This window comes from Herpailurus yagouaroundi, unplaced genomic scaffold (assembly GCF_014898765.1).
Source record: "Herpailurus yagouaroundi ecotype Mexico unplaced genomic scaffold, PumYag 202, whole genome shotgun sequence".
Classification (NCBI taxonomy): domain Eukaryota; kingdom Metazoa; phylum Chordata; class Mammalia; order Carnivora; family Felidae; genus Herpailurus; species Herpailurus yagouaroundi.
Window position 1 is genome coordinate 14557668 of NW_024412433.1, and position 70939 is coordinate 14628606.

Genomic DNA, 70939 nt, shown 5'->3' on the forward strand with positions numbered 1-70939 from the left:
GAAAAAAAATGCATCAAAATGGAACAATGGAATTATGTCTTTTCCCCCTTATCTTCTCTTTGGCAGTATTATTATATTGCTTTCCTACCAAACGGTTAATATTAATGTTAACCTAATATTAATTCACAAAGGAAGACTTTTCTGAATTTCCAAGTTTGAGTTGCCTGCTGAACATCTAGATCCCCAAAGGGCAGGCACCTCTTTCTGTGGTCTCTCTATTTGTTAATGGCATCAGTGTCTCCCTCCCTTGCCTGCGCCCCCCCCCCCCCCCCAGTAACCCAGATTGGGCTCCGATGTTTTCAGTTATTTCTATTTCCACGAACACCCTCTTTTGTCCAGGAGCCAAGTCCTTTTTCAATTTATTTCCACAGCAGCTACCTGATGGCTATCCTTACCTCCTTGCCAGGCCTTGCACCTTCCTTTCTTCACCTTCATTCATCTCCCTGAAACACAGACCCAGGCATGCCACTACTTAACTCAAGAATCTCTAATATTAGGCTGTGATAAGGATTCTCCCCTTGACCAAACTATAGTCAGGATCCCCTAAGCCCTCTTCTCAACTAGGCTTCAACTTGGGCTTCATTGTCTTTGTTAGGCCTGCATAGCCCACTTTCAGCAAGAATCCTGAGTCAGTTCAGGAAGAATTCCACACCTTCAATATCTTGATCACCCATGATAGCTAATCAAATTCATCACCTGCCACTATCCCCACGTTATACCTGATCACCCTGGCCTGCCTTCAGAAGAATCCTGTCAAGAATCCTCGCCACCCCCGCCCCAGCCCTGCCTTTACCCTTGATGTTTCCACTTAGTTTAATGTTCACGGACACTTCCTAGCCCCCTTGGGTATAAATTCCCACTGGTCCATGCTGTATTTGGAATTGAGCTGAATTCTACATACAAGTCTCTTTTCCATTATTGCAATAGTTCCCGAGTAAAATCTGTCTTTAACTATTGTCTAGCTCTTGTTTTTCTTTGGCAGATCATACAACTCAATTTGGGGTCTCTTAACCTTTCAAGAGGGAAAGTCTGAATGGTTCATCATAGCCTATAAAAGCGTTCTCTTTGGGGAGGGAGAGAGGAAATGGAGGTTGGCACGTATCATAAAACAAGCTGATGGATTTTTGGGTGAAGCAAATTCAGAAGGGATGAGAGAAAATCATGATTGGTCTTTGTGTTTCAATAATTTACACTGCATGTGAACAAAATTCACTGAACATTAGTCAAATACATGGGTTAGAAGAAAGCACGGGAACTATTATTTCTGTAACAGTCCATTTACTGGGAGAAATAATCTAGTAATCTAGTTGGAGCAAATAATGTTATGTTAATAGGACGGGTCTTTGAGAGTTTCTCAGTAAATACAACAATGAGAACGTAATATACAAAGCAAAAATGTAGGGTCTCAAGAAGCTTTTCCCACTAACTCACGGAGTTGAGGTATTAAGCAGTTTTTAAAATTCATTCATGAATTTGTTTATTCAATAAACATATGCTAATGGGACTACTTGGTTCTAGGACCCAGGCTCAGAAAACAGACCCCACCCAGGGCTGCCTGATGCACTTCATTTATGTCCCTTCAAATCCCAAAGTTATGTGTTCAGTCCAGACTTCTCTGCTACCCAGTTGTGTATATACAAAACTCCGGCACATAATCGTCTCCTAACAACTCCAAATGGACATGTCAAGCTTCATACATCCAAAACTGAACTCCCCATCTTCTTGCCCAAGCATCTTCCCCAGATCGGTAAAAGGCAACTCAATTTCTTCAGTTTGTCATCCCACACACTGTCATTCCTGATTCCTCTTTCTTTCATACCCCATATCCAACAAAGTTCAATGGTTCCACCTTCCAGAAATGTCTAGACTCTATTGTCTTCTCACCGCCTGCACTCTGTTCTAAGCCATCACTGTCTCTCGACTGCCTTATTTGATTAGCTTCCCGACTCACACCCTTGCCTTTTAAGACTGAAGGCAGATCAAGGTAGTTTTCTGCACTCAAAATCCTCCACTGGCGTCCCATCTCACTTACAGTAAAAGCCAAACTCCTGACCATGGCCTCCAGGGGTGACGTTATCTGTCCGGTGGCCCTTCTTCCTCATCTCTCTGTACCCCTCACTCACTCTGCTCCAGCCACACTGGCTGCCTTGCCGGCCCTAGAAATTCCCAGGCATGCTCTCACCTCAGGGCCTTAGCACTTGCTGTGCCCTTTTGCAGGAGAGGACTTCTTCCATACTTCTGCCTGTTTTACTCCCTGTTCTCCTTCTCGGCTCAAACATCACCCTCTCCGTGAGGACTTCCCTTGGGTTGCATTCTCTGGAAGCAGACACTGAGACAGAGATTGGTGTGCGGGATATTTATTAGGAATCCACATCTGTGAAGAGAGGCGGATGTAACAGGATTAGGTAGAAGTCGGCTGCAATACAGGCCTGACAAATTCTCATCCAACCCATGAGAGAGCTCTGGAGCAAGTTCTGCCTATCAGTGTGTCCCACACTGGACTGAAATAGCCAGCCCTCTATACTCCTCTCTCATTTAGTTACAGAATTCGGGCTGCCCCGTGAAGGGCATGGTCAAGCCTTGGTGGCTCTCTGCAGCTGAGGCAAACCCTGAAGGAGCTGAAAGCTAGAGAGCATCTGCAGCCTGCCTTCCTTCTATGAAGGTGGATCTGTGCAACATATCTTGGAACGTTCCACGCCATCTTGTTTAAAATTGCCATACCCTCTATCACCCCTATCACTGATCAGTTTTAGTTTTTTCACAGCCCTTAACATCTTCTGGTATACTATGTCATCTAGTTATTTCTGTTGTTTATCATCCGGTTCTTTCATTGGAATCTAAGTCCTAATGGTAGAGCAACCTTTGTGTCTTTGGAGCACAGCTACATTTAGAATGGTGTCTGGGTCATAGCACGCACTCAATAAACGTTTGTTGTTTGAAAAGTTGTTCAGTCTAGTCATCACACTGTAAAAGCCTTGCAAGAACCATGTCTTATTCATCTTGTCAGAATATGGTGCTTAGTAGGTATACAATGCATGTTTGTTGAATAAATAAATCCATGAATGTTATTAACTTCATGTAAGAAAGTACTCGTATAGCACAGTCCAATAGAAATACCAGGTGAAGCACATACGTGATTTAAAATCTATTAGCTGTATTAAATATAGTGACAATAACTTTTTAAATATCTAATTCAATGTATCTAAATTTTATCATTTCGACATGTAATCAACATAAAATTTATTAATGAAATCCCTTATTTTCTTTGTGTTGTTTTGTACTAAGTCTTTAAAATTCGGTGTGTATTTTGAACTCATACCATAACTCAGTTTGGACTAGTCACATTGGAAGTGCTGGATAGCCATGGGTATGGTACATCTCTGGTGCAAGTCTGCAGTTCATGGGTCAGAATAATATGGGGGGGAGTGTGGGTTGGAGAGGGGAGGTCTCGGGAGTCAATGATTTTCTGGGTCCCCATCATGACTGTAACTTAGCAGCTCTTGATGTGCTCTAGCCAAAAGCCACCAGGAACGCACCTGTACTTGATCACGTTGGGTTGGTTGCTAACTGGCAGGAGAAGGCATATCGTGGGAATTATGCGGCCTTAGTGATAGAACTTACTGTAGGATTTAGGTTTGTGTTCGGTGATTTTAGGGAGGATATAAGCAAGAAGGGCTATCCTCTGGACTGGACTGGATTTTGTCAGGAAATGGGGGTCATTCTATGATTGGAGCTTTTACTAAATCTTGTCTAGAGGAAGGAAGACTAGGCAGAGGCTAAAGCTGGAACTAACTGGTAAAGAAACAGGAGTCACTCTTGTTAGCCAGCATAGAGGGATGTTTTTTCATTTGTGTGGTTTGGACAATTTCATGTTTTGGCTGTGTTTATATATGATTATGGAGTGGCATTGTTTGGTGTTTATGTTCCGCAGGAAGCAGCTGTCAGCGCTGGGCCAGCTCCCGGCAGCACTGACATCTGGATCACAGGACCACGCCATCTCCTGGCGTTTTCTCTTTCTAATAGCCGTGCGCCCTAAAGCAAGTGATTTAACTTCTTCGTGGTCCAGTTTTCTCACGGCTACAAAGAGAATACAAGAGCTCCATCTCTTAAAGTTGTTATCAGCACTAAATAAGATAATCCGTGTCAGGAAATGGGGATAGTGCCTGGTATAGAGTCACCACTCAATGAGTGTCACCGACTGTCTTTCGAGGATTCTAAAAATGGCACTGTATTTTTTCACGCTTGCCACATCTTCGAAATCTTCCAAACAATGGCTTCTAAGAAGAAGCACGACGTAGTATCATTATTTCCAGAAGGCTCTGGTTTGGCGGACAGTTCCTCGTCCCCTCCAACGGCCCAATCCACTCCTGGGTGAATGCCTTTACCTTTCAACCTTTGTCACTTTCCCACTTGTTGGGAGGCGGCCTCCGGGGCTCTCTCCCGGCTTCGGAGTTTTCGGCTGCGCGGCTTCCCCAGGCAATACGGGCGCGGGCGGCAGCACTCGGGAGCTTACGGCGGCGCGGCGCCCACGCGGCCCCGGGAGCCCAAGCGGAACCGGCGCGTCCCCGCCCGCCCGGCCGTCAGCTGATGGGCTTCCCGCCCGGGAGGCCGCTGCCGCCGCCGCCGTCGTGCGAACATGGCGGCCGAGATCCACTCCAGGCCGCAGAGCAGCCGCCCGGTGCTGCTGAGCAAGATCGAGGGGCACCAGGACGCCGTCACGGCCGCGCTTCTCATCCCCAAGGAGGACGGCGTCATCACGGCCAGCGAGGACAGGTAGGGCCGGCGGGTCGTGCGCCCGCGGAGGCGCGACGGGGGCGGCCCGTACTCCCGCCGGCGGCAGGGTGTGGGGATCGTGGGGTCGGCGGCCTAGTCCCTCTCCGGGAGGGGGCGTCCTCGGCCCCCGGGACCTCGACGCGCCCCTCCGGTCTGGGACCTTCACTGCACCCCTCTGGCTCGGGACCACGGTCTCACCGCCCCCTCCAGCGGGGGACCTCCTCTCGCGGTCCCATAGCGCTCTTCCAACCGAGGACCCCTGTCCCAATGCGCCCCTTCAGTCAGTGACCCCCACCGCGCCATTCTAGCCCAGGATCCACGCCCCTTCCAGCTCGGGACCCCGGACCCTCCGTGCCCATTCCAGCCGGCGACTCCCTCCCGCCGCGTCCCTCCATAGGGGTACCCCCTTCCCGTCGCGCCTCTCCCGTCGGTGACCCCCACCGCGCCTGTCTAGCCCGGGACCCCCGTCCCTGCCTCTCCTTTGTGGGGTTTTGCTTGCCCCTCGAAAGCGTCGCGACCTCTGGGGGATTTCTTGGCCTTCCGCAGTCAGTTTCAAACCTCTGAGCCAGGAGTATTGGAGGCAGGTGACCGCGGGTCCTGCTGCGAAGGATTCCCTTCTCTCAGCAAACCTCCAGGAGCATTCACTGTCTCCCTTCTGCTTCACAGCTGCTGGGACCCGCTGAACTCTATTTACTACATAGTTTTGTTTTGTTTTTCTTTCCTAAAAGAGACTTATTTTTTAAAAGGTTGGGTGCTTTTATTTTAAAGAAAAATGTGTTTTCCGCTATTAACAGAAACCCAGTATCACCTGCCATAAAGAATTAAACTAATGACTAGAGTATGTTATCCTGTGTGCACCTGAAGTCATCTCATTCTTGTACTAAGACAACTGGCATTGAAGAATGCCCTTCACACATTTGGGAAACACTGATCTGGTGCGATTTTGTCATTTTACCCAAGAGGAAGTTGAGGCCCCAGGAAAGCCCCAGAGATACTGCTGAAGCCAGAAATGCAACCCAGGACTCTTACCTTTTTGGTCTGCCCAGGGCTGTGCGATTGGATTGGAGAGATATGGTTTGTTTTAAAACTTTTGCTTTTAAAACGCTGAAAGTTTAGGTTTGTGGCTTTACAATAGGAATTTGGAAGAAATGACGGATGTTTGCTGAGTGAAATTGTGTTTCCTTGCTACAATGAGTGCTCTTAAATGGTGATATTCCAGAAGCCAAAAGGCTTTCTGGAAATGGAAGGTACTGTTCTTTGCTTAGAGCTGACAGCTTTTTGTAGTCCTATCTTTTGAAGTAAGCAACATCTGAGGGCCTGTTCTGGGCACAGAAAACTTGAAGCCTCCTGGGTTGCCTAGTTGACCTTTGTATTTTCGAGTCTGGTTATTATGAGCAGGCAATAGCCTCTCCTGGCTTGTATAATGTAGCCAACCTCAGAGGAGGTGGGGAGTGATTGCAAAAGACCTGGGTGTTGGTGTGCAGAGGCAGGCAGGGAATGGGAGAGGGGGATATGAGCCACAGGGAGACGAAGGGAATGTGAAAAAAAGGCAAAGGGCACAAGAATGATATTTGCGTGATAATCAACTTAGATGCAGACAACATTTCATAAAACTTAGCTATCTTATTCAGTAAAATATCTTATCCATGACTCATGCATGTTGGGTAAATTGCTGAATATTTGAGATCACTGGCCAGGAGCAGTGCTGATAAATGTTTTATGGAAAGTGATTACTTAGCTGCTCTGGGACTGAAATGTTCTGGGGGGAGCCTTAGATCAGCTCTTTTTTTTTTTTTTTTTTTTTAACTCGGACACAGCAAGGCCTTTGCTGATGACTGGACCAGGTGAAGGTTGTTAGAGCCTTGTGTTTCTAATTTGTGTTTCAGGCCATGGAGCTTTCTTGAAGGTAGGACGTTTCTTAGCAGGTGCCTTTATGAGATTTATGAAAGCACGTGGCTATGGGTTGTTGTTGGATGTGGGGGTCTGTCTTTACATTGTCATAAATAGGTGTCTTACTGTTCAATCATTTATTCATTCATGCATTCGTATATTTAGAAATACTGTACCTATTGAGTGCCAGGCTTTGGGGAATACAACAGGGATCAAAAGCCACAGCACTTGCCCTCCTAACTTCTGATTCATTGATTTTTATGGCCCTTGACCCCATGAAACCAGCATATGGAGGAAACAGAATACTGACCGCCCTTATTTATCAAACAAGCATTTATTAGACATTTACTGTGTGCAGGACCTGTAGTGTGGCCAGAATCTCTGCTTCCAAAGGACTGGACAGACTGGTTGAAGAGATGCCCTGTGCTCTCGGCTTCTAGGGTGTTGGGGAGACACAGAGGAAAGAGTGTCCCTGAGGGCCAGAGTTCAAGGAAAGTCTCCTCGAGGAGATGTCACTGGATAGAGAAGTGGGCTGTGTGAAGGGAGGAGGACACACATCCCTGTTCCAGGCAGATGGAAAGAACAGGAGGCAATAAAGAACCACCGTCACTTCTAGGTGATCGGAGCAAAGTGGGGATGAGTGGCCATGGCAGGAGAGAGTACTGAGAGCCGGACGGTCCTAGTGTCCCGTTTTGGAAGGGCCTTCTTTGTATGCCACTGTTAGGAATTTGACCTTAGTTCGTAGCTAGTGAGGAACCATCAAAGACTTCAAAGCAAGAGACGTGATCAGAATTTGTACGTTGGAAATAACAATAGCTAACCTTTTATTTTATTTTTTTTTTTCAACGTTTATTTATTTTTGGGACAGAGAGAGACAGAGCATGAACGGGGGAGGGGCAGAGAGAGAGGGAGACACAGAATCGGAAGCAGGCTCCAGGCTCTGAGCCATCAGCCCAGAGCCCGACGCGGGGCTCGAACTCCCGGACCGCGAGATCGTGACCTGGCTGAAGTCGGACGCCCAACCGACTGCGCCACCCAGGCGCCCCTAGCTAACCTTTTAAAAGTCCCTTCTTTCTGGGTGGGAAGGGGGAGAGGGAAAGCAACCACAAGGATTGATGGAGGGAGAGGGATGGGAGGTGGGCTAGATGGCTTTGTGTTGGGCACTGGGTGTTGTATGTGAGTGATGAATCACTGAATTCTACTCCTGAAGCCATTGTTGTGGTGTATGTTACTGAACGAAAATTTAAATTAAAAAAAAAAAAAAAAAAGTTCCTCTCTCTGTTGGTACAGAATTGAACCCATGTATTCGGCAGCATCCAGTCCTCACATCTGCCCTTGAGGTGGGTACTACAGTCACTTCCCTCATCAGGAGCTCCAAAATTCAATACATTCTAAAAGTCAAAAGTGGTTTCTGTTTGTAAACTGGGCCCGAAAACTCACTGGTGCTCCCACTTGAATAGATGAGACCGTTTGTAATCTCGGTTTATCCCATGCCGTGTGAGCGTCCATTTGTTTTACTGGGGAAACAGCAGTGCATGTCCCTTGCAGGTGCTACCCCAGGCCCTGCTGGGAGCCTCCGAGAACACATAGGGTATGCACCCTACCGCGGAGGGCCTTTGACAGTTTCGAAAACTGGTTCTCAGTGAGGGGTGACTTTGCCGGCCAGGGCACATTTGGCAATATCTGGAGACATTTCAGTTGTCACGACTGTAGGGGGGTATTGCTGGCATCTGGTGGGTAGAGGCCAGAGATGATGCGCCACACCTTGTAATGCACGAGGCAGTACCTCGCAGAAAGAATTACCGGCTCCAGATGTCCGCGGTGCCGTGGCTGAGATACCCTGGTTTAGGCTTAATGTACTTACTTATCTGCTCTCTCTAGACAGTGGTTCTCAAACCTGAGCATGTATCAGAATCAAATGGAGGCCTTGTTAAAACACAGATAGCTGGGCCCTGCCCCAGAGATTCTGCTTCAGCAAGGCTGCACTGGGGCCCGAGAGTTTGCCTCTCTTCCACGTTCCCGGTGCTGTTTTTGCTGCTGGCCCAGGAACCCCACTTTGAGAACCCCGGTTCTGCAAGTTCCGGATCACGGTGCTTGCTTGTGTAGGCCCACTGGGAGGGAACACTGTTTATACCTTGTCTGTCCTCTTTTAACGTCAGTTTCTGGGATATATTTGCCTGGAGTCATTTGTTACATGCACGAGTTTATTTCCCATTAAAACCAAACCGTGTATATGACAAAGCTAATGCGAACAGTCCGCTCAGAGTATTAAACCGGTGTGGGATACCGAGCTTAATTCCATCATGCTGGGGTCACCCACCGGTCATGGTTTTGGCAGAAACATTCGGGATTACTGGGCCGCAAAGGGTTAACAGAAAAAAACGGCCCTACTCTTTTGTATGCATTCATGTAGATTTTGTTACAGTGGTAATTACCCTAAACTCTTCAGTTTCCAGTTGCCTGCACTTTGGAACGGGCAGTTTTTGAGCATGCAAAACAGAAGAATGATACATGCGTGGACTTTACAAAGAAAAATTCCTCAGTGAATAAAGTATGATTGTCTCTCTAGTCGGGGAAACTGTAAAAATAAAAGCAATAACCTGAGCGGTAAGTTGAAGGGCTTGAGCTACAGCAGCCATTTCCCTGAGAGTGGAAACAGAAAATGAGACTGCTTTCAGAATAGAACTGCAATGTGGTGAGACAGCGAAAACCCATTCCCTGGACCCACTGGCCTTTTGAACTGTTTTGCTGTGGACTGCATCAAAAATTTAGAGTCAGTTGGAGGATAGAATTAAAAAAAGAAAAAAAACCTTTGTGATAAAACCTTAGAAATAAGTTAGGGCTGTGGTCTTCAATTTTGGGAAACAGTTTGAGGATGAGCGTGCTTATGCTATTGTTGCATCAGGGGCCTGGGGGCCAGGCGATTGATTTCCCGGAGAAGAAATTTTGCTTGGCCTAAGGCAAACAAAGGCAGAGCTCCCATGTTGTGAAATATTTTAGGATGTTGCGCTTAGGCTGGTAAACGATAACAATGACAGAAAACCAACTCGTAGCATATTTTTGGTGGCATCTTCTTTTCTTGTTATTGTTATGCCAGCTGTTTAATATGTGTACTTCCTTTTAGGCATTTCTAAGACTGAAAAGATGGTTTGAGGGAAAGAGTATCTTTACTAACTGTTCATGCAGAAACAATTTCGAATAAACCACTTGATTTTTAAGTGTTACGCTTAGGAGAAAACCTGGCATAGCCGGAAGTTGTTAGCCTGTACAGATAACCAGGGCGTTAACTGCTGTGTTTTTGTTGTCATGCAGTGCCTAAAAGTAGACTCTTTGATTTGTGTTAGAAAATAAAAGCAAGAGGTGAGAAGGGAAGAAGCATTTATTCCGCTCTCGTTAGAGTGGCCCTTCTTTGTGATGTTCATTTTCTTTTTATAGCATAGTTAAGAACAGATTCTGGATCCAGAATGCCAGAGTTTGAATCCCAGCCGTGTGACCTTGTGCAGGTCACTTAGTCTTTCTGTGCCATAGTTTTCTCATCTGCAAAATGGGAATAGTATCTACCTCACGGTTTTGTGAGATTTAGATGAATTAGTATGCAAAGTCTGAACAGTGCCCAGCACAGAGAAAGCACCATATATATGTTGGCTGTTATTTCCCATTTAATTACTTTAATCTCATCAAAAGCTAAAGATATCTGCTTACTGTGTGTGTGTGTGTGTGTGTGTGTGTGTGTGTGTGTGAATAAACTAGTTTTTCCTGTATAAATAAAGCAATACCATTTTCGGAGTGACTTACAAACCTAAGTTCTTGTAACAGTCTTTGAGTTGTGCCTTCTCATCATTTCCATATTTGGTCATTTACAAGTCATGTCAGTCATTAGTTTTTCCTCATAAAATCTTTGCCCTGCTGTGTTTGGGGGCCCCAAGATCACCCCCTCGGTTCGATGATTCACTAGGAGATGGTTGTCCTCATGGCCATGATTTATTACAAAGGACACAAAACGGAATCGGTGTAAGGAAAGGAATGGTTGAAGTCCAGAGGAAATCAGAGTCACCTTCCATGAGTCCTTGCCCTGTGGAGTCACACAGGAAGTGCTCCTGTGTTATGCCCACATCTGTAAAATATTGTCTACCAGGAAGCTCATTAGAGACTCAGGACCCACTGCTTTATTGGGGGCTGGCCGTAGCACTTGACAAAATTCTAGACTCACAGAAGGAAAGCAGGCATGCCGTGGTCTCTCAGATGTTAGTATGAGTGAATCACTAAACAGACCTGGTAGGAATAAAGCATGGAACAGAATTGGAAACCAGGCTACTCTTCCTAGTTCCTCAAACTGTGCTTCTCTGGGGTGAGTTTAACCTTGTGTGTTTCAAGACTAGGCTGGGGATAGAGTTTGAACTTTTTTTTTTTTGAAGTTAAGAAAGCTTTGCACAGCCCCTAAATTGACTGCATCCTGCCTGGATTGCTCCTGTTCCTAGAGGTTCTGATGGCTTTTAGTCTTCTTGATAGCACAGAGGTCACAAGAAATCATCTCGATGCTAATAGTCAACAGGTAACAGCAGGAATGGTTCCTCAAGTGAAAAAGAAAATAACCTGCAGGTAGAAAAGCAGCCATCTGGCTTCAGGAGATGCGTCCTTCCCTCAGGAGCCAGGGGAGATGCCACACAAGGGGCCTCCCTCTTGGGATAGAGATTTCTGCCTGTGACAAAATCAGGAGTCGTCATCGTGGGCAGTTGAATTCCTTCCCTGGAAAAGGAGATGGAAATTTAAATTTTTCTCAGCCAATCTAATTATCCTCAGTGAAAAGAGGCCGATTTCCCTGCCTTTCCGTTTAGATGGTCAATTCAATAAAAATCTAGTGTTTTCCCCTTTTGTTACCAAAGGAGAAAAGCTTCTTTCTGTGGCAGGAATGAAGAGGGCAGAGTTCAAGAGACTTGGCTGAAAGGAAACTGCTCTTTATTTGATAAAAGCAGATTGCATTGATGACCACATCCTTTTCCTTCTCTTGCAGGCTAACATCCTAATGTTATAGAAAGCATGGAGGCTACCAGAATTACCCATTATGTCTGCAGCCCCTGAAGGGAGTCAGAGTAGGAAAAAATATCCTTTGCTGATGGTAACAGAGATGCTTGGTGGTTTATCAAGATATGAAATAGTATCGGCAGATTTCCTCAAACTTACTATTGTAGGAGTTTAAAAGAATCAGGCCTTGCGCTTAATTTGTAACATATGCTATCGTTTGTATTTTGTGTTTAATTGGTTAATTGAATAATGCTGGTATATCAGTTTATACTATAAAGATGGTTGAATTGCTTTCATTTAGCTGTTTGGGGATGATTAGGGTGTTTTTTGAGCGTTTTCAAAAAAGATCTCGTTTTATAAATGCTGCTGTGTCAAGCGAGACAGAATTTGGCCTTGTGATTTTGCCAAAGCCCTCGTGTGCTCGTCGAATCTATTTATCAAAAGTGTAGGCATGATTTTCAAGGTAATCGTACTGGAAAATAAAATCTATTGGATCCAGATGTGTGTTCTCATGGAGTTTCAGGTTAAAAAATGAAATTAATCACCACTCCCACAAGATGCCTTCTGGTTTGAGATACGTGCTCTTCTTCACAAGGAAAACCATGCTTTGACTCTGTCTGCTTTCCTCCTCTAGTCCAGCTTAAGCAGAGGAGGCTTTATCGACTTGGTGATTTCCTAAACTATATGTTTATCTTGCTTTTTATCACTCTTTGAGGGAATCCGAGGGACCAGAAGTGATAAAAGGAGCCTCTTTACCCATTCTGATCATCAGGCAGGCATATCTTGGAGAAGATCACAGACTAAGTCTTCCTGGAATAAGTACTTCATTCTTAACCAGACTTGTGGTTTTTAGTCTGCATTTCATGTATCTGCTATAGTAAGGTAAAAGAACATGCAGAATTATGATCCTTAATAGGATGAACAATATTGACTGATATTTAATTAAGAGAAATAACTTCATTTAGCTTTTACAGTAACTTCTTTAGTTTCTTGGGATTCGAATTAACATCTGTGTAAAGTGAAGATCCTGTATTTCAATTAAAAGTTGAAGTGTACTTATTTGTTTATTCAGTACATTTAAATCCTTGGTACTCAGTAAATGCCAAATGCTTTTTTTTTTTTTTAATTTTTAAGGTCAGAATCCTAAGTATTCTTAAAAGTATTCTATTTGTGGAACAGGTAGAATTGTATCATTTGGTTATTGCTATGAAACAAGCCACTTTAAAATTCAGTGGCTTAAAACAGCAAGTACAGTTGACCTTTGAACAGAACAACATGACTTTGAACTGTGCAGGGCCACTTATATGTGGATTTTCTATAGTATGGTATAAATTATAAATTATTTTATGTTTCTGGTACATATAGTTTATGGTATAAACTATAAATTATTTTCCTTATGATTTTCTTAACATTTTGCTTTCTAGCTTATTCTACTGTTAAAATACAGTATATAATAAAATACACAGAATATGTCTTAATCGAGAGAGACTTTGTAAGAATACTGCTCCTGTTGAGCACAGAAGTCAGTGTTTCTTTGAACTAAATGAGAGCTTTGAAATTAGATGTAGGCTTTTCCACAGTCTGGGTTTGTTTGGAGGAAAAAAAGTAACGCTTCATGTTTCCTTATTGTTTAGGGGTTACTTACTGCTTTGGAGGACAAAATGTGGAATTTTCTGAAAAGCCTTTTTTTTTTTTTTTTTTTTTACTTCTTTCACTTGTTATTTATCACACAAAGCCTCTTGGCTTTGAGTTATTTACTTTTGTAATGTTTTGAAATGCGAATTTTCATCATCCTCTGACATAAGAGCGATGGAATTGGACAAACCGGCCAAAGAAATTGACGTTGGTTTGTTTGATTTTAGGGCCTGGACTCTCCTTCCTTCCGTCTCCCTAAGTATAAAATGGAGGTCCTGGCTGTCATCTTTGCCATGAGGATGTGGCATCACGTTCTCGACTGACGTCGTCTTTCTCGAATCCGAATGTGTGTCTAGAATACAGGAAGCAGCTTTGTCTGCCGCTACAGTTCACTACTGTGAACTTAGAAGAGGTCAGGCAGGGCCACGTGTTGATCAGGAGGCATGGTGTTTTATTGCCCTGTCTCTTTCAGGCCCGGTGCCCCCGGGCCTTTGGGTGTCTTCTCTTCTCTGCCTTTCTGCATCTGATTCCTTTGTGGGGCTGTGCCCCCTGCTCACCGCTCCTGGGACGTGACATTCTCTGTTCACCCAGTGTCTCTAACCCTTGTGTCCCGGTCCGAGTCTCCTTATGAGCTCTGGGCATCCTTGGCCCTCTGCACTGGCCTCCTGGATGCATCAGATCCTTGACTAGACCCCGTGGGGGCATGACACGCTCCAGACTTCAGGGCCTCACCCGTGGCATGACTTCCTGTTGAGGACAGTACCAATCTCCGAGGGAGAACCTCCCGTGAGGGATGACCAGAGCCTCTTAGGATCTGCCTTACGAAAGAAAGAGAAGGCTCTGCACCCTGCTGGAGATTGCTCTGATTCTAGTGCCCGCCCTTGGCACTGGAGCTTCTAATCTGAGGCCTGTTTTACCCCTCAGCCTGGTTTGCGCTTGTTGGGAATGATTTGACAGACACATTCCTGCGGAGTGAGCAGTCTTCACATTTAGATGGCTGTCTTGACGTCACACAAGATACCTCCTCCTTGTTTGATTGTTGGCTTGTTCTTCTGCTTATTGAGCGGAGGTGGGGGACCCTGCAGTTCTCTGGATGTCAGGGCTCCAGGACCACCTCCCACCCCAACAAGGAGCCATAGGTCTCGGCTGTCTCACAGGTGCGTTCCTTCTCCTCTCCTACCGGTCCTGCTCAGCCCGGTTACGGAAGTTAGCTCTGTCATTTTACATTATGCTTTTAAAAAAAAAAACTGGGGCGCCTGGGTGGCGCAGTCGGTTAAGCGTCCGACTTCAGCCAGGTCACGATCTCGCGGTCCGTGAGTTCGAGCCCCGCGTCGGGCTCTGGGCTGATGGCTTGGAGCCTGGAGCCTGTTTCCGATTCTGTGTCTCCCTCTCTCTCTGCCCCTCCCCCGTTCATGCTCTGTCTCTCTCTGTCCCAAAAATAAATAAACGTTGAAAAAAAAAATTTTAAAAAAAAATAATAAAATAAAATAAAAACTAACATTTCATAAACCTTTTCTCATGGATTCATGGTCTTGGCAACTATTTTTAACGGCTACACCAGCCTGTTAATTCAAGTAGCTTATCACGAACCCATGGTTTTCATAACTATCTGTAATGACTACGTAAGCCGCTGAATTAATATGCCTGGAGCCCATTTCATTATTTAACATTCCCCCCAGTTTTTACTCCTTTGAATAGTGCTCAGAGTAACTTTTTTTTTAATGCGTAGTTCTTTTTTTCCTATGAACTAATGTCTTCAGAATCAGTTGCCAAGCATGGAGTGTCTCAATCACTTTGTTGTTGTCATGACTGTTGGTAGCAGAACCAGCAGTGTTAGGCGGGAAATGTTTTTGCTCACCATATGGGACAAATTCTTGCCAAAGAGCTGGTTCTGATTTGCGGTGCTGACACAAAATTATGAGAACCCTAGCAGTGACGTTTTATTATTGTTTTCAGGTGTCCGTTTGCTCACCCCCGCGTTTTTAAACACATTTCAGTTCGAAACCTTTAAAACAAGAAAGTACAGGCCAGCATTGGCCTTTCGTTCGTCTAGAAAATAAGCGGACCTTCCACCTTGCTGAAGACCAGCGGACAAATAAGGCGTGGGTAGCGGCGTGCAGGCAGCGTGGCGATGCGTATGTAACGTTACCGTCTCACATAGAAATACCTTTTCTCAGGGGCGTCTGGGTGGCGCAGTCGGTTAAGCGTCCGACTTCAACCAGGTCACGATCTCGCGGTCCGTGAGTTCGAGCCCCGCGTCGGGCTCTGGGCTGATGGCTCGGAGCCTGGAGCCTGTTTCCGATTCTGTGTCTCCCTCTCTCTCTGCCCCTCGCCCGTTCATGCTCTGTCTCTCTCTGTCCTAAAAATAAATAAACGTTGAAAAAAAAAATTGAAATACCTTTTCTCATCTACGTGCGGAAAATGCCGCAGCTGTATGTAAGTCCTGGCTTCTCTAACTAGGAGGCCGGAGGAGGTAGATGTAGGTAATCTTAGCGGGGAGAAGTCTGAAAAAAATTGTATGCAGACCCTGAAAGAAATGACACATTTCCTTTCTAAGTACCTTTCGGAAAACTGTCAAGCTGTTGTTTTAAAATAGCTTAAAAATAGAGCCTCGCAAAGATCAACCAGTTTCTAAGATTTCGGTTGTAAGGAAAGACTTTTTTTTTTTCAGATTGACATGCTCTTGGAATCTCAAAGAAAATCCATCCTCTAGAAAAATGGCTAGAATAAGCAGCAAGCAAAACAGAAAATGAGTTGAGGTGCGTGGGTGTAAACTTGTCAAAATATTAAAGGAAAAGTTAAGCTGTTGTATCTTAACTCAGTAGAGAAAGCAGCTTAGACATTCGTCTAGGCAGGCAATATTGTGGTTTTGTAGAAATAAAACCATCTGATCTTGATACTCTGTGATTATATGGTCTCTTAATAACATCCTGGAGTTTTTAATAGTTTTCTCCTATAAATGTCACAAACTGTATTGTGTTGCTTAGAACTTATTGAATAGATTTTACCTCCAATTTATTTAATAGTAAATGTTCTCGGCCTGTGGAATTTGTTGACTTTTTTTTAATTAAAAAAATTTTTTTAATATTTTTATTTATTTTTGAGACAGAGAGAGACAGAGCATGAGCAGGGGAAGGGCGGAGAGAGAGGGAGACAGAGAATCTGAAGCAGGCTCCAGGCTCTGAACTGTCTGCACAGAGCCCGATGCGGGGCTCGAACTCACAGACTGTGAGATCATGACCCGAGCTGAAGTCGGACGCCCAACCGACTGAGCCACCCAGGCGCCCCTAAATTTTTTTTTAATGTTTTATTTACTTTTGAGAGAGAGAGGGGCAGAGTACGAGTGGGGGAGGGGCAGAGAGAGAGGGACACACAGAATCCGAAGCAGGCTCCAGGTTCTGAGCTGTCAGCGCAGAGCCCGACACGGGGCTTGAACCCAAGGGCTGTGAGATCGTGACCTGAGCTGAAGTCGGACGCTCAACCGACTGAGACACCCACGTGCCCCATTTGTTGACTTTTTTAATAAACAGCCCAACTTAAGCCTGTTTTTGCAGTCATTCTTTAAACCAAATGAGACCTATTCTAAACACCATACAAAACATATTCCTATATTATTTAGTAGAAATTATACAACTTTGTTTAATGCATAGGTTCTTGGGAGTGCGGGAGCGTTAGGGGTTAAACCTAGCATTGTCTTGATTTCATCTTGGAAGTGAGAGATTTTAGCGTTGTTGTGGAAGGAAGGGAAAGAGATTGGCTTGAAAAGAGAAGAGGCAGGGTTCCAGAGAGAAGGTGTGACTACAAAGAGACCTTGTCAAGGTCAAGTGCCGATTTTGGAACTTGATTCCCAAGAAAGGATGGGCTTCTCGCAGCCCGGATAAGATCGATTTTCAACCGAAACATCCCATGAGATCATTTAAGTTCTTGCCAGTTTCCCAGTGTGTCAGCTGGGTGCAAGCCAAAGTACAGTACTAACGTTTGTCCTCCAAGGGAAATGATACTGCGTCTCACAAAATGCCGGTGTCTAGGTAGGTTCCATTTTGACCTTGGGCTATTTTGAATATCATTCTGAGCTTTGCAGACTTAAAATTAGACCTTTCCAGGTTAGATGATTGGCTGGAAGAGACAACCTTTAGGGTTTCCCCTTCCCCGGCCGCCTTTTCTGCCTTTGAGTATCGCTCTTCTCACGAGAGGACCCAAGGAAGAGCCTGTGGCACTGAGTCCTTCCTTCTTTGAGATGCCAGTGTGTCCATGACCCACAACTTTTGGAGTTGATTTGAAGGGTTTTAGAATGTGTCTGTACTCTGTTCTTCTTTAGGCCCTTAAAAAAACCTGGCAGGTTTAACCCCTTTGTGATCCGCATGAATGAAGGCCGGTGAACTTGACGGGGCGCTGTGCGACGCTCTGATCTCCCGGTGCCTTGCCTTTTCCTATCCTGTCTTTGGAACTGGAGTAGGACCCTGGGGTAGATTTAAGGCTTCTCAAGGAGTTGGCCTTTAACTTCTTACAGCTCCTTTGGCTTCATCCCTCATGTTGAACGTAAGTAATGAAATGTATCCGTAAAGCCTTCTGTAGCGAGTGACAGGCTGTGTCATGCTGAGATGGCACCCGTGCTGCGGTATGCCCAGATAAACTATCTGGAGAGGGAGGTTCTTGGTAGAGTGGCGAGGGTGGAGGGCTGAGGGCCTAACTGGAGCTCGGGGTACTTGGGGCCCTTGAGGACGGCAGCTCGTTGGGATAGAGGTCTGGGTTGGGAAGTCATAGGCACTAAGTGTCACACGGACCCCTGATTTGAGACCGCCAACTGCTGGTGGGCTCTCAGCACGGGCAACGGAATGCGTGGCTCCTTGGGAGTTGCAGCCGCTGGTCCACCTGCCCCGGGGCGGGCCCACCGTGTCGGAGGGAAGAACCCACCAGGTGATGAGAGGAGCTGACGGAGCCAGACTGTGGTGGGTGTACCGATAACAGAGAGCAAGGGCCAGCATCACATTTTGGAATCACTGCTTACTTCTTAAAAAAAACAAATAAGCAAAAATCTGCAACACCATTATTACACCTAAAGAAATGAACGGTATTTTAATACCGTCAAATATCTAGTCAGTGTTCAGATTTTCAGTTTCATGACGATACACGTGTGTTTAACAGTTTGTTTGAGCGAGGATCCAGATAGGTCTATGCATTGGGATTGCTAGATATATCTCTTAAAACCTCTTTAATTATAGTCTGATCCTCTATCTCTATTTTTTTCCCCATGCAAATTATTTGTAGAAGGAACTGGGTCATTGTCTGTAGCCTTGCCTGTGGTCTTGAGTTTTGCTGAATGCACCCGTGGGGTGGTGTTTATGTTCCTCTGTATTTCCTGTAAATTGGTAGTTGAATCTAGAGGTTTGATCAGATGGTATCTTCCAACAAAACTGGTATCATACTGCCGTTATTGGTTTTGTAGAGGGCTTTCACTTAACATTATAATGTGAACACTTTCTATGCCACTAGCCATTTTTCATAACTTGATTTAAATGGCTCCAAACTACAAAGGTCTGTATTATGAAAAACTTTTAACTTCTGAGGTTTGGGAAAGAAGAAGGTCGGGTAATCATGAACAGCAACCAAGGACCCCATAACAGAGAAGTCTAAATGTTACCTTGAAGAGTGTTAAATTTTGGTTTAAGATGTGGAATTACAAACTGTAAAAATTAAAGGTCTGTTTCTACATGCTTTAGTCTGTTCTCCCCTCTCTTTTAATTTTGGATGTGAACTTGGACGCTTTAGAACTTCTTTTCACAATACAGGTGCCTCAGAAGAAAGTCTGCCTGGTTATCTTGCCTTGTGAACCTCATTTAATGGCGCTCAGCTGAACAGACGGTGTTTGATATTCTCCTTGGTGTCTCTTCAGACACGGTATATGGTTCTTGCTTGATTGCAAACAACAGAAATAAGTCAGACTGACTTAGGCTGCTTGATGAGGGTGTTTCTGGTAAGGATGCTGGGGTGTCTGCCTCACAAAACCCCAGTCTTGGGAAATAGCTCTGCTTTGGGCATGAGGGACTCTCACCTGGACCGTCTGCAGCTCGTTTCTCCTTTTAATAAGTTGACTTCATACACTCTGCAATCCAAATCGCAAAACATATGACCGGAAACAGCCATTTCAACTACTGGAGACACTGATCTGTTTTTCTCCCTCCTTGTTTCTGATTTCCCAAGGGAGGAGCTGATTGGTTCAGCTAGGGTCAGACGCCCATTTCTGGTCTAGCCAGTTGTGATCAGGGGCGGGATGTGGAGAAGGTTGGCAAAGGTTCCATTGTGACCAGTTGGCAGTGGCCGGAAGACAGGGCATGTTGTACACATGGCTGTTCCTACCCCGAGGCCTGTGTTCAGTTCTTCTACAAAGTAGTAATTTGCCCACTGTGCTACTGGGTCATCTTACTTATTTGGATGAGTGAAGGTCAACGTCTAAGTCTTCCTTTATTGTGATCTAATCACACGCAGGAATCTGTACAGATCTTCATTGCAGCTGGACAAGTCCTGACAAATTCATGCACTCATGTAACCAACTCCCCAGAGCCCTGCCATCCTGTGTGTCCCTTTACATTCTATCTTCCTCCCCAAGAAGCAACACTGTTCTGATTTTTATCCTCATAGACCAGTCATACTTGCCTTGAACTTCAAACAAGATGGTGACCTGTTGAGTCAACATTTAGCCTTCTGTATTTTAGTTTAAGGTGAAAACATTTATTGAGCACCAGCTGCGTGCCAGAGTCGGTGCTGCTGTTAGACATAGGAGAGGGATTGGGACAGAGCTCACAGGAAGGGACAGTGGGATGGCTGGGACTCACTGCAGAGGCAGAGCGTGCCTGTGCGGGAGGAGGCACGAGTGTCCCAGGGGTTCTGAAGAGGAAGAGGCCTGGAGCTTGGAGGAGGTTCTGTGAGTGGAGGAGGAAGGGTCTTAGTGTTCCTTATTGTTCTTCTGACATGAGCCAAAATACCAATCTTTGGCTATTCTGGTCATTTGTCATTTTCCTGCCTGTGTACAGGATTTCCTCATCTCCCTGTGTGTGTTCTGATGAAAGGAGAGGCCCAGAGACCTGGCGTGGGGTGATTTCCCCCCGGGGGCAGGAAGGCTGGGACTTATCAGAAATGAGCAGTGCTGTGGGCTCTGCTTCCCATGCGCATCTGTCCCGCTTCTCCAGAAGCATTGTCGTTCCGTCTGTATCTTCTGCTGTCCTCATTTGGCCCAGATGGCAAGCAACCAAATTTGCACAGTTTGTTCTCCCGTTTTCTTGGTGTATCCTCATATAATGAGATTTTATGTATTATTAAACTCACTTGAAATCCTGGCTCTGAGCTACTACATAACTTGCCATATGTGGTCATATATATGTAACTGTAGATCACGTGTGTGTGTGTGTGTGTGTGTGTGTGTGTGTGTGTGTGTGAATAGTGTATGGACTACATATAATGTACTATGTGCTGTACTTGTGGGTCCTGGCGTATTTCTCTAGTTTGTCCACCTGATTAACCTTATGAGGTCATTTGGGAAATACTACTGAAAATAAAATAAATAGTTACATTTCCCTGGAGCACAAAAGAAGATAAAATTACTAAAAAGTACTCTTTCCTTCTTTTCTCCACAGAACCATTCGAGTGTGGCTGAAAAGAGACAGCGGTCAGTACTGGCCCAGCATTTACCACACAATGGCCTGTGAGTAGCTGAGCTGTTCCACTTGAGGAAAGTGTGTCTGATGCCTTTGATGATCATATTTCAAATATTTATTTTTTTGAGAGCAAGAAAAGTGTGTCTAATGCTTTGATGATTCAAATTTCAAATATAATTTTTATTTTTGAGAGGGAGAGAGTGTGCCAGGGAATGGGGGGGTGGGGGGAGGGGGAAGAGAGAGGGAGAGCACCTTAAGTGGGCTCCGTGCCCAGTACGGAGCTCCATCCACGACCCTAGGATCATGACCTGAGCCGAAAGCAGGAGTTTGACACTCAACCAATTGAGCCAGCCAGGCGCCCCCGATGAATCAAATTTCAAAATGCCTGAATAAAAGGTACTACTAGGGGCCCCTGGGTGACTCAGTCGGTGAAGCACCTAACGCTTGATCTCAGCTCAGGTCGGGATCTCACAGTTCATGCCCCATATCAGGCTCACGCTGATGGCACAGAGCCTGCTTGGGATCCTCCTCTCCCTCTCCCCCTCCCCCTTCCTCACTCCCCCCCCCTCTTTCTCAAAATATATAAACATTAAAAAAAATTTTTAAACAGTGCTACTAGATTTCAAAATGAATTTCTTAGTTGCCTCATACCCCAACAGACTATGCTGGGAGGACTTCTTTTCTTTTGCAAAGGAAGTTGGGTCTGCTGGCTTAACTGAAGCTGAGTTGAGCAAAACTGAAAAAAGAAAGGAGAGGTGGGGGGAACGGCGTGCCCGCCACCCCCAGGTTTTCCTCTGTTTTTATTTTGCCAACTTGCATTATTAGTGACCGTGTACTTGGTAATAGCTGATCCTGACACTAAAAACGAGCTCTGTGCACCCCCCTGCCTTCATAACCAGCCTCCGGCCTGGCCTTTTCACAAACTTCCGGTACTACTGAGAGATTGGGTCCAAAGTACAACCCTTTCTATGCAGAGAACTTTCTCAGGAGTTAAATGTGTTCGAAAACTCAATCTAGAAGATAAAGCCTTTGCACTGGGATTTTGAAATCGCCCTGGGATGCAGTGACTTAAAATTACACTTAAGTTCCAGCCCTTTGTGCAGATGTCAGCAGCACTGCCTTCCTACCCCCCCCCCCCCACTCCTTCTCTTCATCCTTTCTCGAAAAGGAAGCCCCACAGCAGAGGCCTGGGTGCCACCCGGGCCCAAGCTGGGCTTGGATCCTGCCATCCCAAATGGCCACATAGAAGCCATCCTTGGCTGCTAATTCCTTAATGAGGCATTTTCCTCAGTTAAGGGTTCCAGTATTCAGAGGACCCCCTAGGAAAAGAAAAAAGGCTTTGGGGCCTGCTTGATGCTGTGTTACGTCCGAACACCGCTGTAAAGTCTTTGCCACTCGCTGCACACGCTGTTGACTGCGTTCACAGCTTTCTTAAGAGTTAGCCCAGAGCCAGTGGGGCGTGTTAGACACCGATTCCGAGTAATCAGTCTGGGTCATCCTTCCGAGGGCCTCTTTCCTTGGCTGCGCTTCCTCCTTTGTACGTCTCTTGCAGTGTGTGTGTGTGTGTGTGTGTGTGTGTACGCGTGCGTGCGCGCGCAAGCATTCGGGTCCTGCAGTCGTGCTCAGAAATAATTAGTAGTCCGTCAGGAGTTTCCTTTTTTCTGCCTGCCTGGGACAGCTTGGGCAGGCTGCGCACCTCCTCTGTCTTGGTGGTTAGTCACTGAAAGCGAAGATACCGGGACAAAGATAACCATTACAAAAGGAACCATAAGACTTTATGAGACGTAGCACCTTAGGGGTCTCCGCGAAAAGCTAATCATAATTGAGGACTATGGACTGACTGTTGCCCGCATCCGCACACATAGGGAGCGTGCGTCACCTTGCCTGCCCCCTCTCAGCGGTGATGACCGATGGCTTGGCAGATGTACTCATGGAGCCCGTTTGGGAAATTTTTGGGGGGGGGGTGTTGGAGCAGGGCAGAGGTGTCTCTCAGACGGGTAACTCCTCACCTGCAGTGGCCCAGTGATGGCCCTGACGGCCGGCAGTAGCCACAGCCCGAGGAGGTCCTGCCAGTGCCGGGGAACATTTGTCATCTTCGTGGACAGTCTTGTTAATGCTGCCACTCTTATTCCTCCCGTCCCCTCCTCTCCCCCGCACCCCGCACTTCACATTTTGGGCACAGCTTCACATCCCCGAGTCCTCAACCTTGGAGTCGTTCGTGCTCCTTGGAATAGAGACTTTGTCCTGTATTTTGCTCACTTACTCCTCGGTTTGTGTGTATCCCAGATATTTAGTGCAGCTTTGTAATTTCTCTTCCCAAACCTGGCAGTGGAAGTGTGCACCCTTTCTTGGCTTTTAGGTCTCGGGCCCGTGGCGTGGGCTCTCTCTGTTGCCATCCCTTGCTAACCTGGCTTAAGTGTCCCCCCTGGAAAGTAGCTCCCAGAATGCTGCGGCTGGAAAGACCAGTGACAACTGGAGAGAACAGGCCCAGCCTCTCCGTTGTTGGTGGCTGCCGCCCACATGTTTGCACCCAAACACATCCAGCTTGGTGCTTCCGGATGCTTCTGTGTTGGGCTCCATCTGGAACTGCATCCCCGGTGAAACTGTGAGAACACTGCCGGCAGAAAACAGGGCGAATGAATGACGAGACATGACTGTTTCGCGATGACTTTTGTTCCCAAACGGGTTTCAAAATGTGAGAAGTGGCAGTTGGTTCTGAACACCGTCTGCGGGTCGTCCGGTCGAGGACATGCGAGCGGCCATCCACCAGGTGAAACTCTCTCTTGGGGCCTGACAGAGTGAAGGGAGCCGCCCCTTAGCGTGCCGCTCTGTGCACTCGAGTCGCTCTGTCACTTTACCTCACCGAGCAAAAAGGACTTTCAGAGTCCGCTCTAGCCAAGGGGAAAACGGTCCCTCCTAGTGTCCACATCTACCCGGTGACTCGTGCCTCAGTTTTTTGGGTAGGACCTTTCTATGAAATCACACAGCTCTGCAAGGGACGGGGTCTTTTCACCGTTTGGTCAGCGAGGGAACCGATGCCAGAGGGGTTAAGCCCGTGGCTCGTGGTTGGGATTCCGGTCCCTGCCGTCTGGCTCCAGAGCGACGCCACCCACCGCAGTCACGGGGTGGGCACTGACTTTTCCTGCAGAGGGCCAGCCAGCTAACATCCAGACACTGAAGGCCACACAGCGTCTGTGGCAGCTGCTCAGCTCTGCCGCTGTGGCATGAAAGCAACCATAAACAATGCATAAATGAAGGGAAAAACCAAAAATACCTTTATTTACAAAACTAGAGTTGGAAGCATATGAGTTTGGATGGCAGTGATGCCTTTTTATTTTATTTATTTATTTTTTTTTTTAAATTTTTTTTTTCAACGTTTATTTATTTTTGGGACAGAGAGAAACAGAGCATGAACGGGGGAGGGGCAGAGAGAGAGGGAGACACAGAATCGGAAACAGGCTCCAGGCTCCGAGCCATCAGCCCAGAGCCCGACGCGGGGCTCGAACTCACGGACCGCGAGATCGTGACCTGGCTGAAGTCAGGCGCTTAACCGACTGCGCCACCCAGGCGCCCCATTGTGATGCCTTTTTAAAAGGCCACTGAGTTAAAGATGGTATGTGTTTTGCACGTTTATAAAACCGTGTGAATATCCAAACTTTTTTTTTTTTTTTTAATTAATATTGCTTATCTCACTAGAATCTTCCCTTCTAGAAAAAAGCCAGGACAGGGGCGCCTGGGTGGCTCAGTCGGTTAAGCGTTCCACTTCAGCTCAGGTCATGATCTCATGGTTCGTGAGTTTGAGCCCTGCGTTGGCTCTGTGCTGACAGCTTGGAGCCTGGAGCCTGTTTCGGATTCTGTGTCTCCCTCTCTCTCTGCCCCTCCCCTGCTCACTTTCTCTCTCTCTCTCTCTCTCTGTGTCTCTCTCAAAAATAAAACTTGAAAAAAAATTAAAAAAGAAAAAAGCCAGGACATCTTTAGATGCCAAACAAATAAGTTAGGGAAGCTTTTTTCTTCCTTTTTTAAATGTAAGAATTCTCTAGCCTCATAAAACTACTCAGCACGTTGTAAATTTTACACAAGGGAGGATTTTACATATTTATGGACAGTTTGTTATGGGGGGGTTGGACATAAAAAGAATCGAAAGAAGCTTAAAACTAAAGTGTTAAGATTTTGTTCCAACCTAGAAGTAAGCAAAAATGACGACAGTGAATCTGAAATCATCAACGCGTGTTTGTTTGGTTTGCCAAAGATAATTTTATGATGGCTATTGAAGAGCACAGTGAAACCTTGGATTGCAGATACCTTGTTCTGTGAGTGTTCTGTAAGATGAGCAAACATTGCTCATGAGTTTTAAAAATTTTTTTTTAATGTTTACTTATTTTTGAGAGAGAGAGAGAGCAAGAGAGAGCGAGAGAGAGAGAGAGAGAGAGAGAGCAAGCAGGGGAGGAGCAGAGAGAGAGAGGGAGACACAGAATCCGAAACAGGCTCCAGGCTCTGAGCTGTCAGCACAGAGCCCGACATGAAGCTCGAACTCACGAGCCCTGAGATCATGACCTGAGCCGAAGTCGGACACTCAGCCGGCTGAGCCACCCAGGTGCCACATGTCATGAATTTTAACTTGATAAACAAGCGATATCTTTCGGTACAAGCAGTAGGTGATGCCAGACATCACATCGCAACTGAGCCGATGGTTCTTGAAATTCGCTTTGATATATGAGTGCTTTGGATTACAAGCACGTTTCCAGAATGAATTATGCTCGCAAATCAAGGTTTTACTGTACATTACACTAAGATACATATACCTTTGGGGCTATAATTCTCAAACTCGATTGTTCTTTTTTTTTTTTTTTAATTTTTAAAGAACTTTTATTTGTCTGAGAGAGACAGGCACAGCATGAGTTGGGGACTGGCAGAGAGAGAGAGAGGGAGAGAGAGAATCCCAAGCTGGCCCCACGCCGCCAGCACTGGGCCTGACGTGGGGCTCTTGCTCACGAAACCACAAGATCGTGACCTGATTCGAAACCAAGAGTTGGATGCCCAGCTGGCTGAGCCACCCAGGTGGCCCTAAACTTGGTCATTCTTTCTAGTCCCCCAGTTCAGTGTGGTGGATGAGGGGTACGGACTTCAGTCAAGTGTGATTGTTGTGTGCTCACTGCAATAACACCTGCCTTCCAGCTGGATAGTTCTCTGCACTTGAAAAAGCCTCTTTCCAGCATCTCATCATGCAGCTATCTATGTCTTTGCCTTCAGGTGCAGTCCAGTGTTCGAGTTTACTTTTGTCCTTCAGTGGAAAATGTCAGCCCTTTCTAGAGAGAGAACCTTAAATTAAACCATTTTCAAATGGTAATGCCATTTATAAGATACTTTTTCTTCTACTTTTTTGTAAGAAGGGTTACCTCAAAGTAAGCTCAAGTTTGTTTCACGGTACGTATTCCCTCATGGTGGTTCTCGCATGGTCAATTGAAATTCTTTAAGCTGCAGCGAACCCAAACATTTCAAGTGTTCCATTTCACAAATCATTTTAATTCTGATTTTTAGCAGAAGGAGATGATTTGGAGTTTCTCCTCTCTGTGACTCATTCTCTGGAATGAGAAGGAAGGGAGAAGGGAGGAAGGAAGGAAAGAAGGAAGACAGATAGGTAGAACCTGGAAAGGGCTGTGGATGTGAGAAGAAGCAGGTGCTAGCCCAGTCACATAACACCACTGCAGCACTCCAAACTGAGGCTGTGAGTGTCATCGCAAAGGGACCCCCCCCCGGCTTTTTTTTTTTTTTTTGACCATAGGAAGAGAAAACATCATCCCAAAGTGGCTTTCCTAACTTGGCTCACACACACGCTGTGGAATCAGAATTCTGGCGCTGGGAACCCCTTTTCCATGATTCCAGCCACTCTGTTACCTGTGATGGGGAAGGGGGGTGGGGCAGGACGGCCTGCTGAGCTTAGGGAACAGATGTCTCACTCCGAGCGCCAAGCACTGGTCTGCAGACTCCGTAGCCTCCAGGTGGGCATTCCAGCCAGATGAATCCGCATGCCCGCTTGCTCTGTTCAAAGATGCAAAACAGGGGCGCCTGGGTGGCGCAGTCGGTTAAGCGTCCGACTTCAGCCAGGTCACGATCTCGCGGTCCGTGGGTTCGAGCCCCGCGTCAGGCTCTGGGCTGATGGCTCAGAGCCTGGAGCCTGTTTCCGATTCTGTGTCTCCCTCTCTCTCTGCCCCTCCCCCGTTCATGCTCTGTCTCTCTCTGTCCCAAAAATAAATAAAAAACGTTGAAAACAAATTAAAAAAAAAAAAAAAAAGAAAAAAAAAGATGCAAAACAATTGAGATTTTTTTGAGTTGGAATTTTATTTTTTTATTAAAAAAAAATTTTTTTTTTAACGTTTATTTATTTTTGAGACAGAGAGAGACAGAGCATGAACAAGGGAGGGGCAGAGAGAGGGAGACACAGAATCTGAAACAGGCTCCAGGCTCTGAGCGGTCAGCACAGAGCCCGACGCGGGGCTCGAACTCATGGACCGTGAGATCGTGACCTGAGCCGAAGCCGGCCGCTCAACCGACTGAGCCACCCGGGCGCCCCTGAGTTGGAATTTTAAACTGCAGCAGCAGAAAGAACTTCAATAGGAACTTCAATAATGGTTAATAACCATTAACTTTTCTGTTTACATCGTTATTTTCTACAGAACATTCTTGCCCTCTTTTTTAAACCTAAATCGTGTATGCTTTTTTTTTTTTAATTTTTTTTCAACGTTTTTTATTTATTTTTGGGACAGAGAGAGACAGAGCATGAACGGGGGAGGGGCAGAGAGAGAGGGAGACACAGAATCGGAAACAGGCTCCAGGCTCCGAGCCATCAGCCCAGAGCCTGATGCGGGGCTCGAACTCACGGACCGCGAGATCGTGACCTGGCTGAAGTCGGACGCTCAACCGACTGCGCCACCCAGGCGCCCCTTGTGTATGCTTTTTAAATAACGTGTTTTGAACAATGACTTAGAATGCATAGCTCTGCCTTTAATATGGTCTTTGTCTTTCCGGCAGCTCCTTGCTCTGCTATGGCTTACCATCACGACAGCAGACGGATATTTGTGGGCCAGGATAATGGAGCCGTCATGGTAGGTCGCTTCCAGAATGCATGCGTTACATTGACCCCCCCCCCCCCCCAGCGTTCACGCCTGTTGGACGGTTGGAATAAAGAATGATGGATGCCTGATTGTTTGGCATCAAAGATTTTTTTTTACTTCAGTATGGGTATTAGGCCTAAAAATGGATTAATTTTAATTAGTGCTTATTTTTAAACTAGTCACAGAGCTCAGAATGTTTTCATGATTGATAGTTCGGTGTTCAGCCTAAGCCACAAAGCACAGCTTTCCTAAGGTGAATGTGAGGCCTACAGCAGCCCCATCCTTGAACCGTGAAGGGGGCCAGGCGGGGGGTGGGCATGACGGCCTGTGTGCACACGCGTGCACGTGTATGGAAGTGTAACCGTGGAGAGGGACAGAGGGCAAGGTTGGTGACTGGTCATTGAGCCAACAGCTCATATGACCGTTTAAGGCATAAGGAGAAGCGTTAAGGCGCTTCTCCAACTATCTGTGGCTAGATACTCAAAATTTCAAGTTAGTATAGATTGTAGGTATTTTTATGATTCTAATTGCGTGGGTGTGTGTATGTGTATTTTCTTAATGGAGGTATAATTCGCGTGAAATTTCACCAGTTTAAAGTATGTATTTCACTGGTTTTGTAGTATATTCACAAGATTATACAACCATTAACCTTCTCTAATTCCAGAACATTCTCACCACCCCCACCAAAGAAACCCGTACCCGTTAGCAGTCACTCCCACGCCTCCTTCTCCCAGCTCCTGGTAATCACAAATCTGCTTTCCGAGTGCAGAGATTTGCCTGTTTTAGACATTTTATGTAAACAGTCACATGGGATGCGTTGCCTTTCGTGTCTGGCTTCTTTCACTCAGCATGTTTCCAAGGTTCATCTGTGTTGCGGTTTGACTTAGCGCCTCATTCCTTTTATGGTGGAATGAGATTCTGTCACGTGGGCATAGCAGCCCTTCACGAGCCTTTGTGTTTCTTCTGCAAGGCTGGCGGTCGTGTCCCCCTTCCGTCGCTGGATTTAGTGGTTGGAGTCCTCGCTGTTTCTTCCTGGCTCCAGCTGAATGGGTGTCCATTTCCTTGATCTTTTCAAAGAACCAGTTTTGGTTTCAGTGGTTTGTTTTTTTTTCTTTTGTTTTTCCTATTGTCCGCTTATTTATTTCAACTCTAATTTTATTATTTTCTTCCTTCTGTTTGCTCTGGGTTTAGCTTGCTGGATTGATATTTTTGACACCACCTTGGAGCAAGTGAGAACATCCACGATTTCATCCTTGGGTGTGATAACAATATGCTCAGCACCAGGGAGGGGCTGGGGGGGGGCGATGGGAGAAGCAGTCTGAGGCCGGGTCGTGTCGGGCCTGGTGGGTCTGGATAAAGTTTTAAGTTTTGTTGTAGACTCTGTGGGAAGCGCTACGGGGCTTTCAGCAGGCAAGTGACGGGATATCATTTATGCGCTCAAATGATCCCTGCGGCTGCTTGGTGGAGAATGGATCAGTTTGGGGGGGCAGCAGGAAGGGAAGCTGGGCGGTCAAGCTGTGACCCTGGGAGAGAGGACGCTGACGGGGACAGTGGACAGAAGTGGGTGGATTTGAGGTGCGTCTGGGAAAGGTTGGTTGTGGCGAGGGGAAGAAGAGGAGGAGGCTGGTGATAGCCAGGTTTCTGGCTCAAGTCACTGGGTACACAGTGGTATCATCTACTGAGAAGACAAAGGCTTGGGGGCGTGTGAGGAGGGGACATTTGGAGGGAGAGAGGACAACGAGGAACCCAGCCGTACAGTTGAGAGACCAGGGGGATAAGCAGTGGCCGCCCATGCGAAGTTAGCATCAGCTATGCAAGCCTGGAGCCCATTGGGAGCCTCGGCTGTAGTCCTCAGCATCGAGGGTGGTTTTTTTTCAGCTGTACGAATGGCCGTGTTCACCTGGGGAGAGAATGAGCAGAAGGTAGGGAGAGATCGAAGCAAGAGGTGAGCCATTCCAGAGCAGTGGGGAGCAGGTTTCAGAAGCCAGGGGGCTACGTACAAGGCTTGTCTTGAATGGCTGCAAGATGAGGAAGTCTCTGCCCCACCCCCCGCCCCCGAATCTTAAAAGTTTTAAATAGTGGCCTTCACTGGGTTCAGTCACGTATACTGTCCAGATGGTCCCAACAGCACGTCGCCATCAAGGCTGTGTCCTTGGGACAGCCTCTGGGAACAGGGGAGGCCAAATGACACACACTTACCAGAGACCAGGGAAAAGGGTGAGGGGCCTCTGACTGCTGATTGCCAGGGCCCCAGTTCACGGGCCAGCTGGTGGTCGTGTCCTCTCAGTGACCTCTCTCGACAGCGAACCTCAGGGTCAAGTACATTAGGCAATCACTGCACGAAGGGGAGCCATTGAAGAGCAGTAAGCCAGGGAGCATAGACTCATCAGGTTTCTATTTTTGTGAGCTTAGCGTGCCTGTATGTGGAGTTCGGGGGGACAAGGCTGAAACTGAGGCGGCCCAGCTAAGAGGCTACTTCAGGACCCCGACGTGAGACTGCGAAACACTGGGGGTAGTGCTGGAGAAGAGGTGATGGCTTCGAGAACTGTCTGGGCAGCAGGCTTGATGTCTGGTGGGATGTGGGTGCTTAACAGAGAGCTGTGTGAAAATGGCTTCCAGGTTTTTAGCCAGGATGGTGGTGGTGAGCGGTCAGCTGCCCTCTAAGAAAAGATGCTGATACAGAGGGGAAGTTGATGAGGTCCGTTTTGACAGTTGGGTCCGTGGGCCTGAACCTCAAGGGTTTGGTCTGGAATTGGGAGTTCTCTGAATATAGGTGTCAGCGGAAACTGGTAACAGTGGCCGGGCGGCTCCAACTGGGGATAGCAGGTGGATTGAGAAGAGCCGAGGGCCAAGGTCACATTCCCTGGGAATAGCAGGAAGGAAATCAGAGGGCTCGGAGCCCATGGGGGAGACGGGGGCAGAGTGGGCAGAGCTGGAGGACAGCCAGCGAGGACGCTGTGGCCGTGGAAGCCAGAGGGGCAGGGAAATTCACATGGGGGTGAGTAACTGTCAGGTGCAGCAGAGAGAGGATGAGGTCAGGCCTGGAAGATGACCCTGGGGACATCCCAGGAAGGGAAAGCCCTTTCTCTGTAGTGGTGGCAGTGCCGTGAGGGCGGTGGGTGGAAGAATGACCAGGAGAGAGCAGCTGGAGGGCCCAAGGGCAGCCAGTGTGGGCTGATCTCAGAGAAGGGGCCGAAGAAAGTCGGAGGATTGTTGAAAACAGTTTTGTTGGTTTTTTGCTTGTTTTGGTTTTGAAACGAAAAGATAAGAGGCCTCGAGTGTGTGGAAGAGCCAGGGAGGAAGAAGCCGGTGGAAAGGACAGACCCCCTGCCCAAGCAGTTCACTCAGCGGCGGGCAGGGTCAGGCTTGCTCAGCTCCTTGCCCGTCAGTCTGGGGCTGCGGTGAATGCCTCACGGAGCCGTAAATGCAAATGTTCTCGTTTCTGTCCTGAAAATTTTATAGGAATACCGTGGCAATGGGCATGTACGTGTGTAACCAGAAGCCACGAAGCACAAATAATTTCTCCAGTGGTGGCAGTGGTTGCGCATTGATTTCTCCAGGGACCCTTCTTGTGGCTCCCGGTTCAGGGGTAGATTATAGAACAGCACAGAAAAAACACACAGCTCTTCAGTGCAAAGGGGCAATGTGAATCCGGTTTACTGTTCATTAGCACATGATCTGTTGATTTTCCACCCAGTACAGATGAGTGATATATACAGTGATATATACTAGTACATTTATACTGGGCATATATACTGTATATTATATATATTATCTTACATCTGAGGATATATAATATATATTATAGTACATATATGAACACACACACACACACACACATATGGTAATATATACTGGTACATTTTTGTACTTTCCAATACCAAGATGGAGAGCAAGGGATCAGTATTCCTTTGTGAGTTTTTTTTTTCTTTTTGTCAACAATTCACAATGTCCATGTTACTTAGAGCCTTAGGAACTTATCACTTAGCATCGATCAATAGAATTCATAGTGCTTTCTCTTTAGAGTTGTGTCTTCGTTTTATGCTGAAGGTGATTTTTTCATTAACAAGTATATACTTTTATTTTTTCCTACTTATAAAGTATTGCCCTGTCTATAAAAAATTAGGAAGATACAGGGTATTTTAAAAAAAGCAAACCACCCACAACCTCTACACTTCCTTTTTTTTGTACGTGTTCTATATGAAATATATGTAATTTCCCCCTTACATTGGTGAGGTACCCAATGCCATATTTTCAGTGTAGCTGAGAACTCTGTTCATAATGGGTCTTTGTAATTTTGCTTTACGGACGTCATCTTGAGGAATGCTCAGCGTAACCAGGACTGCAAAATTAACAAGCCCTCCTCTGCAGCAGAGGGAGAAGGAATACAAAGCTCTCACTCGCAGAGGGAGAACTGCAGAAAAATACTGTGCTGGTCCGCAGCACCTTCCGTATTCGGTCTGCTCCCCAAAAGAACTAGTGGCTTGAGGACAAGCCTGATGAAAGAAGCAGTTCCATAGTATTCTTCTAGAGTGAATCTTGAGTCCCACCTCTGGCCATAGCTAGGTTTGGATTTTCCTTTGTTTTGAAAGTTAAGTTCCTGTTTTTAAAACCATGACTGTTTTCTTATTGCATGTGTTTACTTTTAGGAATTTCATGTTTCTGAAGATTTTAATAAAATGAACTTTATCAAGACTTACCCAGGTAATTATGATACACACACATACTTACATATATATGTGTGTAGATAGACGCACACAAAACTAGAACACTGCCTCTTATGATCAAAATTAGGTTTCACGTGAACTTTTTAGTGGTGTTTCCCCAATTATACAGGAGGCTATTAACTCTTAGAGATATTTACCATCCTTTCCTGCTTATCACCGTTCAAAATTTTCTATACTGTTCCATTGGGTGCATGATCAGGTTTAATTTACCCATTCTTCTATTTTGGAGCATGGGTAGTGCTTCCATTTTTTGCTAACACACACTGACCTGTATGACAGTGTATATATACGTAGGTGAGCGTATGAAACATTCACATGCACACACACACACACACACACACAGGTATGTGTGCGTGCATGTGTGTGTGTGTGTGTGTGTGTCTTGACTATTATTCTGATGCTAATCCCCTAGCCCTGGGTTACTTCTATTTAAGACAAATGCCTAAAAATGGAGTAGCTGGTTCAAACAAGTTTTTTAATGCTCTAGATTTCTTTTACAAACTTCTTCCCAGCAATAGTGTGAATTTTTACAATCCCACGAGTAGCTGAAAGTATCTGCTCAAGTCTGTACAACATTGCTCTTACAAATGTTTTTTGCCAGTTTGATAGTCAAAAAGTTCTCAATTTAAAAGTTACTTAAGCTTTATTTAGTGTTGATCATTTGTGATCTTTTATGAATGTTGATGATTTTGCCCATATGTTCATAGAGTTGTAGTGTTTTTGAATTAATGTATGAGAAAGAGTCCCTCAATTCTTTTGAAGCAGCCTGTACAGCTGAGAGCAAGGTCAAACAGTTTCTCTGTCCAGCCTCTAACTTCATTCATCAGACTGGGCATTTATTAAACACCTGCTGCATGCCAGGTCCTATACTAGATGAAGTAGACTAGACAGGTTACTGCCCTAGTGTGGCTTGCAATCAACCTGGAAACGAAAGTATTTGACAGGTCACATGATAGAATGCCTTCCTTTTTCTCAGCTGTTATTTTGGAATACAGAACTCCACAAACACTTTGTCTTTATAAATAACAAAAAGTTTCAGACAAACAGAAAATATTCCAGAATCAAAATGCTTGCACTATTTTTTAATTTCAGAAAATTGAATTTCTCCTGCTCACAATGTCAGTGTTTTCTAAAAGGTCAAAGTACTAAAGTGATAGACTATAAAAAAAAAACACTGTTCCTTTAAGAAAAGACTACCGCATTCCATATGGGACTGATAATTAATAGCAAAGGAAAAATGTTTGTTCTCTCGAGTACAGCCAAAAAAAAAAAAAAAAGTCTGTTCTTTGATCTGTTGTTGGAATCCCTCTTGAGCATCAGTCTTCAGTGAGCTGTGCTTCCCATCGTCCACCCAAGTAGGGACACAGGGCAGCTGGGCCACGGAAAGCAAGTGTGTGGTGCTGAGCTGGGGCTGGGAAGGTCATCTGAAAGCTGGCTCACGGAGCCCGGGCGTTTCCGTGGTAGGGTACTTGAGACCGTGAGCCCCCAGGCCAGCCGGCTCGAGAAGGCGCGCGCCTCCGTTCGGATTCGGAAGGTCACGTTTCTTCGTGAAGGGCGCAGACTTCCCTTTGTGTTCCCGCAGCTCATCAGAACCGAGTGTCTGCGATTATCTTCAGCGTGGCTGCCGAGTGGGTGATCAGCACCGGCCACGACAAGTGCGTCAGCTGGATGTGCACCCGCAGCGGGAACATGCTCGGGAGGCACTTCTTCACTTCCTGGGCTTCGTGTTTACAGTATCCTTCAGCGGGCGGGCCCTTCCCCTGCCCCGCGCCTCCTTGTCGCGGCAGTTCGTTTCGAATCTGATCGTGAATTGGCGGTTGACATCCAGGGAGATTGAGCGATTCCTGCGTACTTCGCATAAAATCCAAGAAGTTCTGTGTCCGTGTTTCTTTGGTATAGAGTTGGTTGGTGTACTAAAAATCATGATCAGATGAATTGCCATTCTCTGCCGGGAAGTACTGTCTGTTTTTAATACAAAACCTTGGAAACCTAAACCTCCTTAATCAACCCCCCTCACCCCCTCATTCCTTTGCATTTCAAGGTGAGAATAAAGACCTTTTTGTTGAATAAAGAAAAACGAAAAGGGGGTTGATCTTTTACTCGATCATTTGCAGACCCTGAAAGAATATAATAAGGATTTGTGACCCTGGAGTTCATAAATGGACTTAAGGGAGTTTTATAGTTGGTCGGCGTGTATGTGGAGGGGGTTCATAATCCATTTAATATTCTCAGAGATGCCTTAGGGTCCTCAGAACGCTAACAAATTGCTGCTTTCACAGTTTTCTACTACTGTCTGGAACTTGTTTCCTGTAGAATTTGCCCTTACAGGCGACCCGTGGCAGCGGTGTATCTCAGGGACGGTGCGCTCAAGGCTGTCAACAGGCAAATACCCCAGAGTAGTTCCTTTTCCAGAGTTGGCTGTCTGGCGCGGTAAATCCCTTTTTTCCACGGAAAGCCTTTATGAAAAATGTTTGCTACAAATGAATGCACAGCATGAGGTCTTTAAGCATTCAAAGCAGTCCCATACATTTGAGATTCAGATAAGGGAAAAATACTTTGATTTGTCCTGTGCTAAGGAAGCGTTTCTGTCATGGGTAGGCTTCTCATATGGATTGCGAGAAAATGGTGCAGAAGCACAAAGGCACAGCCCAGGCTGTGCTGTTCTTCTTGACCTGTGTTTTGGCACTGAAGCAATGGGCAGCCTGATGTGTTTTAAACTGCTGCTCGGCCACTGGTTTCTATGGCCATTAAGTGACCGAGAAAGTAGTGAGTTGCTGTCAATGGTTCGTGTATTTTTGAAATTTAAATTTACTACTGTTCAAATAACTGCATTTTGGATGATTAAAACTCTCCACGGCGAATTAAAATGAATCATCCTCTGCACTTCAAGCTGTCTCATCCAGGCCAAAAGAAAGATGGGTTCGTGTCCGTATTTGCTACGAGTTTTACATTATTTCCAGATATATTTCATAAATAGCCATTTTGTTCCAGTTCTTTCTTGCTGTTTTCATTATTGAGTGTTTTCCTTTTTGTACTTAATTACAGTTTGATTATGACTACTTGTTTTCATGTCTGTCTTCTCTGTCAGCTCTTATCTTTTTTTTTTCAATACCCTAGAGTATTGGCTGGAATAGTAACAGGTACTCAGTGAATTCTTGTCAAATGAATATTAATTTTCCCAAGAATTCCGCCTTGAAAAGCCTTTTTTTTTTTTTTTTTTAATATGTGTTGCCCGAATTTCAGTTGGGTATTTCTTTGTCTCATAGTTTTAGGCTTGTGCTTACTTCCTTAAAGGGCACATTGTTCAATTTTACAACTTTCGGATGGATTGTGTTCTATATCCTTGACTGCTTCTCCACAGATATGATTATGATACTCAGTATGCTTTTGTTGGCGATTACTCCGGGCAGATCACCCTGCTGAAGCTTGAACAGAACTCCTGTTCAGTTATTACAACCCTCAAAGGACATGAAGGTAGGCTGTGTGATCACCCACGGGTTCTTCACCTAATCTGGGCATCCGGATTTAGTTCTCAGTGCTGGGGCTTCATGAATGATCAGCTCCTATGACCTGTCGGTTCCGGTTTGATTAGCCAGATGTGGGATATAGATCTAAAAGAGTGAAGGCTAACTGTAAGTAGGCTCTTGGGCTGGGTTCCGTGTCGTCAAAACCGTGTCCAGATGGTTCATGTGGATAATACTGTCTATTTTGTTTGCCTTTTTAAATTAAATTATTTCCAGAAGATCTTTTAAAATTCTTATAAATGGTAAGACCTTTGGAAGAATGTTGGTTTTTTTTTTTGTTTTTTTGTTTTTTTTTTTAATTTGTCAGTTTCTAGGACACTGAACAAGAGCTGGGAGACAATACAATTAGAGATGTCTGGGCTGTTCTGCTTCTGCTTGGTTAGCGACGGAGGGGAAAGAATGGGTGGGATTTTATCATTTCTACAGTGCGGTGAGTTGGTCAGGCTCTAGGAAGAGTTCTAAAACTCACTTGGCCATTTTGGGTAACAAATTAGACACTCGAGCACCGTCTGGTTTCGATGGAAGAATGGGGGATCTGTTGAAAGAACTAATGATGAACTTACTTATGAAAATAGTGTTTTAGGTATCCTACGTTAAATACACTCTACACTCTGTGCTTTCCAGCGAATCTATTTGAGTGAAAACGAGTCTGTCAGATGGGGGATCTTGTAGAGCAAAGGGGGGTAAGTAAGTTAGAGCGTATTCGGGCAGGAAGGCACAGCCCCTAAGGAAACCACTTGTGTTTATGACTAATGGTCTCATGGTCCCCAGGCTCCTGAGTGTTCTCTGGGTTGCTAAGGACAGACGGGGTTCTGGGGACTGCTTAGTAGTGTTTATAGCGAAGGACCATGTTTATCTGCTGTCAGGTCTCCAGTGAAGTGTACAGGGCACAGCATTAAATAGGGTCAGGAGTTATGCACAATTGTTCCCTGAAGCCAGTTTTGCAGAACGCTTCTTTTTTTCCCTTATGCTAAGTCTCTGTGAGAAACTAGTTTCCGTTGTTTGCTTTTGAATGGGACTTCATCGGTTTTCTCTATACCTGCCAGAGGCGTTAACTTGGGTGACTGGCTCGGTTTTGTTAAGTTTGTTGACAACTTTTTCTAGGCAAGCAGTAATCAATAGAACCACCGAGAGAGAAATCTGTTGAAAGAGAAAACTGTGGAAAGATTTCTCAAGGGTATCAAATTTGTTAAGTTTAGCCAATATAGAAGGCATAATTGTGTGCAGACCATTTTGTTTTCTGAGACCCTTAACTTAATTTCCTTACACATATGCATCTTGAGGTAAGACACCTGCAAGGCCCCGGCAACCTGGAATAATCTAGACATTTATCTTCCCTAAGTTGACCACAGTGATCTTCACTGTCTCTTCTCATTGAATATTGTCCGCTTTTATTTTTTCCCCCTCAAAAGCTTTTTCCGGACTAACCCTTCGTAAATATGTATCTTTTTTTTTTTTTTTTTTTTTTGGTACAGAATGAAGAAAAATTCCTTAAACATCTTTGTGTTCAAAGTAGTTTGATGTACAACTGCAGATCACTGTCTTGTAACTCTGGGTGATAGGTGTGCCGTGTCTTCTCCGTGACTCGTGATAAAGTGTTGAAGGCCCTTTCGCACAACAAAGATACGGTTTTACTCAGGGGCTCAGCCGGGCCTAGTTCGGTCTGGCTGTTGAACGTGTATGTGCAGGTGCAGGGCTGTACTTCACCTCTCCTCTTTCTCACCGTAGGTAGCATCGCCTGCCTCTGGTGGGACCCTATTCAGCGGTTACTCTTCTCGGGAGCCTCTGACAACAGCATCATCATGTGGGACATCGGAGGAAGGAAAGGCCGCACACTGCTGCTGCAGGGCCACCAGTGCGTGACTGTTGGTGGGGGTGGGGAAAGAATCTGAGTGTGGGGGAGGCGGGGCAGTATTAGTATTCTGATACTCTGTTTTCCAAACTCCCATCTGTGAAGGCAGCCATATGCTGGGGCTCACTCTGTCCACTTTTAACTTGGACTGCTTTTCTGTTAGCCCTGCGTGTCTGGTGTTATAGACGCCCCCCACCCCCAAAAAAAAAAGCCCAGAGGCGTCTTCGGGGTTTGTCCAAAGACCACTTGCCACCTGTCTGTCCCAAGGAGTCACCCTCTTGAAAGATCTGCTTAGGGCACAGGTGGGTTAAGGACTGCGGGTGAGAACTTTGGCCGGGGAAGCTTGCACAGAATGCCATGCTAAGCCAGCCTGGAACTGGATGCCTAACCGGTTTGGTTATTCTGAAAAGTAATGTGCGCGTGTGGTTTGACACAGGCCCCGTCACCTGAGCCACGATGTCGCATTACTCAGGTTCTTGCCTTCTAGTGTTCAGAGGAAGAGGACATTGGCCTTTCCTTTCCTCGCTCTCGGGTAGGCTGTTGCTGTCTACTGTAAGCAGAGTCAGGTTGCAAAGTAGCCGAGGAACGATCCTTCACACAAGTCTGTAGGTCAGGAGATTGTTTCCGGGTTGCGTTCCAGTAAGGGCGTCACCCCTCCTTGCTCTTCGTTATGAACAAGTAGGTGAATCTTGCGCACCCGGAAAGGAATGGACCACAGGGATTGGCCCAGAGGACTGTAGCCATCGTCTTCTCTGTGGCCTGCGATGCTGAATGACTGATTTGAAAGTAGTGTTTCTTTCGTGGAAACTCTGGTGCCGTATAGTAAGTTACAGAGTCATTACACATCATCTGACTAAAGTGTATGCCAGAGGCCACATTACCGTACCTGAAAGTGGCAAAATGACGGTTGCTGGTTCCAACAAGGGGCGAGATTTGAGCCTGTGTTTTTCCACGTCGAGACAAGTGACCGATGTGTGTTGTTTGCAGTGACAGGGTGCAGTCCCTGTGTTACCTTCAGCTCACAAGGCAGCTCGTCTCCTGTTCGTCGGATGGCGGAATCGCAGTGTGGAACATGGACGTTAGCAGAGAGGAGGTAAGGGAACGAGCAAGACGAGGCTGATGTGGAGGGGCCCCCCCCCGCCACAACCTGGTTTCTTGGGTTCCCACCCTGCCGGCTGTCAGTGTCGACTAGCACAGCCCCGCTCTGCGCCCTTGTGCTCCTTGGTTGTCGCCTGACGGGCTCCCGCGTGTCACTTTGCACTGCTCCCCTGCCCGTTAGAGGGTTTCCACGGCGACCAGCACTGCCCACAGAGTGCACGAAGGCTGTTTTCAGCCTGGAGACGGTCCCCGGTGCCGCTGGGCACGAAGTGGGTCCCACAGCGTCCCTGTCAGTGGATGCTGGGAGAGGGATGCAGCAAGGTGCTTTTCGTCTCCCTGGGAAGTATGTCACTGTTCTCTGCTTTTATTTTCTACCGGGTGGTGTCCACGTAGTGTTCTTTTCAGCAGACCTGAGTTCTGATTGGTTTACGCGGCTAACGAGTTGTGGGGCCTCGTTTAGAGGAGTGTCGTCATTTCTCTGTCTGTTCCCTCTTCCGTGAAGTAGAGTCATCCGATAACACCTTCTAAAGCCGCTTCTGGTTCTTTAGACGGATACTCTGTCTAAACAAACTCGCTGCCTTTTTTTTTTTTTTAATTGAGAAATAGTCAATGTATATCACCGTATTAGCTTCAGGGGTACAGTGTAGTGATTCGGCATTCGCACATATCGGGAACGATCACCGCACTGAGTCCGGTTAGCATCCGCCACCGCAGTTGCAAATCTTTGTTTCTTGTGCTGAGAACTTGCGCGAGGCACCCTGTCAGTGACTTCGAAGTACCCAGCGCGGTTTCAGCCTCCTGGCTGTACCTCAACTCCCCAGGACTTGCTTCTTCGACAACCTGGAAGTTGGTACCTTTTGCCCCCCGTCACCCGTCACACCCTCCCTCCACCACCTCCTCTGGCAGCCGCCAGTCTGTCCTCTCACCTGTGGGCAACTCTGTCTTTTTTTTCCATTTTAAACAATGCTGCAGTGAGCATTCATGACCTCGTCATTGTACGATTGTTCAGCTCTTTCTTTCAGACAAATTTCTGAAAGTAGACCCTGCAGGACAGGAGATGTGTACGTTCTTAATGCTTTTTATGGATGTTGTCAGATGACTTCCAGGCAGGATTTCCATTCTCACGTCTGCCAGCGTGGGTATTACCTGTCTTTTCCAACCTGTGATGTAGGTAGCAGAAGAGCTGACTTTTTGTTGACTCAGAAGAGAAGATGTTAGAGTTGAGGGACCGAGGACTCCGTTCCAACTTCAGAAACATCTACTGAACCCCTCGAGGGTGGCTCTGATGCCTGGAAACGAGGGCTTGCCGCTCCTGCATGGCACTGCCTACTGCGTGGTGTGAGGTCACTTGGTTTGCTCAGGGCGCTGTTCTGTATCCGGCACGGAGGCCCGTGTGCTGGGCCCCGTTGGTTGGGATGCCACCATCCCACCAGATTCTGCGCGTGACTTGTACCACACGTGCCACAGAAGACGTAATCCGGGGGGTTCAGTTTATTAAAAAAAACAGTCACGACGTGACTCATTTCCAGACTTTATGGCTACCATGCTCTCGATGTCTTCTTGCCTGCAAGAAGCTTGTAATCTCCTGAAGGAAACAGACTATCCCCGTAAATAATAAAACGAAGTTCGTAATGTGAAGTAATGATTGTCACCTTTTTTAGTAAACTTGTGAGACCAAACAGAAAATCTTTTTTTTTAAATTTTTTTTTTCAACATTTATTTATTTTTGGGACAGAGAGAGACAGAGCATGAACGGGGGAGGGGCAGAGAGAGAGGGGGACACAGAATCGGACACAGGCTCCAGGCTCCGAGCCATCAGCCCAGAGCCTGACGCAGGGCTCGAACTCACGGACCGCGAGATCGTGACCTGGCTGAAGTCGGACGCTTAACCGACTGCGCCACCCAGGCGCCCCAGCCAAACAGAAAATCTTAAGAGTCGGCAAAACATTTTGGTAAGGCTTAAGCTGACTTGTTATTAATTATCTATAACGTTGGCGTAATATTACATACAGTTTTCCTTGCAAAGATTTATTTTAACTGTGTTTTCCAGTAGCTGCTCTCGCAGGCATCAAGAGCGGACACCTAGCATACTGCTCAGTTTCCTGGACTCTTGGCCCGTTGTATTTCAGTCTTATTCTGAGCACACAGACCGCTCGGAGGCTGTGTTCCCGGGGTCGCGTGGGAGGGCGTCGCCTGGGGCCAGTGCTGCTGGAGCGTCTTCTAAGAGCTCACCCGCTTGGATTTCAGTCCACTATTCTCATCCTTGGCAAATTCTTTTAGAAAAAAGTAGTTAACAAAATAAAAGCAGGATTCCCCCCTTCAAGGGTACACGATTGTGGAGTTCATTTGTACGTCTAGGGAAAGAAAAGACATCACCCAGGATGCTTCCTTTGTAGGCGCGTCTCTTTTCAGTCATTTGTGGAAGATTCCCCCCGATCACATGCATGCTGGCGGGTTCCACGTCACGCTCTGCAAGCTTCTCTGTCTCAGTAGTTGACAGTGTTGGTGGGGAAGCAAATTGGGTCAAAAAGATGCATTGTTTTTAGTAGTGTCTCTGTCTCTCTCTCTCTCTTTTTTAAACCAGCTGAGTATAGTGCAAAGGGAAACAGCCCACAGATACAGAAGGTTCTGGCCTGGGAGTTAGGGTTTGTACAATTTATAGGTCTTCCTTAGGCAAGGGCACACAGAATTAGTCCCAGATTCTCTAGCCCCACGCTGCTTGGAATTTCTTACTGAGTCACTGGGAATACTGATTGGGGCAGGCTAAAAGGAGATTTACCCCCTTGCTAGCTCGTAATTAGTGGGGCTCCTTTTTGGAAGTTGACCTGCAATATAAACGAGTAAGTAATAATTAGAATGAACCCACTTCAAAAGAGAACCTTATTTTATTTTTTTTATTTTTTATTTTTTAAAAAAAAATTTTTTTTTCAACGTTTATTTATTTTTGGGACAGAGAGAGACAGAGCATGAACGGGGGAGGGGCAGAGAGAGAGGGAGACACAGAATTGGAAACAGGCTCCAGGCTCCGAGCCATCAGCCCAGAGCCCGACGCAGGGCTCGAACTCCCGGACCGCGAGATCGTGACCTGGCTGAAGTCGGACGCTTAACCAACTGCGCCGCCCAGGCGCCCCGAGAACCTTATTTTAAACTCGTAGATCGCAGGATGTTCAATATGGTGCACGTTAGTACCATGCGGATTATTGCAACAGTTGGTAATAGCTGCGTGGGGGATTATTCTCGTTACGTCGCGCCTTTTGTGCAGCACAGGCAGATGGAACAGTGTGTAAGGAAGAGCGAGACAGTGCTTGATTAGCGTTCTCTTCTGCTCTTCTCAGGAAAGAAAAAAAAAATTCCCTTTAGAGAGTAAGCACAGAACAGGATGGTTCCTGATAGCTTGGAGCATAGCACTGTATCCTATTAAAAGAAAGTTGCGGCTGCTTCTTACAACAAAACGCTCCAGAAAGCCTGTTTACTTCTGATTTTGTCTTTTGTGTGTCATCTGAAGTCACAGAAAGCATACCTTTCTTCCCTGGAGCCCCTCTCCCCACCCCAGCTCAGTCAAGGAATGTTCTTTCCTAAGCCCCGAGACGGAATTGTATGTTCCTGAGGGTAAGGGCTCGGCTGGAGTGTGGCCACGCCCCAGAACCACGTGCGGAGAGCCTCACGTTCAAAGAGAGACGACCCATTCGGGGATGCTGTGTCGAGTTCGGCGGGCGAGCTACGGTCTCCTAGATGGCCAGCTACACACTAGTCCCCTACGGCCGCTTTGCCGCCAGTCCCTTCGCTCGCACCGTCCGGGGGTCGCTGCTGCCTGTCTCCTCGGGTTGTGTTGAAAATCAGGCGGCGTCAGGCACAAGAATTACTTGGTGCCCCGCCCGGACTCCTGGGGCACTTGGGACGCCAGGCCCCATGCACACGCTTCCCACACGTAGACTCGCCCCCCTCCCCCACCTCAGGAGGCAGGTGCTCCTGCTGGGATATTGGATATTGCTGCTGTCAAGACATCCTGAGCTTTCTTCCACGTGTGTGTGGTGCCGCGTGCGTCCCGGACCCGAGCCCAGGCAGCGGCACCTGCTTCCCCTCCCTGCGGACAGACATCGCCATGCCGTGGGTGGCATGACCCGCCGTGTTGCCCGTTTTCTCCCTCAGGGGCCTTGTTCCCGAGCAGTGTTCCCCAGCCCCCGCGCCCCCCCCCCCCCCGATTTCTGTTGATCACAGAAGTGGAAGAGGTAATTCTGCAGCAAGGCCATCCTCCTTCCCACGTGGGTGCACGTCTCTGTCACCCTTTTCTTTGCCTTCCCTTCTTTCCAGTATTTCTCCGGTTATCCAGAGAAACCTGTCTTCTGTCCGAGCCCACTTCGTGCTATTTGTGGTGCTCCCCACCCCCCAGAAAGTCCTTTGCAGAAGTTATTTCTCGCGACGTGTCTAAAGTAAGAAACAGGAAAGCCCAAAGCCCTGAAGCAATAGGAAGCAAAAGAAGGATGCAGAGGCACTTGTTCTTAGCCCCCAGAAGTCCCGGCTTCAATCTTGGAGGCTTTCCGTCTCACTGACTGCTTTAGAAGGGTCGGTGGGGCCGGTGCAATGCGGTGTCCGCCATTCTCCCATCATGGTCTCCTCTCACCAGGTGTATTTTTCTGGAGTGTGCACTTTCAAGATCAAGAAAGAATCATTTTTTCGCAGTCTTTGGCCTGACAGAAATTCGTGTTCTCCCCTATTTGTATCGCACATATGTAATGACAAGTGATTGAGGTTCATAAATGGCTTTTAACAGTTTCATCTTGTAATCGGGTACAATCTAATGGTTTGTCTAGAGCAGTACTTTCTAAGTTCTGGTTAAAGTGACGTCAAGACTGTTAATCGTCCTGTTTGGATAAAGATTCATTGGGGACCTGCTCTGGGATAGGCTGTCCATACATCAGGGCGAGTAAGAGCAGTGAATGACAGGCTCGTGGGGAGAAACCAGACATGCATGTAGGGTTACAGTCCAGAGAGCACGGTGCTGGGGCGGAGGTGTGCCAACGGTGCGTGTACCCGCGGGAGGGTAGCCGCTCACGGGAGCCGGAGGGGCCGGCTGGCAAACCTGCCTGACAGGAGCTGCCCCCGGAAGACGTGACCCCACAAGACTTCCCAGGTGGTCATCCCCCAGATTCTGCAAGAAGTGGGTTTTCACTCAGTGGGATTTCGATATTCAGCAACTCTGGCACAGAAATCTACGAAGACATCCCTTAGGAGTTCCCAGTGAAAACTGAATTACCCCTTCCTGTCTACAGATTAAAAACCGGACAGTCCTGTAAACATTGCCAAGATGATAAAGATTACTGAACACAGGTGGTATTGAATATGGCAACCGCTATGATGTATTGAGGAATTTTTTTTAAATTCCTTGTTGGCCAGCACCAACAAGGTCTAGAACTGTTGTATCGGTAGCCTGAGAAATCCTAGTCAACATGGAGATGCTCTAATGGTGGCTTTGACTTTCTCCTCCCCCAGGCTCCTCAGTGGTTAGAGAGCGATTCTTGTCAGAAATGCGAGCAGCCCTTTTTCTGGAACATAAAACAGATGTGGGACACAAAGACACTGGGGTTGCGACAGGTGAGTAGCCAACGTTGAGTTGTCGCTAGGTTAATCGTGCATCTTGTTATTTGTGCTGTTAGCCCGTCATTTTGTTTGGAATCCTGCTGCTTCCTGTAAACGCTGCGAACCCCTGTGTTTTTGATATCACGGTCTCTGTGTAACTCACGGCGAGTGGGACCTTTCCTGGGGCCAGCTGTGCTGTCGCTTTATCCTGCGTTGGAAAATCAGGAATGCACAAGAAAACACTGAGTGCCTACTTGCAGCTACACGAGAGATCCTTCAGTCTAGGAGAATTGCTTGTTAACGTCAGCATCCCATGCGAGCCACGCACAGAATTAGAATGAAGCAGGTCATATGACTGGAAGCCTTATGCTTCTGCGGTTTGTTAAAGACATGTGACAGTTTGGCCCTCACTGGAATACTCTGACACTAGGAATTCAAATTAGTCATAAGTTGTCCCATATAAGTGTACCCAGAACATTTTTACTAAACATGTTTCTGGTACTTTTTTTTTTTTTTTCTAATTAAAGAAACATGTCCTGAATAGCCTATAGCTTTCAAAGATGCTCTTATCACTGAGTATTCATGTCATTCTAAAGTTCTACCAAGAAAACCATATTTCTACAGCAACCATGAAGGTAGTGCACTAAGATTGAATATGAATTTGTGCAGGTAAGTAAAAAAGAGTGCTGATTTTATTTCTTAGCACCTCTATGAGGGATTGGCCTAACGTTTGTGTGTATTAATGAACTTTCTTTAATTTTGCTTAGAAAACTACGCTGCCGCAAGGTCTAATATGAGACTGGCAGGTGACACGGGTGATTTTAGCACCTGGATAACATTCTGATGCTTTGAAATGGAATCTGAATTCCATCTTTGGCCTGTTTCCTACAACATGTGTCTGGTGGTAGCAAGTGCGTTGTAACTGATGGGGGAGATAACCCCTCCCTCTACAGGAAACGTGAAGACATTAATTTCCATCTTATGAATGGAGAGAGGAAAGGTACAGGCCACTAAACTTTTAGTAGGAAGAGAATGTGTCGAAGTGAATAATAACTGGTCTGTTTTGAATGTTCTCGAGCCTTATTTCCAGAATCACAGTTTGGAAGATTAAAAGAAATAGTAAAACATATGATTATGGATATTTATTTCTTAATGAGGGCACGTTACCTTATTTCAAAGCTTTTCTCTGACTGACGTAGGAATAGATTTTGTTTTTCCTCCGAAACCTCTAGTCGTTTAAGCTCCTAAACGAACTTGAAGTTGGTTTTAGTAATGATGTTTGTTGACATCCAGACAGATGATATGACTGAATCGAAAGCTGTATTTGACCAGTAAAGCAAGGAGATTTGGAATTCCTCGACAAGTGTCGAGATTGGCCCGTCTACCCCGCTCCCATCCCCCTCCCCCGAAGGGAAACCGGGAGCCCCGAAGCGGAAGCAAACGTTAACCTCCTCCTTTTCCTTCTCCCGGTCCTCCCCCCCCCCCCCCCCAAGCATCACTGCAGGAAGTGCGGGCAGGCTGTCTGCGGCAAGTGCAGCAGCAAGCGCTCCAGCTACCCCGTCATGGGCTTCGAGTTCCAAGTCCGTGTGTGCGATTCCTGCTACGACTCCATCAAAGACGAGGAGTGAGTGTTCGCGTGTCTCTGTCTTACTGTGCACCTGCAAGGGGAAAGCAGCCTGAGAGATGTTCACCCCTTCCCAGCTCCGTAAAGAGTTTCTGAGGAGGAACGTCGGCCCTCGCCCTACGACCCTAGGCAGATTTCTCCCAAACACCGTGGGAGTTGAGCAGTTGAACAGAGGGACGTTCTCGAGCCCCCGCACCACGCAGGGCGGTGCGCAGGGTCAAGGCCACGCGCGCACTGATGCGATGGCTGAGCCGGTCCATCCCGTGCTCCAAGCTTTGCTCTCCTGTGCTTGGAAATTTAATTTTCTTTCCCTTACCTTTGAATCATTTTAGAAAGTTCTAGACTGGCAAACCGTGGCAGAGCCCCAAGTTGAAAGGCGAGTGCAGCATTGCTGGGGTCAGTTCGTTCCCGAGGAGACTGAGGCTGCGGGCGCAGGGGCACAGAGTGAGAGCCAGCGCCCGAGGGCTGCTCCCAGTCGCAGAGAAGCTTCGACCCCTGCAGCCTCCCTGCCAGGGTCTTACCCACAGAATAGGATCTCATGCAGTGTAGTCCCTCTGCGTTATTTAAAAAAATAATAATAAATTTTAACGTATATTCATTTTTGAGAGACGGTGACAGAGCGTGAGAGGGGGAGGGGCAAAGAGAGAGGGAGACACAGAGTCCGAAGCAGGCTCCAGGCTCCGAGCGGTCGGCACAGAGCCCCACGCGGGGCTTGAACCCACGCACCGTGAGATCCTGACCTGAGCTGAAGTCACGCCCAACCGAGGTGCCCCTAGTTCCTCTGCCGTTATTAAAAGTGCTTTTTTGGGGGGCGCCTGGGTGGCGCAGTCGGTTAAGCGTCCGGCTTCAGCCAGGTCACGATCTCGCGGTCCGTGAGTTCGAGCCCCGCGTCAGGCTCTGGGCTGATGGCTCAGAGCCTGGAGCCTGTTTCCGATTCTGTGTCTCCCTCTCTCTCTGCCCCTCCCCCGTTCATGCTCTGTCTCTCTCTGTCCCAAAAATAAATAAACGTTGAAAAAATAAAAATAAAAAAAAAAGTGCTTTTTTAGTGCCTAGGAATATATAAGCCTTCCCACTAAAACAATACATATCCATTATCTGGGGAGTTCTGCCAAACCTTCTATAGAACAGTCTTGCAGCTGATCGTGCCTTCTGTCATCCTTTAATTATAAACTTCACTGTAGGCACATTTTGAGGAGCAAATGTGGACACTATCATTGTGTTTCCTTTACGTTGCTAAGAAGACTCTTTCCTTAGCTCTAGAAACAGCTGAGCTTTCAGTGGTCTCTTTTCTCTTGGTCAGTCGGACTTCTCTAGCAACCTTCCATGAAGGAAAGCATAACATTACCCACATGTCCATGGATGTTGCCAGGGGACTGATGGTGACCTGTGGGACCGACCGCATCGTAAAGGTAACCTGCCTGGTTGTCCCGACGAGCGTGTGCGTGCAGATGGCTCCGTGGTCATGCCGTGGACGGAAGACTTCTAGTCCGTCCCATTTCTGGTCGGCCGGCTCGCCTTCCCTTTTTACAAGCAGCCATGCCACCTGCAGCCGGTTGAAAACCCTGAGTAACAAGTCACGTGTTTGTGAGTCCCCAGGCCCTTGGTGGTAGCTCCTTCCGGTGGTGTTTCCCTGTACCACATCCGTCCTCAGGGTAGCTGGTGGGGCCTGGCACCCAGTGTGGCCATCTGCCCAGGGTTCCTGCCTCGCAGCTCGTCTGCGCCTTAGCCAACCCCTGCCGCCGGTCGTCCTTCCCTTGCTGGTGGTCCTGGGATCCTGGACAGAAGGTTTCCTACTTGTAAGAAATAACCACACGTTGTTTCTTTCGATCCCTCGGTCACTAACACAGATACTAAAAGCTAGCGTTTTAGACTCAGTGCCACTCTGGAGCTGTGAAATCATGACACGCTTTCTCTCTTAATTCTTCAGAATAGGGGCTTTCCCCAGTCGGCTTTTTATTAAAAATGAAAATAAACGTCTAGCAAACATTGTGATGGAGTCTTCAGGTGACAGGATAGCGCTTACAAGCTTTTTTCACATTTTAGTGAACGGTTTGTGTACTTTTGTCACTGTAGATCTTGAGAAGGTTTTATAGCAGAAGAACGAGAGAGTGAGTTCCTTTGACCCCTTTTCCAGTTTAACAGCCATTTGCAGCGTGAGCTCTGCTTTCGGAGCCCGTGACGAGCACTGCCTCGCTGGCGTCTTCTCTCTCTTGCAGATTTGGGACATGACGCCTGTGGTGGGCTGCAGTCTGGCAACTGGGTTTTCTCCGTGTTGATCCGGGAGCCGGGCGAGGCCTGCACCTTCCCAGAGGCGCCCTTCACCAAATGCAGCCGTTCCCCATGGCGCCACCGTCCCCGTCACGGGAATGGCCAGTAGCCGCCAAAACGACAAAGCAACATTTTTTTAAAAAAGAAAAACATGTCACCTGTGTTTGGGGGCACTTGTGGCACAACCTGTGGGGACGAAGTGACCTCGGTAAGGCTCCCTCGTGAACAGGGAGCTGGTGTGTGCTGAAGGAGCGACTGGGCAAATGCGAGTTTCAGAGGAAAAACTATTGAACAAAAGAGCGCCAATGCTTAGAACTTTGTTAAAGCAGTTCCGGGTGCAAGCCCCCTTCCGTCAGACTCGCGGGCCCCCCGCGGGCTTCGGTGGCTCTGTCGGCTTCGGTGGCTCTGTCGTCAGAGCAGGGAGCAGGGTGAGGAGAACATGGTCTCTCCGTCTTGAGGGGCGCAGCAGGAGCTCCAGAGCCCAGAGGGCCCCTCCTTCCTTACTGTCCGCGTGGGAGGATCCTGTGCACTTAGTTATGGACAAACTTCTGAAGGCTCCCTGTTCTGGGCAGGTAGGGCCGTTATCTGCCCTCGGTGTTTGGCACATTCGTTGCTTCCTCTTCCCTGACCGTATGCCACGGCCAACCTTCACGGTTGTTACTAAGCGAGCTGTAAAATTTCTAGATTAACCCGGGCAGCCCACCTTCTTCCCTTTCCCCCAGACGTGCTCTGAGGACAAAACGTATTTATGGTGCTGTTAACGTGGGAGTCACACGAGCCGCCTGACTCCCTCACTACAGTCAGAAACGACCAATGGAAAATGGAAAACCCCACCCAGCTACCAGCATGACTGCGAAGGGAAGCGATCGTTCTGTTCCACGGAACGGCGCAGTCCTCCGAAAAGACACATGGATTCGGTTTGTAGTTCCAAGATGAGCCCCTGTGCTATTGTGGCAATTTGATATACACTGCAGAAAAGAACTCCAGAGCGTTTTAAACTGTGTTGACTCTTTGCTGTGAGGAATATCGTTAATATTTCATAGAAGGGAATGGGCAACCCAGAGCAGCAATTGTTCACCAGGTCCTGCACAGTCATTCCTACCTTGTAAATCACGTTCATAACAACCAGCGAATTCTCTCGTGTCAAATGGCATTTTAAAAGTTTGTGGCCACTTAGTCCCGGGATGGGGAAGAGGTGGGGAAGGGGGAGCCTGTCTTTTAATATTCCAGTATTTATTTCTTGGACTGTTTGTTTTTACAGTAGTACACGTACCTGTTCAGGTCTGTGAAAGTGAGTGGAGAGAGGCCTACTTTTCTGAAAGACAGATTTTAAAGTAGAGAGCAACAGTGTTTTTGTTAGTCTTACTGGTGGATACTGATAGAAACTACTGCGTCACTGTGTTGGGATCATATCAAGACAGCGTGGTGGTTCTGAGCGATACCATGAAGGGACTAAATCTGTTTTTTCACAACGGCTGAGAGGGACTATAATGTTTAAGGCAGGCAGTTAAACTAAGATATCTTAATGGCCACGTGATGCAAATAATAAGGAAAGGATTCTAGAATGATCTAGAATGATCTGCATTAAAAATTGACTTGCCTTCAGAAATACGACTGAAGGATTTTGTTGCTCCTTATAATTTTTGTGTTATATCACCTTTGATAACATTTCTTAAGCTCTTTACAAAACATATGATACTCACACAGCCTGGAAGAAAGCTTGAGGGGTGCGATCTTAAAGGGCAGCATTGAATGTTAGATTTCGTTCAGTTAATGGTCCAGCTCGTACAAAGGTGCTATCCTGGGGATTTCATGAAGTCCTGAAAGGAAAATAGTATATGATCTGTTTCTGGCCATGTTAAAGAGTACTGAGCTGTGGTTCTGTTTGCCTTTAACTTCTGCCCAATGTGATTTTATCGTGTCCATGGTAGACAGCACAATATCACGCCGTAGCTTTCAGCCTTTTTTTTTTTTTTTTTACTGTAAAAAATTCTTAATGGAAAACCCAGTGTTCTATAGAGAATATAAGGTTGTGAGAGCACCTGCTAAGGGGTTAAGCTAATATACGCCAAGGAGGAAAGGCATATATAACAAAGAACTAGAGAGGGGTATCCAGAAAAGGAAGGAATGTTTCGATTGACTTCTGTCTCCATCAGAGCCTGTTAATCACTTTTCTTTTTAAAAACACACATGGCAGGCTTGTCTTGTCTCTACTACTTACTAGGGAGCAAATGGGGTAATATTTTTATAGAGGTGGGCAAAAATTATTTTCTCAATTCTGCTGACTGGGCACATAAGGAAAATACCGCTAGACTTCTAGTTATTGCCTTATTTTGACTGCGTTGCTCTTAAACAGGTCATTTAAAATAGTTCTTCAAGTAACAGTTTGTGGTTTTTCCATTCCTGAATACTCACGCTAATTTCTACAAATAGGGATTAAAAAGTACACAACGTTAGAGAAAATCCTCACGTTTAGATCTAGTTATGTATGTGATAAGGAAATGTCAATTCTTCATTCTAGATGTGTTCTAAAATTGCCCTTTTTAACGCAAATGATAGAAACACCGGCGTAGCATTAGCCGGAAACGTTATTCAGTACGCTGTAAATCTCTGTTTACTATGTCCTGCTTCTGTCCTGCTGCCTGGAGGATGTAAACAAAAAATAGTGCTCTCGAATGCGTCACTTGGTTCTCTCCCTAAAGAATTCAGTTTGCTAGTACCTCCATTTTTAAACTGTTGAAACTGGCCTGAATATGTAATAAATACCATAGTGACTCAGACCCAAGGAAATATTTTCTTAAATGAGTTTTCATTAAATTACTTTCTACTTCCGTTACTGGATCTGGTGTCTCCTAAAATGTAAGGAACCAGTTACTATTCATGATAAAGCATCTGCTCATTATCAGTGTGACGTTTAACAAATAAGTAATACATGCGGTATTTATTCGAGTGTCTATTGCTTAATTGTTAATTGTGAGCAGATTATTTGAATGCCTACTCTATTTTCTGTAGTTTACTATACAGTAACTCTTTGAGTAAATTGAGGTTTAATTGTGCAACAGATTTATATTAGAATACAATTTAAAGTGTTTTACTCTATAGCCTTTTTGACTGGGGAAGCAAAGGGCAATGTTGATTAGTACATTTTGTCTTGTACTAGCTACGTTTCTATAAGACATGGTGCCCTGTGTGTCCCAGAGAGTTAGAAAACTTTGTCCTTTGCTCCTGTTTGTGGGTTCTGTTTTTTTGTGTTATTTTTGAGAATATGCATACACAATAAAATGTTCCTTGCTTGTTACCCTGTTGCTTAATTTAGCTTTTGTTATAGTTGATCTGGACATAGAGCAATAATGCTACTTATTAGCACACTGCGCGTGCGTGCAGGGAGCTCTGTCTACGTTACGCTCTTTGATCTGCCAACATTCCCGCAGGGCGTTATTGTCCCTGCTTTACAGATGAGGAAACCGAGAAGATCCTGTCTGTCTGTCTGACTTGAAAGCACTTGCCTTCTCCATACCGCGTGCTCTGATGTGCTAGCGTGTAATGAGTGTGTCAGGTAAGCGTTAGGGGTTAGGTATCATCATCTCTTTTGAAGTTTGTGCGGCCTTGAAGTCACATCGCTCAGCATATCTAGACTCCCTGGAGACACCGGCCTCCGTGCCCTAGTTCTCCACGTCAACAGCTCAGTTTTGCGAAGAAACACCGTGGTTCAGACCCAAGAGAACTGATGAGTTGATTGAGAAACCAGCAAGGCATTCATTTACTGTGTTTTTTTCAAAGCGGTATATACCTTTATTGAATAAATAATATGTAATAAAATAATATATAATAAAAAGGAATAAACAGAAAAGGAAAATAAAAAGATAACACCAAAAAGTCTAACAAAAGATTTTTTTTAAAGGCCTCTGTCCTACCACCGCCCAGAGAAAACACGGTCAACCTTATGCTGTAGGTCTTTCCAGTGTTGTTGTTGTTTTTTTGTTTGTTTATTTATTTTTTTTTTAATTTTTTTTTCAACATTTATTTATTTTTGGGACAGAGAGAGACAGAGCATGAACGGGGGAGGGGCAGAGAGAGAGGGAGACACAGAACCGGAAACAGGCTCCAGGCTCTGAGCCATCAGCCCAGAGCCCGACGCGGGGCTCGAACTCACAGACGGTGAGATCGTGACCTGGCTGAAGTCGGACGCTTAACCGACTGCGCCACCCAGGCGCCCCTTGTTTGTTTATTTTGAGAGCGAGAGTGCGTGCCTGCGAGCAGGCGGGGGAGGGGCAGAGAGGGAGGGAGACAGAATCCCAGGCAGGCTCTAGGCCATCAGCACAGAGTCCAACGCGGGGCTCGAACTCACGAACGCAAGATCGTGATCTGGGCCGAAGTCAAGAGTCCCGACCCTTCACTGGCCGGCCACCCATTTTCCCACCTGCCGTACTGTGTTACGTAACGCTTATTGTATCCAAAGCGGAGTCCCGCGTTAGCCTTTTTACTTGCTGCACACTTGGGGTGGACGGGTGCTCTGGGCCGTGGGACGCGTGGGACATGCCCCGCGACTGCGGCCTAGGTGAGGCCGTGTGACCTGCCTCAGCTGGCAAAGTGCTTGCAGAAGCACGGGACTGCAGGTGAGCGGTTCAGCCCCCGCGGGTGGCCCACGGTGGTCGCAGAAGTACGTGTTGACGGAGAACGTCCCGTGGAGCCATTTTATGAGGGAAGAATAAATCCTTGTTCTAGTCCACTGAGGTGGGGGTGGGGGGTGTGCGTGTGTGCAGTGGAACATCGTCCAGCCTGGGCCGCAGTAGCCCCTTGTTCCATCGTGCGGCTGTTTTACCAATGTTTACCACGTTGAAGTTACGTTATGGATTTTTAGAATATAATTTTCATGAATACGCTATTTAAAAACTTTCGGGCACTTGGGTGGCTCCGTCAGTTGCGCATCTGACTTCAGCTCAGGTCATGATCTCGTGGTTCCCGAAGGTGAGCCCTGCCTGGACTCTGTGCTGACAGCTCGGAGCCTGCTTCCTACATCCTACCCTGCCCCTCCCCCCCCACTGGCTCACTCTCAAAAAATAAAACATTAAAAAAAAATACTAAACTCCGCACGCTTGTATGCTCGTTTTTGCCCACTTTTGCAAGTATTTTCCCAGGATAAATGCTTAAAAGTAGGAATTACTAGGTCAAAGAAGATGCATATATATTCTTTTAAGTTCACCTATTTTGAGAGAGAGAGACAGCATGGGGGAGAGAGGCAGAAAGAGAGAGGGAAAGAGAGGAAATCCTGAGCAGGCTCCACGCTGTCAGCACAGAGCCTGACGTGGGGCTCAAACCGCGAGACAGAAATCATGACCTGAGTGGAAACCGAGAGTTGGACACTTAACCTTGACTGAGGCACCCATGTGCCCCGAAAGAAGATGTAGATTTTAAGCTTTTTATGCTTCTTTTTTTTAAGTTTGTTTATTTTGAGAGAGAGAGAGAGAGAGAGAGGAGGAGGGGCAGAGAGAGAATCCCAAGCAGTCTCTGGGCTGTCAGCGTGGAGCCCAACTTGGGGCTCGATCCCATGAACCGTGAGCCCATGACCTGAGCAGAGATCAAGAGTCGGACACAACTGACTGAGCCACCCAGGCGCCCCGTTATTTTAGTCCTATTGCTAATATCCTCACGCCATTGCCAACATTTGATTTTTTTTTCCCCTTTGAATAGGGAATAAAAACGTGTATCTTAGTGGCTTAATGTGTGGAATTTCAGTTTGTTTACAATGAGAATTCTGTCTGCCAAGCAGACCAACTATCTTTAGGACGGTCTCGTTAGAACCCACGTCACCAATGAAGGCTGCTTAGCAGCCAAGGGCACAGAGGAAGAGAGGTCGGCTGGGATGACTGTAATGCCATCACGACAAGCTGATGTCACGGCTGCTGGGGAGTCGACTGATCTCTTAGCACTGGGAAAGTAGAGACACCAGCCCGTTTTCGTTGCTGGCCTCTTTAGACTTCACCTAGCTTACCGTTATGTCAAAAGCATTCTCAGGCGGGTAGTTCAAGTACCTGATTTCCAGCCTTCCTCTCCTTCACTCTTCAGGCCCTGAGTCTCCTTGGCCATACCTGAGATCTCTCTAAATCTTTGCGCTGGGCATACAAACCACCCCTCAGGAGGCTCATTACATACTGGCCCATACGGTTTCTCATGAAAACCGAAAAGCACATTCTGGGACCACCTTCAGGGTCATCATCTGTGGTATAAAGTGGGGCCTGGGACGATGCCCCAAGGCAAACCCGGGTGCACAACTGGAGGTTGCAGCCCAGTGTGTCTGACCTCAAAGCCCAGGCTCCTTTTGTCTTACCCCATCTGGCTCTTCCAGATGTGAAGAAATTTTAGATCCTGAATTCGACATTCTGGAGAAGGATAATGGAAATTTCTTTACAGCATCAGCAGGGCAATGTGGCATATCTTCCCACAGCCTAGAGTTCAAGTGGAACTCTATAACAGATAACGACATCTAATATCTTGCTTCTGGAGTTCTATCAGCTATTAATCTATCAAATGGATCCCAACTTGCACATGTGTGCTGGAAACATGGGCAAGTTTGCAAACGCAAACCTCGGTACAAGCGTATGGGCTGCACCTTCAGAAGGTATCCCAACATGGTCCCTTTGCGTCACTGAGCTGCTATTGCCATGGTTCAGTCCAGGGTCATCTGGATGATTCCAGTAGCCTCCTAACCAGTCTCCCTGCTCCTGCCCCGGCCCCTGTCGGCCTGTTCCCGACACACTTGTTAAAACGTGACAAGTTTTATCATGCCATTCCTGTGCCCAAAACCCTCACAGCTCTTCACTCAGTAGAAGCCCAGGTTCTAAGTCCAGGTCCCGTCATTCCTCCCCCGATGTCTGTGTTCTTGCTTACTCCTATCCGCCCCCACAGTTCTTGCTTTCCTCCTCGTTTCTGTTGGGACGAGGAAGTTGCTCACACAACAGTCTTGAGCTCAGTGTCAGGCGCATAGTAGGCACTTAGCGAAGGAATGCCCGTATGTGTACAATTGAGGAATTATGTGCAAAAATGAAAAGGAACGTGTGTGAATCATCCTCGTGAGTTTGTGGTGGGGGATGGCTGTTCCCTCCACCACCCTCACCTGTACCCACCCCATCCCATCTACCTAGCCACTGTTCAGTTTCCACAGGCTGAAAGGAGCAGATGGAGAAAAGTGTAGCGAGGTTATAGTGGATATACACACAAGGGGTGCGATGCGATGTGCTTGTCTTCCTGAAACATCAAGCACTCGTTCTGGGTGTCTGATCATCCTAAGGCCTACTTTAAGACAGCCTACTTCACAGCTTCATGGTTGATGGGTGTAGGGGTTTTAAATATTTCTGTAAATTCTCTTATCGAGCAGTGGGACTTATGCTCCCTCCCCTTGAATCTGGGCCAAACTTAGTGACCCATTAATAAAATATGGCAGGGGCATCTGGGTGGCTCAGTCGGTGAAGCGTCTGACTTCAGCTCAGGTCATGAGCTCATAGTTCGTGAGTTCGAGCCCTGCATCGGACTCTCTGCTGTTAGCACAGAGCCCGCTTTGGATCCTCTGTCTCCCTCTATCTCTGCCCCTCCCCGTCTCTCTCTCTCTCTCAAAGATAAACATTAAAAAGAAAATATGTCAGAAGTGACTCCGCAACGTCTTAGGCTAGATCAGAAAATGCCAAGCAGCATCTACCTGGTTCTCTGTGGGAAACCAGCCGCCTGAGGGGTTCTGGTCAGCAGCTGCACTGACCTTGCTGTGAGTGCGCCATCTTGGATGTTCAGCCCAGTTGAGCTTTCAGATGCCTGCAGACCCAGCCCCCAGCTGCGGGTGAGGCCCCAAGCTGCCCAGGTGAGCCCTTCCTGAATTTCTGACCCACCCAAATTCCAAACAAAATAAAACAGCTGTTTTAAGCTGCTAAGCTGTGGAATGGTTTGTTACATGGCAATGGTAACCTGAGCAGAGGGCCACCCACTGGACTCAACTCATCTGGGAGCCAAAGGGCAGAGCACGGCCCTTCCCCACCATCTCCAAGCAAGAGAAGTGATGTGAACACAAGGTGATATCCTACCGGTAAGCTTCTTCAGAAGCAAGTGATTTTTCCATAAGGGTACTCTAAGAGCCTATAGCCAATGGGTCACGGTCCTCATTATCCACTTCAGACTTCCTCCATGTTTCTGTCCACCAAGGCCATCCCCCTACCTCCTCTACAAGTTTTTATTTGACCGTTTACTTTTGGCCACATTGAATTTGGTTTGAACTAACCCATTCTGGACTAAGCATATTAGATTCTTATTTGGGCCATATTTAAGGGTGCTCAATTTTTTCCACATTTCTGCCCATTATGGAGATGCAAGTTGTGTACCATGATTAGGGCACGGAAACTTCTGAGTTGTGGAAATTTTCAGCTTCCAAGCATTGATGTATATGATGTGTATTATTTCGTTTATAGTGCTTTTGTTGATGTAACGCCATTCATTGAAAGATTATCAAGAACTTATATATAGGTACCGTTTGAGATTCGTAAAAGAACATCAGTGAACAAAACAGATCCTCGTTCTGGTGGCGTTCGCATTCTTGCACAGGGAGAAGGGCAATACGCCATAAGCCTAGGAAAAAGACAAATTATGTAGTGTGTCAGAAGGTTATGAGTGCTATGGAGAAAAGAAAAAGCAGGCTACCGTGAGTGGGGCCAGTTTGCCGACTAGAGAGATCGGGGTGATACATGTTCAAAGAATTTGGAAGAGGTGAAGAAGATAACTGAGTGAAAATCAAGGAAAGAGGTCCCAGGCGAAGAGAATAGCTACACAAAAATGCTCCAAGACAGGAGTGAGCTTGATGCATCTGAGGAAAAACAAGGAGACCAGAGTGGCTATAGGAGAGTGAGGGAAGGCAAGAGTTTTAGCACAGAGTATGAGACCTCAGTGGGGGCTGGATCATGTAGAACCTGGTAGGCCATTGGAAGGACCTTGGCTTTTACTAAGAGTGAAGGGGGGAGCCATGCAAAGGCTGTGAGTATTGGGGTGACATTATCTGACTTGCACGTTAGGAAGGTCCCTCTGCCCTGCTGTGCGTACCTTGTAGAGGCAAGAATAGAAGCAGGATGCCCACTGGAGAGGCTGTGGGGGTAACCCAGGAGACATGATTGCAGCTTGGCCAGGAGCAGTGATGGTAGAGAGGGTGAGAAGTGGTCATCTTCTGGACATACTTTGATGCAAGAGCCAGCGTGACTATTCATGCCCAGGGTGTGAGGTACAGGGGAAATCAGCAAGTCAAAACCTATTCCAAGGTTTGCCCCAAGCACCTGGAAGGGTGGAGCCGCCATATAGCTCAGAATGATTACAAAGATCAGTTGTTGAGCTAAGTAGATGCCTTGGAACTCTGGTCTCAACCTGTACTAGGAAAAGAAACCAGCAAATCCAGAACCGATCAAACACCAAGCTAACATTCCACTTCTCCACATGCATTTTTTTTTCTTTCTTTCACCCAATGAATGAATGAGGCTGGATCTACCATTTACAGTGAAGGAAAACTACAGTTTAGTGAGCTTCTGATACATTCAAGCTCAGAGAACTTGCCTGACCTCGTACGTGGAGGGACCAGGACTCAATTCCATTTGTTCCCCAGCATGTTATTCTTCACTCCTTGTTACTATTTGCTTGTTTGTTTCCATAATATGTCACTTAACTGTCTAGCTGCTGTAGAAGACAAAATTATTTCTGTCTCTCAAAGAGTGTCACTGCTTTCTAAAGTTCCTCTCTCCTGAGTCAATAGATACTTCAGTACAAATCCACTTGACTTGGTTTTCCTTAATCATTCCATCTGAATGGCCTCTGTTCTTTTGTTTATCATCTGATATAGCTTGAACACCGTTGCCGCCAAAGACTGTTAAGGCAGATAGCTTTCGGTCCTACCTATAGTTTTCTAATTATAGATACAGAATTTCTAATTCCTGGTAAGTCCTTATGGTTTCCAAGCATAGGTATGTGAGTTACCTATAGTTTCTCTGTGTCTTTGTTGTGTTGACTTTGGAACCATTTTATATTTGGATTCACAGAGGTGCCAAATGATCTGTTCATTAGGAATGCTTGAGACACTACATTTTTTCATCTTGCTAGACTTCTATTATATGCAGATATCCACAGAAGAAGGAAACTGGTGAAATGTGGAAATGACAGCATTATTACTGCGGTGTAATCCCTATGCCTGCTGGAATGTCAGCCCTAGGGAACGAGTGGGGATCGGGACTTCTCCGGACTATTTTCTTAGAGGCCTCAGTTGGAGAAGAGGGAGCTGCAGGTGTTTAATTATCCCATTGTGGAATAGCCATTCCAAATATACTGCTTCTTTCCTTTCCTTTCCTTCCTTCCTTCCTTCCTTGCTCTCGCAAGCAAGCGCAAGCAAGGGAGGGACAGAGGGAAAGAGAGAATCTTAAGCAGGCTTAATGGTCAGCACGGAGCCCCATGCTGAGTTGCAGAGGTCAGTTTCGCCACCATAAGATCATGACCTGAGCCGAAATCAAGAGTCGGATGCTTAACCGATTGAGCCAATCAGGTGGCCCGCAAATATACCATTTTAGATCCGGAAGGGTCCCCGGTTCCTTGATCATTACTGACTGATAACTTAAGCACTCTTTGGTTCCTGGGGTGCACGCAATGTCACAGCTGCTCCAGACTGTGCCTGAGGGCTTTTTAATCTTGGTTCCCTGTTTCCAAGTATAATTTAAATGAAATGGAAGCTTGTTGGCCTTCAGTCACTTTCTGGTATCATTAAACAATGTGAGAGACGCTCACCCCCAGGGCCCGGCAAGTGCAGGACTGATACTTAACTTGGCCTTGACTCCCTAAATTTTCTGTCCACCAGGACTCACAGGCTGCACCCTAATCCAACCCTGAGTCACATTATCCTGATTTTCTTTGTATTTATCGTCATCTGAAACTATCCGCTTCATTTATTTACTGATGTGAATAATGGGAAATAGTTCTTTCTCCCATCAGACTACAAAGCTCCATGAAAACAAACTCTGACACACAGGGCCTCCAAATCCGGTAGGTTTCGGGGACACAGTGCAGAGTGTATGATGCTTTCAGGGGTTCACACGAGCATCTGAATGTTAATTTATTCTAATATCAGAAACGCTATTTTCATATGGCTTCATTTTTGTTACACTGTTACGCTCCTTAATTTTTGTTTAATTATTGTTAACCTAACAGGTGAGAAATGGCATCTCTGTAACTTTAATCTGCATCTCTCATGTTCTGAGTGAAGTCGAACATCTTTTCGTATGTTTAAGAGTCACTTAAGCTTGTGTGTGTGCACGTGTGTGTTTATGCCTTTTGCTCATTTTTCTATCAAGTGTTTTGATCTTTTCCTTCTTAAATCTGAGTCCTTTGTATGTCAGAGAACTAGCCCTTTATCTATGGCATATGTTGCAAATTTTTTTTCCCGTTTTTCATTTGTCTTTTGACTTTGACTAGTGCTGGTTTTTTGTTTCCTGTCATAACATTTAAAAAAACATACTTATTTGTCAAATTTATCAATCTTTTCTTTGATCGACTCTAGCTCTTTTTAGAAATCCCTTGGGACGCCTTGGTGGCTCAGCTGGTTGGGTGTCCGAGTTCGGCTCAGGTCATGATCTCGCGGTCCGTGAGTTCGAGCCCCGCGTCGGGCTCTGTGCTGACAGCTCAGAGCCTGGAGCCTGTTTCAGATTCTGTGTCTCCCCCTCTCTCTGCCCCTCTCCTGCTCGTGCTCTGTCTCTTTCTCAAAAATAAATAAAAACATTAAAAAAAAGAAAAAAAACAAATCCCTTCCCTATACACAGGTTAAAGAGAAACCTCTATGTTTTCTTCTTTTATTTATTTATTTAAAACAATTTTTTTTTATTTCTGAGAGACAGAGAAATGTCTCTGTTTTTTAAATGTTTTTTTTAAATGTTTCTTAACTGTCCTTGCATGTTTATTTTACATATAAACTTTATTTCTACTTGTCCTGCTCCATAAACAATGTCTTGGTATTTTTATTGGAACTGACATTTTTATAATATTGAGTAATCCTATGCAAAACAGAGTATTTGTGCCCTTTTGTTCAAATCTTCTCTTGTGTCTTTCAAGAAAAATTTTTTTTCTCCAATAAGGTTTTAAAACACTTCATGTTAAATTTATTCCCAAGTGATTTTTCCCCCCGTTTTTGTTGCTGTGGTAAATAGAGGTCGGTATACTTGATATGATATGATATGATATGATATGATATGATATGATATGATATGATACTATGATATGATATGTGGCTCAGTCGGTTGGGTGTCCGACTTCAACTCAGGTCATGATCTTGCGGGTTTGTGAATTCAAGCCCTGTGTCCAGCTCTGTGCTGACAGCTCAGAGCCTGGAGCCTGCTTGTCTCCCTCTCTCTCTGCCCCTCCCCTGCTTGCTCTCTGTCTCTCTCTCTCTCTTGAAAATAACATTTAAAAAAATTGAAAAAAAAAAAAAAAAGAAATGCACTTTCTTGAAAATAAACACTAAAAAAACTAAAAATCTCAAATCTTCATATTTAATTATGGTAAAAAGTTTCAGAGTCCTTATTATGCAGTGAAGTCAAATTTGTGGCTGGTATCTGGTAATGTGAGGTATACTTTTTTCACCGGGCTCCTTACCAGTTTTCTTAGAACAACTTGAAACATTGTTTATAAATATCAAGTCAATTACACTTGTGTAACTACGAACCATTTAAAACTTTAGTGATGTATTTGTGTACCTACGAACCATTTAAAACTTTAGTGATGTATTTGTACACTTTTCTGATTTCCAAAAGCAATAAGTAGACGAAAGTAGCTTCAAAAAAAAAATCTGATGTTTAATGTATTGAAATGTATTAACTAAGGCTAGTACCCAATGAAGCACCTGTGTTGAGAATGCAATTGCACATTTAGGAAAATTCTCCCTAGTTGCAAAGTTGTGTCTGTGCTCCCATAATCATTTCAATTGCCCTTTAATCTCCTACTGAAAATATTCATCTCATTCCTAACGAACGCAGTGGAAGCTTCTAATTAAGTGCGTAATTTATTTACACCTATGGCCTGGGTCTCCGAAGCGAGTCACAGCAGGATCCACAGGGGCATATACATCTCACAACATAAAATACCATTATAGAACTGATGCCAGTTTGCACCTCTTGCCTGGAAATCGAATGTTGAAAGGAACACAAAAGGAAGGGTGTGAGCCTCGTGTAAGCCTTGCAGCCACTGTCTTTCTGCCGGCATCATGGGCTTTCTTAGAGTTAATTCAATGAAAGAAATATATCTCGTTATATTTTTCTATGTATCTCTGGTGAACTTTAGGAAAATTGGGTTATTACTTAGAGCCGATTGGTTATTTCAACACAGTCAGATTAAGAGGTAGAGTATTGAAGAACCGGTTTCAAAGAGGATAAATACTGATTCATTTGTTCATTTACGTATTCATTTGGGTATTTTCTTCACCGTCCTCGGTTCTGGTTTGAGGGGAAGGATCGCTTATACGCACTGAGTGCCTAATTTTTTTCTGACCAAGGTGCTAAATTCTTCACCTGGGTTATTTGATTTAACCTTTTAAAAAATATTTTATTTATTTTGGAGAGAGAGAGGGCAGGAGGGGCAGAGAAAGAGTGGGGGACAGAGGATCCGAAGTGGGCTCTGTGCTGACAGCAGAGAGCCTGACGCGGGGCTGGAACTCACAAACTGCAAGATCGTGACCTGAGCAGAACACTTAACCGACTGAGCCAGCCAGGCGCCCCTGATTTAAACTTTTTAAGGGCTCTGTAGAAATGGTCCTCAAATTCCAGATTTTCTGCTTCTAAAACACACCCTCCCACTTCCTGCCCAAATGGTGATTACAGAACCCCCAGAGGAGGCCAACAGGAAGTGCTAATGAATGCCTTCAGGACAGCGTAGGGTAGAAAGAGCATGGACTTTGGCTCCACATTTATCTGGGTTTGAATTCCAGTGCGGCTACTCACTGGCCAAGTTAACACTTGCAACTTACGCAAACATTCTGGGCACTCATTGCTTTCATGACCTGTCACATGAGTACAATGATATCATGTATGTAAACATTAAGGTACTTAAAGCAGGATAGCCTAGTATCCACAGTAGATAAAAAAATATTAGTTCCTTTTTTCTGCCTCCCTTCAATTAGAAATGATGCAGATGAAGCAGGGATTGAACCTACTTTGGGGACGTTGATGGAGGAGAAGAGAGCGCTGTGCGGGATGTGCCCCTTGAGGCAAAGCTCACTGTGGGGTGGAGTTGCGGTGTGTGGCCTGATCCCATTGGAGTTCCTGGTTCACGGCTTTTAAGAAAGGCTGATACTGGGTAGTACCAGTTCTCTGGCCCAGTCTCTTTGGCTCTTGTTACCAGTTAAAGAAGGAACTTACAAGAAGGTCTGAATGAGCAGGATTGGGGATGTGGGTAAGGCTGACTTCCCAAGGGAAGCAAAGAGTGCTCTGTAGTCAAGGAGGGGGAAATCGCCCCAAGGGCCAGGGATAGAGCTGCTGACCTAGAGTCTCCTAACGTCTAGAAAGGAAGGGAAAGTGCTAGAAGAATCTGCAGCCTGGGAATGTTTCTCAGTGGGATCTTGAAGTGAGTTCTATTTTGATTCATACAAGCCTTCACTGGACACTGATTCACTGAGCCTGTGTTCGTCGGGCACCCGCTGTGCAGCAGCTACTGGAATGACCCTTAGGAGCTGTGTGGCCCCTGAGCAGCCATTTAACCTCTGGATTCGGATTTGTTCTCTCTGTGAGGTGGGGAGAGTAGTGACCTCTAGAGAGTCTCATGGTGAAGATTAAATGAGTCCATGCATACAAAGTAACACATACACTGCCTGCCACATACTCAATGTCCAGTAAATTTGACCTATTTTGACAGGTCAAGCTGGGCCAGAAGACGGAATTTCGAAGACTGGTAAGTTCCAGAGGGCTGCAAGGCACTTAGAAGTCCCTCATCCCAGCAGGGGGAATCTGGGTATCCTTGTCAAGGCAAAGACAGGGTCGGGCAGATGCTAAACCCAGTTCCCAGCCCTGCTTTGATGAGGTGCTGTTTGAAAAGCCCAGGTGGCACCCCATGGCTTCAGGTCAGAATCATTCTCCCCTGGTTCCTGACTGGTCTTTTGGACCCATATCTTTTCTACCGCCCACAGTGTAATGGGAGGGCCGAGCTTGGGGGAGGCTATGGGCTTGGATGAGGTGATATGGTGACTCTTTCAAGCCTGTGAAGTTGGGTGGAAGTTTTGAAGGTTACGAGCTTAAAGTAGCTGAAAAGTGCCCAAGAGAGCCCTGAATCCTCTCCTGTGCCTCTTCTGTGACCCTGGAACCTGGTGATGGTCAGTGACTTGACCACCCAAGCCAAAGGCAAGGCCAGAAGCCAGTCCCCGGTTCTGATCCCAGTCTCCTAGGATTATAGAATCAAAAAGGCCCCTGGGCTGTGTACTGTAAAAACTTTCTGGTTTTTTTTTTTGTTTGTTTGTTTTGTTTTTTTGTTTTTTAATGTTTATTTATTTGAGAGAGAGAAAGAGAGTGAACAGGGGAGGGGGCAGAGAGAGAGAATCCCAAGCAGGCTCTGCACTGTCAGCAAGGAGCCCGACATGGGGCTCGAACCCACGAACCATGAGATCATGTCCTGAGCCAAAACTGAGTCAGACACTTAACCAGCTGAGCCACCCAGGCGCTCCCAAACTTTCTGTTTTTAGAGATGATAACGCTAAGGCTCAGTGATGTTGGAAGACGCTGCTTACTGGTCCTACTTCCTAGCTCCACTGAATCTAAGCTGACTTCTTGTTAATTAAGTTGTATTGGGAAAGGTGGCAACTGATTATAGAATAAATAAGTTCCTAAGAATGGGCCTGGTGCATAAAGGACATTTTCCCACTTAACACCTGTAGGTAGGAGAAAAAAGGTTCATTCTGGTAGCTATTACTCAGACTGAACACAGGGGGTCTCCACTGCCATGTCTGGGCCTACAAATAGCTCAGTTTTCTGGTCTTCCTTGAAAACCTTACTACACCTCTCACAAAACTGTTAGGATCTAGTCTTTAAGTCTGGCAGGGATAGAAGAGGTAGGGGCGCCTGGGTGGCGCAGTCGGTTAAGCGTCCGACTTCAGCCAGGTCACGATCTCGCGGTCCGTGAGTTCCAGCCCCGCCTCGGGCTCTGGGCTGATGGCTCAGAGCCTGGAGCCAGTTTCCGATTCTGTGTCTCCCTCTCTCTCTGCCCCTCCCCCGTTCATGCTCTGTCTCTCTCTGTCCCAAAAATAAATAAACGTTGAAAAAAAAAAAAAAAAAAAAAGAAGAGGTCACTTACTGCTCTGGGAGCTTCATGTTACCAGAAATGCAGCTCTGAGTTAACATTCAGACTTTTCCTTTTGCCTGAAAGTATATAGGTTTAACGCCAGAGGACTATCTAGGCAAATGTTCAATAATTATTAAATGGGAGCAATGGAAAATGTGGAACACTCCTAATCCACCACATTCCAAGGAAAATGATTTCTTGTGTTGGGGGGCTCAGGTAAGCAGATACCACGCTGCCATGACCTGAGAAAGATGACACCATTTATTTGAGGGGTGGGGGGCACAGTGAGCCAGGGGCAGAGAGAGAGAGAGAAGCAGGGCTCACCTGAAGCAGGGCTTATGTTTACCCAAAGCAGGGCTCGAGCTCACAAATTGTGAGATCATGACCTGAGCTGAAGTCAGATGCTTACCCGACTGAGCCACCCAGGTGCTTAAATGACACCATGGAACATAGGATTCAGAGAGGAGAGAGGGGAGTATTGAACAAGTGTTCTGTTCATTCATTCCTTAATAGGGGGAGCTCATCAGTGCCGGTTTGCTCAGAAAGCTAAAAGAAGGAAGGAGGTTCTTTTCCTTAAAACATTCCAAGTCTTTAGCAGAGCCGACAAGACTTGCCCCACCTGGAACCAAGATCTTCCGGAGTGCTCTGCTCCCCATATGCCAACCACTCACCTGTCCTCTCCCATCCTGGTCACCTGGCTGACTCCAATCCAAGTCTCCCAATCCCTTTCAGCCTTCAGATTCAACACCCCTTCCTTTAGGCCCCTTCTAAGTAGATTCCCCCTTATTCTCCATCGCTGGTCCCTGGTTTTATCCACCATGGAACTCCTCCTAGTTTCCAATTATGCTTTATTACTGCTTTTGCTGGGGTACTCGTTTCCTGCTGGTTACTTCTCACAACAAAATATGAGTTGTGCACCTCCATTTACATATCACCTCCGTATCACCTCCATTTACAGCTCCTCCACTGGCCTCAAGGGAGACAACAGTCCTAGTGAGATCTTTGTTTTTGCCTCCGACAAAGGTTCACAAACTTTGGTATCAACAAAAACAGTTAAATTTTCTTAAGCACTTACTATGTATAGGCACCATGTAAATAATTTTTAGGTATTATTAAATTTTTTTTTTAATCTTTATTTTTGAGAGAGACGGAGAGAGTGTGAGCGGGGGAGGGGCAGAGAGAGAGGGAGACACAGAATCGCAAGCAGGCTCCAGGCTCTGAGCCATCAGCACAGAGCCCGATGCGGGGCCCCAACCCACAAACCGTGAGATCGTGACTTGAGCGGAAGTCAGACACTTATCCAACTGAGCCACCCAGGCACCCCTTAGGTATTATTGTTGTGGTTAATTCTCACTACAAAACTTTGCATGTTAGTAGTATCTCCATTTATAGGTGAGGAAAAGGCACAGAGAAGTTAGGTAATCAGTTCAAGGTTGCAGAGTTAAGAAGTGGTGAGGTTACTTATTAAATCAAAGCCCTGTAGTAGAATCTATGCTTGCACCTATCTCATTAGAAGCCCTTGAAGAGATCTTCTGGATCAGCATTTCTCTGGGCAGGGCTGGGCATGCCTATCTTTAGCATGCTCCTTGGCGATTCTGTGCGCACCCAAGTTTGAGGCCCCCCAGCTCTAGTGAGAGGGGTCTAGAATTCTAACAGCTCCCATGGTCTCGGCAGGACTTTTGTCTAATCAGTGGGACCCCAACCCGTGTCGAAGGTGGTGACTCTAAACGTCAGGCTGGAGGCAGAAGTGTGAACACTGTGTGCAGGACAGAGAAGCCTCTTCAGCCTCTTTTGTTTTTTTTTTTTTAATGTTTTATTTATTTATTTATTTATTTATTTATTTATTTATTTTTAATGTTTATTTATTCTTGAGAGCGAGAGAGACAGAGCGTGAGTGGGGGAGGGGCAGAGAGAGGGAGACACAGAATCCGAAGCAGGCTCCAGGCTCTGAGCTGTCAGCACAGAGCCTGACGCGGGGCTTGAACCCACAAACTGTGGGATCGTGACCTGCGCCGAAGTCGGACGCTCAGCCGACTGAGCAGCCCAGGCGCCCCTTCCCTCTTCAGACTCTTACAAATGTTGCAAGGTTTGGCCAGAATAAATGCAGCCCAGTAAGTTGGGAATGCAGAGGATGAAAATAAAGGAAAGTTTGATAAAGTCTAGCTAAAGACTTTAGCTAGGTCTGGGTGCTAGGGTGCTGGGTGCTGAATGACAACCGTAGCGGAAAGACCATGGACTTCAGGGTCCAGATCGCCCATCTGAGTTCCAGCTTTGCACCTTACAAGGGGGGTGACCTTCACAAGCTTAACCCTTCTGAGCCTCAGTTTCCTCATCTATACAAGAGGGATAATGACTTGTACACAACATCGGCAGCAACCTCAGTATTTTCTAAAATGTGTTTCCTCTCAACCAGAGAGGAAACAAGTGAGAGGAAAAGAATGTGGATTAAGAAAATAAAGAGGCGGGGAGTGGGGCGCCTGGGTGGCTCAGTCAGTTAAGTGTCCGACTCTTGACTTCGGCTCAGGTCATGATCTCACAGTGTGTGGGTTCGAGCCCCACGTCAGGCTCTGCGCTGACAGCACGGAGCCTGCTTGGGATTCTCTCTCTCTCTGCCCCTCCCCCACTCTCTCTCTCTCTTAAAATAAATAAATGAACATTTAAAAAAAAAAATTAAAAAGAAAAGAACGAGAGGATAGACCTGCACAGAAAACCTCCACTGCTGAGTGAATTCCTGCCAATTGTTTACAATTCTAGATCAAAAGGGCAGAATGTTTTGCTTTAAAGATAAGATTAACAGCTAGTATCTATTACCCATTAACACTGCTTTTAGAATACTGACCCATACTAGAGAAGAGCCAGCATGAAGCTAGATATTTATGATGGCAAAGTATTTGTTAAGGACAGAAATAAGAAGGAAATAAAGTTCCTGAGCTCTTCCAGCAGCAGAAGAGGAAGTATTGTCTCACACGGGATTCTGAATGTAGGAGGCAGCTTGCTGTCATCTTCTCAGGTGACAATTTCTGCACCCATGTGCATTCACATGATTCCCCCTACGGAGCCTTGGGACCATCTGGTCACCCATGCCCCCTGCTTGTGTGTGCAGATCACTGTTCTGCACCATTCACTTCTTTCTCGAGTTCCGTGTGCCTCCCCTGGCCTGTGGCATGCTGGGGCCATCAAGCTACCTTGCCTTCCCGCTCAGCTCTCTCCCTTGCTTTGAAACATGGGAGTCGCGTTTTAACACGCTTCGGAAAGAGTATTTAGGTCCGTGAGTATGCAAGGTTGCTTTCTAAAAAAAATTTTTTTGATATTTATTTTTGAGAGAGAGTGAGACAGAGTGCTCGCAGGGGAGGGACAGAGAGAGAAGGAGACGCAGAATCTGAAACAGGCTCCAGGCTCTGAGCTGCTGGCATAGAGCCTGACGTGAGGCTCGAACTCGGGAATGGAGAGATCATGACCTGAGCCGAAGTCAGACGCTCAACTGATTGAGCCACCCAGGCGCCCCAAGCTGCTTTTGTAATAACGTTAACACAAATGAAAATTTACTACTAATAGTGAGAAGAGCTGTAATTATTCAGTAGTGACTTTTAAATCCTGGCAGCATCTTTAGGAAGCATGAGAATTATCATTTTCATTTTACCGGTGAGGAAACTGAGGCACAATGAGGTTAAGCATCTTGCCCAAAGTCACGTGGCTTGTAGGAGGAGGAACCAGACCGGCACTCAGGACTTTGGATCGTAACTCCTCTCCTCCTGTAAGTCAGTCCCAGCACTCAGGCAGGTCTGCGGCCACGTTTCCATGGGCAGGGGTGAGCTCTCAAACTTTGCCTGTCCCAACTCACTCGAGGGCTAGGTTCTCCATCTGTTCTCCATCGCCCTTCCTGCTCCCTGCCCCAAATTTTGAATCACCAGCCTAGAGGTTTAGTTCCCTTTCCCAACATATACATTTATCTAGGGTCTCTGTACTTATGCTCAGTCTATGCATGGTCACAGGATTGCATGGGGAGTTTACAACTAAAAGCTATAGAACCAAAGACTGCTGTTCATCAGGGGCACCAGGGCTAACAGTTCTCTGGTTGATGTTGAAATTTAAGTATCTCCCAGGGAGGGGCACCTGGGTGGCTCAGTCGGTTGAGCACCTGACTTCAGGTCAGGTCACGATCTCATAGTTTGTGAGTTCGAGCCCCGTGTCGGGCTCTGTGCTGACAGCTCAGAGCCTGGAGTCTGCTTTGGATTCGGTGCCTCCCTCTCTCTTTGCCCCTCCCCTGCTCATGCTCTGTCTCTCTAAATAAATTAATAAATTAATAAATTAATATCAGCCAGGGAGTTCAGCATATTCTGTAGGAGTCCGGAGGCTGGGGACATAGGACACCAGTGTGGCCTCAAGTTTCGGACCAACCTGAAGGCCTCTCGAATACGAGGGTATCTCCTCCTACCCAGCTATAAATCAGGCCCCCTCAATGTCACATCTATGCCTTGGGTAATTCATCAGTGTCAGCACTGCATATGCTGAGCAGCTGGGGGTGTGGCCATCGTTTGATTGTTTGAATCTTCAGAATTCCAAAGTAGGGTGGATGTGAGTAGGGAGGAAATGGTGGCAAAAACCAGACAAACGTGGAATGCACCGGCCAGGAATGAGGCCAACCCTTTTCCACCAGGACCCAGAGTGGGGAAGGCGAGCCTAAGAACCCGGACTGATCAAATCAAAGGCTAGCCCTCACGTGAGCGTCTCGGTTCTTTCGGAGGTACCCGGTCTCACCCGCGCGCTGACGTAGTCTGCGTTTTTCATGGTGATTGTAACTGCCAGCCAGTATCAGGGTTCAGCTGGATTCCATTTTCTTTCCGGTGCAGCAACGATAACCATCAGCCTGCCTTGTTGAAGTATCTCATATTTGACAACTCAAAAGAGAAACCCAGGAACTGCCCCATCCGACCCATTTTAGTTCAATTGGCCCTTAACCAGATAACCATTATGATCGGAGAGAAAGACCTTGTTGGCTTCCTAACATACGTCGTCTGATATCTTCAGTAAGTCTTGTGTATTCCCAAAGACTACGGCTCAGAAGGCAAGAGCCATCAGGAAGCATTTTGCATAATCACACACACGAGATGCATGCTTCACACTCGTTTTCTAAAGAAAATCTGGCGTCTACAGTGTGAGGAAGTAACACTTGAACAGTATGCACTGGCATATACATCATCTGGATAGATGATTACAACTCTAAGGCAGAGACGCAGGTCACTGCAGAGACATTCGTCTCGTTCTGGAATAACGTCACATATGGAGCGAGGTGTTGACGGGTCTGTATGAATCCTTCAGCGTGTCCAGAAAAGATGATAGGGAAGACCACTCTTGGTACTATGTATGTAGTGATGCTTTTAAAGCCAATTTGTGGTCTCTGGAGATAATGGATATAATCTACTTATGGATGGACCAAAAAGGCTTGGCACTCCAGAGCTTTCCCCAAAAGAGCGCGGGACCTACTCAAGGTATCTGCCAAGAAGAACACGGAGGAGTGACGATAAACCTGCAGCATTTGACTTGGTGGCTTTCCTGCCCTCTCAAGGCTCTGTCCCGACCCTGCCACATCTCTGGGTCTGGGGTTCGCACCCCTCTTTCCATAAATCCCCACTGCACGAAAACCATGCCGGAAATACGTTCATGTGGAGATGGAAACAATTTGACAGTTCCCATACTGCCTTTCCTGGTGATTCAGTAAGTGATAAAGCCCGTAACGTAAAGGAACTGCATCCTTGTGGAGTTTCTGCCTTAACAGCAGTCTGTGCGCGTGCACACGTGTCCACGTGCGCGTCTGTGAATCAAGTGACACGCACACTCTGAATTTCTTGGCCAGATTACTAGCTTCTTCTC

At 46.4% G+C, this 70939-nt stretch overlaps 1 protein-coding gene across 3 annotated transcripts; it reads left to right on the forward strand.

The window, feature by feature from the left end:
- The first annotated feature begins 4541 nt into the window (after window positions 1-4541).
- On the forward strand, window positions 4542-52052 carry WDFY1 (WD repeat and FYVE domain containing 1). Of its 3 annotated transcripts, XM_040450875.1 has the most exons (13): window positions 4661-4773; window positions 15992-16079; window positions 20952-21019; window positions 28002-28075; window positions 32734-32788; window positions 34394-34544; window positions 36173-36285; window positions 38064-38190; window positions 39175-39280; window positions 44776-44877; window positions 46356-46486; window positions 47787-47895; window positions 48703-52052. In XM_040450875.1, exons 3-13 carry the CDS (start codon window positions 21013-21015, stop codon window positions 48760-48762), a joined length of 1035 nt encoding a protein of 344 aa, XP_040306809.1. In that variant the 5' UTR covers window positions 4661-4773; window positions 15992-16079; window positions 20952-21012; the 3' UTR covers window positions 48763-52052. The 3 variants fall into 3 exon arrangements, with proteins under 3 accessions (XP_040306807.1, XP_040306809.1, XP_040306808.1); XM_040450873.1 differs by lacking the exon at window positions 15992-16079 and having other exon boundaries at window positions 4542-4773; XM_040450874.1 differs by lacking the exons at window positions 4661-4773; window positions 15992-16079; window positions 20952-21019 and adding an exon at window positions 27531-27678 and having other exon boundaries at window positions 27917-28075.
- Window positions 52053-70939: the final 18887 nt, after the last annotated feature.

Coding starts and splice junctions, on each gene's coding strand:
- WDFY1 (XM_040450873.1), top strand. CDS start 4,637: ATGGCGGCCGAGATCCACTCCAGGCCGCAGAGCAGCCGCCCGGTGCTG. Junction 28,076..32,733: donor AGGATAATGGAGCCGTCATG/GTAGGTCGCTTC, acceptor GTTTACTTTTAG/GAATTTCATGTTTCTGAAGA. Junction 36,286..38,063: donor AACCCTCAAAGGACATGAAG/GTAGGCTGTGTG, acceptor TTCTCACCGTAG/GTAGCATCGCCTGCCTCTGG.